Source organism: Diadema setosum, chromosome 10, assembly GCF_964275005.1.
Source record: "Diadema setosum chromosome 10, eeDiaSeto1, whole genome shotgun sequence".
NCBI classification, from domain to species: domain Eukaryota; kingdom Metazoa; phylum Echinodermata; class Echinoidea; order Diadematoida; family Diadematidae; genus Diadema; species Diadema setosum.
In genome coordinates, this window is record NC_092694.1 from 14,783,128 (window position 1) to 14,855,216 (window position 72,089).

The 72,089-nt window shown below is 38.7% G+C and overlaps 5 protein-coding genes and 1 long non-coding RNA gene across 6 annotated transcripts; 4 read left to right on the forward strand and 2 right to left on the reverse strand.

Annotated features, from left to right (window-relative positions):
- Window positions 1-1,512: 1,512 nt before the first annotated feature.
- On the reverse strand, window positions 1,513-2,980 carry LOC140234502 (uncharacterized). The gene is made up of 4 exons (XM_072314543.1): window positions 2,794-2,980; window positions 2,479-2,611; window positions 2,048-2,355; window positions 1,513-1,870 (listed from the first exon to the last, which is right to left on the reverse strand). The coding sequence occupies exons 1-4, from the start codon at window positions 2,884-2,886 to the stop codon at window positions 1,613-1,615; spliced, it is 792 nt and encodes a 263-aa protein (XP_072170644.1). The 5' UTR covers window positions 2,887-2,980; the 3' UTR covers window positions 1,513-1,612.
- A 7,886-nt stretch (window positions 2,981-10,866) lies between these two features.
- LOC140234359 (uncharacterized) lies at window positions 10,867-14,580 on the reverse strand. Its single transcript, XR_011901620.1, has 3 exons — window positions 14,366-14,580; window positions 13,308-13,394; window positions 10,867-11,222 (listed from the first exon to the last, which is right to left on the reverse strand). It is a non-coding gene; the product is annotated as an uncharacterized lncRNA (long non-coding RNA).
- Window positions 14,581-14,723: 143 nt separating this feature from the next.
- LOC140233784 (uncharacterized) lies at window positions 14,724-16,034 on the forward strand. The gene is made up of 2 exons (XM_072313878.1): window positions 14,724-14,819; window positions 15,078-16,034. Exon 2 carries the CDS (start codon window positions 15,078-15,080, stop codon window positions 16,032-16,034), a length of 957 nt encoding a protein of 318 aa, XP_072169979.1. The 5' UTR covers window positions 14,724-14,819.
- A 7,426-nt stretch (window positions 16,035-23,460) lies between these two features.
- LOC140233596 (calcium and integrin-binding family member 2-like) lies at window positions 23,461-39,314 on the forward strand. Its single transcript, XM_072313686.1, has 7 exons — window positions 23,461-23,687; window positions 30,451-30,485; window positions 32,434-32,533; window positions 33,669-33,816; window positions 34,834-34,943; window positions 37,100-37,188; window positions 38,375-39,314. The coding sequence occupies exons 1-7, from the start codon at window positions 23,637-23,639 to the stop codon at window positions 38,394-38,396; spliced, it is 555 nt and encodes a 184-aa protein (XP_072169787.1). The 5' UTR covers window positions 23,461-23,636; the 3' UTR covers window positions 38,397-39,314.
- LOC140234381 (uncharacterized) lies at window positions 24,452-25,219 on the forward strand. Its single transcript, XM_072314434.1, has one exon. The coding sequence runs from the start codon at window positions 24,452-24,454 to the stop codon at window positions 25,217-25,219; it is 768 nt and encodes a 255-aa protein (XP_072170535.1).
- A 6,087-nt stretch (window positions 39,315-45,401) lies between the features above and the next one.
- On the forward strand, window positions 45,402-46,764 carry LOC140234540 (uncharacterized). The gene is made up of 4 exons (XM_072314579.1): window positions 45,402-45,574; window positions 45,768-45,900; window positions 46,027-46,334; window positions 46,505-46,764. The coding sequence occupies exons 1-4, from the start codon at window positions 45,482-45,484 to the stop codon at window positions 46,760-46,762; spliced, it is 792 nt and encodes a 263-aa protein (XP_072170680.1). The 5' UTR covers window positions 45,402-45,481; the 3' UTR covers window positions 46,763-46,764.
- The last annotated feature ends 25,325 nt before the right edge of the window (window positions 46,765-72,089 follow it).

Genomic DNA, 72,089 nt, shown 5'->3' on the forward strand with positions numbered 1-72,089 from the left:
ACTTCCTCAGCGGATATAAAACTTACACAAAGAGTTGAAGCGAGCGGGAAAGTGGGGAGGTAAGGAGAAAATTACAAATACAATCAACCAACCCTTTAACATTACCATTTTGGCCTTTCATTTTTCGTAAAACGAAATTTCGAGAAAAAAGTCACAAACGTTCAGATTGATAAAAGAATTGTTTTTCCCAATTTCTAATCACCGAACATCTTTCTTCACATCCACGTTGTTTAAAATTGTGTGCTTTGGAATGACAAACTTTCGGACGAAGCTCATTTTCGGATCAACAAACCTTTGGAATAATAATATTAACCAGCATCTCCAGAGACCACGCCCTCATCACTAATCAAGAAGAGTACAACATTCCCCCCCCCCCCTTATCTCCAGTGACGACAATCTGTTACTTTTCTTTGTAATTTTTTATTGATAGAAAATATGTATTATTTACTTCGAATATCTTATATCTCATATCTACATAAGTAGCAGATTGTAATATCGAATGTAGGACATTTTGTTAAGTCATGTCTTTTTTAAAGCAATTTTTAAAAGTTTAATATTGCCAAGGTCATGCAGCTATAAAAGTCTGAAGTTTATGGTAAACATTTTCTATTCAAAGCGTACTGTTGCAGAAATTGTCTGCTTAAAGGAAGCCAGAACCCAAAGAGAAATGTGAATTGAGTGAAAGCAGCAACATTAGTTGAACACATCAGTGGAAGTTTGAGGAAAATCGGACAATCGATGCGTGAGTTATGAACTTTTAAAGTTTTGGTGTTGGAACCGCTGAAGCATGAGGAGACTACTAGAGGTTATGACTTCATGTGTGGACAACAGTGATAAAGAAAATATAAAGGGAATTCCACAATATATATATATATATATATATATATATATGAAGATTTTGATTGCAAAAACCGATAAGTCCATATTTGTCAGATGGAGATATTTGCGATTGAAGGTGAAGAAAAATAAAGAGAATAATAAGAAAATTTTTGCTTCTTTTGACCATAACTTCAAAAATGTGCCTTTATAATTATGTAGTGACCAATATATCATTTAAAAGGTATTATTTTGTACTTTATGACAGAGACCGTACTTCGAAATCTTCAAAAATGGACTTACCGGTTTTTGCAAACAAACTCTTCATATATATAGTATGATATTCAAGCATATAAATTATGTTTACATTATAATACTGTATATGTATGGGACATAGGCCTACATTAATAATGTTCATTTATACATAACTGCATTATTTATATAGACCCTTTGTAAGTATATAATTCTCGTATTTTTATCATGATGGATTGTATACGGGCCTAAGTATGGTAGGTCTCTGCACTACAATGTTTTCTTCTTTCCTCTCTCCATCTCTCTCTCTCTCCCTCTCCCTCTCCCTCTCACGCTGTCTCGGTTCTATATCCTTACTCTTTTTGAGTCTCCCAATCTCTCTTTCATGTATGACAACAATTAACTTTCTTTCTTATTCCAAGTTGGTTTTAGAATCACTCATATTATACAAAGGTCACAACATGTCACGTAGTTGTGTTTTTTTTTCATCGATATATTTACAAATAGTATTTACAGTATGTACAAATTATTTGTTTGGACAGTTCTATTTTAAGAGCTTGGCCAACTCCTCATCCACCATCCTCATGTCCCTTGTCCTCTTGGCAGCTTCCCTCCTCCTCCTCCTCTCCTCCGCCTTCTTCTCTTTCTCCATCCTGTCCAACTCCAGTCTCAAGTTGGACTCTTCTTCCTTCTTTGCCAGTCTCTGGACTTTTTCCTGGCGGATGACGTCAGCTTTTCTCTTGACGTCATAGGCACGAAGTTCCCTGTCCACCATCTTGGTGTTCGCGCGCTGTACAATCAGCTGTGGAGAAAAAACAAACAAATAAAAATATTAGATTAGTTTGAGAGTTTTAACAGCATCATTATCACCAAATCCAAGAAAAATGCATTATTTTTTTTTTCTTTACCCTGTGTTCAGCTAGTTACGACGTTGAATAAGAATGAAATTTATAAAGACAAAAGTGACAACATTAAGTACCTCTCTCTTTTGCCTGGCAAGCTCCATCTTGCTCTGGATCTGAGTCTTGAGTTCGTCCCCACTCAAGGACCTGGATCGGCTCTTGAGTTTCGTCAAGCGAACAGGGGCTGGTTTCAGCGTTCTCGCAGTGTCTTCCGGGTCCACCAGGTCAAAGGCGAAACCTCCTGCGCGAGACCGTGTTCGAGACATGACAGAGCAAGGGCGATCGACGTCGGCGACGTCCGCGCAGGCAGTGTTGTTGTCATTTGTAGAGACAGACGCTTCCTTTGGTTGTTGAACAGAAACAGGCAGACCGCTGTTTAGGACGTCTGAAAGCAAAAGTGAAATATTAAACTGTTGACCATTGTTTGACTAAGTTACATTCAATTATTGCAATTATTTTTTTTTCAAACTTGAATAACAATGAAAGGAATGAATATTCATGAGCCAACCTGTCTCATTAGAGGAAGCCTCCATGCAGCGAGCAATCTCGGCACTGACGTCACTGGTTGTTGGAGAACGACCTGAGCGGTGGTTGGTGGGGGTTCTCTGTGACGTCACATTGTCAGACTGCAAGGGAACAACCTGCAAACAGACGAGAAATCAGATAAAGATATAAACCAACTCTTTTCATTTTACCTAAGTCCTATAATATACAGAATGATACGTAAAGATACTTTCTTTAATTTGATGTGAAAGCGTAATTTTTGAAGGTTGTTCGGTGAAAACTGTAGGTTGATAAAAATAATTAGTAAATGCATCATTACCTTATTCCTTCTGCAGAGGCTCCAGAATCGGCGCTTTCCGGACATAGATCTGGAGGGCGACATCGGCACAACTTTGGATTGATTACAACCCATGGTGTCAGTATGGATATTCAACCGCAAAGTTGCAAATCAAGAAAGTACTAACAGGTTTGCAATAACCAGCAGTTGCTTTCGGAAAGTTCCAACACTTGCAATACAAGCTAAGAACCAATGTTTACATTTTGGCACATGTATTTATAGTCTGTATTGCGCATTGCTATGGCACGCGCGTCTCTGACGAAACAATGGAAAAATCTTGAAGATGGTATCCTTGCTCAATGATATTCGATGCTACTCAAACAGAAAACACACCTATACAATCATTATCTTGCTTTTATCACGTGGAAAATTAAATTCTAGTTTAGGATGAATTTTCCTCCAATACTCACCATCACGTTTGTGAATGGTGTCATATTGTTCTCTTGTTTGATTTCCCTATCCATTGAAAGTGGATCACATTGCGCTGAAATGACGATTTCACAAGCGCGTAATTTGGCTGCTTTTCTATTGTGACATAGCGTGCGAGCTCCATTGACAACGACGTTGAGCAAATGACGTAACAAAGAGTTATGCATTAAAGTTTCCATCCTCGTTCACAATATCATTAAGCTAATCAATTGAGAAAATATTTCGGCCTTGTTTAGAAATTGCTCTTCCTGTAGACGATGTGACGCTAGAGATATCTAAATTTTTAAGAACCAGAATATTTGATCTGGAAATTTTAACTTCCGAAAGAGTTCAAACTGTTTGCTATTTATGAAAACCAAAAGCAATTGCCCACGCATGCTCTTATCACCGCCTCGGGCTGTACATCTATACTGCTCAAAGAGATTTTCCCGGAGGAGAAAAATCTCTTTGATACTGCCAGCCAATTATTGTTGCAGCAGGTGATGGCGGTTGCCCTGGAGACATCAAAAGTTGAATGCACTTTTGACGTAAACAAGAACGTAAGTAGGTCAAACATCAGAGAACGACTTGATCTTCTCATACAATTTTCCGAAATATATTTGGTTTTAGACTGACGTGAAATCTATTGTTTGTTTGTTTGTTTGTTTGTTTTTTTTTTTTTGCAATTTCCCTGAAGATTTTGAATTAAACGTTTATTCAGTGATTTAATGGTGAGTATCAGATGGAGATCAATAAGATACACTCTGAATATCTGTCCCATATTTATGGGGTGCACTTTCCTTGATTACTGCCACATATCCAATAGAGATTAAGAGAGGGACCACAAGTATTATTAAGAAATCACAAATAAACGAAAAAAAAAAATCATGCCAATGTTCACAAAAGATAACATAGCAGAGGCGTCTGCAAACTTTTACTGACACTAATACAAGCCGCAGTAACGCAATGATGATACATGTACAAGCACAACATTTGGACACGTAGGATCTACACAGCAAGCCATTAATGTAACATGAACGAAAATTACTGTTTGCAATGTGTTTGCGATGAGGAGAGAATATCATATAACGTGGAGAGGGACACAGAGATGTATGGAGGGTGAGTGTTTGTTTTTCGCATGTGTGTTGCTACAGAGCAGACGTAGTGCGGACCCCATCCTGTCCGACTATAGTGCACCAGACTCGGCCCTCCTCGGGGCCCTCTCATCGCCTTGACCAATTCTACTAAGCCGTGACAAGGTGGCCTGGTTACGATATAGCTTCGGGGCACAGCAGCACACCTCATACGCAAGTGAAGAGCACTGATGGTACACCTCTTCACACAGCTGATTTATGATGTATATAGCGTTATCGCGGTTCCGCCTATTACACATTTTTTTTTTTTTTGCCTTCTCTAATAAGTTGGTATCATAAAGCCAGTTAAGCCAGCTAAGCGGGTATTAAACTTTCAAAAACGAATTTTCAGGAATGTTACCCATGCCTGTAAGTGTAAGTCAGTAAGCATGGCCGGCGGAATCGGGGGGCGTCCCCACTTTTTTTTCCTTTTTTTTTTTTTCACGATACAAAGGAATTATACATAAGGTGTCACCACTTTGGGCCCCCATTTTCTTTCACCCCTGAATTGCGTAAGTTTATTTGTTTATTCATTTATTTTATTTATTTATTTTTTTACTTATTTTTTGTTTTTTGCTGGTCAGCTGAAGAAACCCGGAAGTGGCACTAAAAGTTGCGCTGAAGGTTTTTCTTTTTTTTTATTGTTAGCTCATGAAAACCAAAAGTGCCCCCTCCCCCCCCCCCCCCCCCACACACACACACTTTTGGAAAAGCTCCTCCGGCCTGGCTAGTGTGTGCCTTTGTGTCAGTTCGCAGTTTAAATGCGTTCGTACTGTGAGGAAAACGCTGTTATTCCCCCCCCCCCCAAAAAAAAAAAAAAAAAATACAATACAATACAATACATGTAATACAATGATAAAAGCAATGTTGATATTGTCTTTGGATACAGGCAATGTGTTGATAATTATCTCAAAATTGTTGACGTTGAACATTGGAATGTGAATAAAATTCAGAGAAGTACAAAACAACAAAATTTAGGCTTTTTACACAAAATGAATATCATAGTAAAGAAGATTTTATTGAAGAATATGTGTAATAAACAATGAACAGTGATGATAGAAGACTAGCAGGATGCACACGTAAATGACAATGTGTAGACGCTAGCTAGGCTACATAGACAATTGCACAGTGTATGGCGTAGTTACCGTATCACAGAGTGTCAACAGACGAATTCAGAATTTATGACATAGGTTTTGGCTCTTGTAGATCTTTTTGGTAGAAAAGATTGGATTTTGGAAGAAACTTATGTCATTTGAATGTTTTCACAACTATAAAATGAGACTATGTGGTTTTACTGTCAAGTCTAAAATCAACCGGCAACGGCGAAACCTGTGTGCTAATTATAGCTCAGTCAGAAAACATAGAATAGTACATGTGGGACTGAGGTAAGATCGAGTGCATTCACATACGAGAAATGGTATTAAGAAATGTGTAATTTCACTGCTTACCTTTTATACTGGAGAGAAATAAGTTGGTGAATAGCCAGAATTTGCTTTGGAAGTGTAATGTCCAAAGATGAGAGTGTAATTTTTGTTGTATCCAGGTTAATTCCCCGGCGAACAATGGTCGCTGCAGTGTACTTCCCAATTGAATTTACCGCTGTGCGTGACGTAAAAACTTTTAGCCAATCAGTGTTCAGAGGCGTATTGTCTGCACTTTAGGACTCCGGGTCAAGGGGTATAAAAGGGGGCCCGGGAAGCTTGAAATTTTACCCTGGCTGAGAATTTCGTTGATGATCTTGACTCTGTACATCCTTGATGTCTTGTTGATGCGGCATTTGTGATCTGATAAAGTCTGAGGCTATAAAGTTAGAGCAATTGTAAGTCTAAAATTCTCTAAGTCCTTAAATTGTTGTTAGCATGGTTAGAACTTATAAACTGAGATATGAGGATATAAACAAATACTTAGAAAATATTTGTGATGGTCTTCTTAGTTAGGGAAATTGGAAACAATTTTATTAAGAAGATGGATAGCGAATTTAGGGTTTCTTTCCCATTGACTTAGGCGAAAATAACTCTGCTTCTCAATAGAGTAGGGACAAGTATGGAGTATCAATTGTTTGAGAATATTTTTCTTACATGCTCACAGTCTCTTAGGCAAATTTATTAAGAGAGGATGTTATTTTTCTTTGCTAAACAGAGAGATGGCGATGGTGCAATGCAGGGTCTGGGACCCTGGGATAGGGGGTCATGAACGATGTCTCCTAGGATAGACTCAGTCTAATTATTGTTGTTACCCAAGTTGTTATCCAGTTTGTTGCTAGAATTTTACCCAGATTGGCAACTAGTGTTTGGAATTTAAACTGTGTTAGGATTCTAGTTAGTGTCGTCTAGAATCTAACTGTTACTGTTAGTTCTGCTTTTGTATGAGACACTTGTTGAGACTTAGTCATTTTCAGAGAAGTGTGACTTCAACATTTTTGACAGTGTCAGCACTTAGAAATTTTTCAAGGGAAGTGTGAACTTAGAATATTTTATGGTGTCACTAGTCAGCACTTAGTCATTCTAAGAGAAGTGTGACTTAGAAATTTTTGACAGTGTCAGCACTTAGAAATTTTTCAGAGAAGTGTGACTTAGAAATTTTTGACAGTGTCAGCACTTAGTCATTCTAAGAGAAGTGTGACTTAGAAATTTTTGACAGTGTCAGCACTTAGAAATTTTTTTTCAAGGGAAATGTGAACTTAGAATATTTTATGATGATAATGTGATGTGCAGTGGATTGTAGTTTAACATCTTATGAAGATATGAGGTGGTACCATGGTAACGTTAGTGCTCTTTGCATTTGAATACCGAATAGGTTACACAGATATAGGTGTAGGTTGTGATGAGTGTTGGGCAGTTTCCCCTTCCCCTTTCCCCTTCCCCCCCCCCCTTTCCCTTTCATTCCCTGATGAGGCGAAAGACTGACGGCAGATTCTACAGCTTGATGAGTGACGTGTTACCATGCCAAGCCAGCAGTTGTGATGTTTGCAGTGTCAGAGACTGGGTTCGAGACGAAAGACAAGTTTGATGCTTTAGCTGAAGGTTGAGTCTCAATGATGCTGAAACTACAAGGGCTTAGCTGCAATCTGGCGATTGATGTCCTAGTATGATGTGGTCATGGCAAGCTGCTGTTCTTTCCTCTTCCCCCCCCCCTTTTCCCTCCTTGTGTTTCTGTCCTTTCACTCATTACTTTTAGTAAATTTAACAAGTGTCAAAATCGAGTGTGCCTAGGGCAGGCCTGACTAGTGCACAGTAACGGTCGAAGTGCTGATTTAGTGTCAGAAGATGGTTATTTGAAAGCGGTGTTTGTGTCCCACCAGTGATAGGTAGGAGTGTGACCCACTTGATGTCTATGCTATCACCGAGTACCGGGCAGTGAGATACCTGGGTTGCAGGGTCTGACACCGACAGAGTGAGTGCAGAACTTGCAAGGAACTGTTGACAGGGCCTAGAAATGTATCTGTGGAGTGTGTGCTGGTTAAAATCCCGGCGGGGTGAGATCCGGATAGTGTCATGAGACTAGTAGAAAGACGCGTGTTATTTATTCTTGTTGTTTGCGTATTTTATTGAGCCGTGCTTTATAAAGGAGAAAACCAAGGAAGACTGCTTGCAGTCTAGATTTGGAGACAAATGCCAGGAACAGAGCTAAGTAACATCTAGAATGGAGGACCGGTAATTCAATTTCAGTTAAAGACACTATAAGTATAACCAAAACTTGATAAAATCTAAGTTCACACTGAGTGTAGCGTTAATAATACTTAGAAACTGAAGGTGATTTAGTAAGTTAGTATGTAAGTAAAGAAATGCACTCATACTTCTCCTAAAAGGTAATAATATAAGAATTGGGGCACAGAGTATAAGTATCAATACTAGATTTTCTAAAATGGAAACAATCCGTGTGTAAATGTTTGAACTGTACAATACTGTAAAGTGTACAGACCGTCAGAGTATTACATGTAATCACACTTTGCGACAATGTACATAGAAGTTTGGAATTAAACGTTCAGTGTTGTTGTGAATTCAATTCCTGTTTGAACAGACTAAGTTACGAAGAAAGTCAAGTGTTGTGTGACGAATGACTGCAAGTCTGTTTAGTGATCTGTGGTTGCAGTTGTGATAGTGAAGTAATCTAAGAGTAGCAGTAGAATAAGACCATCATCCCACGACCGCGTCCATATACTGTGGACAAACGAACCCGTCATCGACGCTCGAGCCAGTTGAAGTAATCAGTTTGATAAGAACTTTGTGACTGAGAGAGAAGGGATTACTAGTAGTTAGGATACACTGTAGGAATGCCAGAATGTGTGTGCCACAATTTACAAGTGAAATGTACATGACAGTTAGGCCTGTTGAACTTACGCTCGAGAGTGGTTGAGAATGTTTAGCATGCCAGTCTGACTGCGTGTGTGCTCAAACACGTGTGGAGAACTTGTCGCTGTTCGGAGTGTTGGGTGCAATGACTGAAACGTGCACAGCTGACTCGTGGTATTTAAATATCTACACTAGGCACTAGCTACTCTAACAGTCACGATTATGCACAAAAACACTAAATATCGAATTATCAACTCACCTATATTATGCTGAATGCTTGAATGATGAGATTGTTAGAAACTTGGCATAGAAGTCTTGTTGAAACAGGAGATTTTAGTGCAAAATCACGAGACTCACTGTATTGAAGTGCCTGTAGCAATGGCTTAGTAGGACTGTTTGGCGGTCAAGTCAGTTATCTCATTTGCATGTACGCACTTTCAACCAATAGCACATACAGTGTGATAGTGGCATTCAGGGTCGATTAGGCACTTACAAAAGGAACTTTCTGATTGGTCAGTGTTTGTTATGAATAGAATCTAGTTATCTCCCTCTCTCTCTGTAGTTCTGCTGACAAATAAGGAAGTTATGTTGTTGGCAAGGCGTGGTTTACCTGAACAAACCTGGTGGCAGCATTACCTTCGAATGAGTGATAGTTGATGAGATTTGATTGATTGAGCTACCGTTACGGAGATCTAGCCTTGTTACTGTTTGGTGGCAGATAGGACAAATCTTTTAAGATCGCCACCCCAAATTGGTACATGGTCACGATCAAATACCGTTACATATTTTTGGTGGCAGCGGTGGGATGGTCACGCTGCATTAGTTGAGAAATAATTTTTTTTTTTGTAAGTGGTGGGATGGTCACGCTGCACTAGTTCAGATTAAAATTTTTGTAAGCGGTGGGATGGTCACGCTGCACTAGTTCAGAAGTTAAAATTTTTGTAAGTGGTGGGATAGTCACGCTGCATTGGTAGAGATTTAAATTTTTGTCAACAGAGTGATGGTTCAGTCTTTACTTCAGAAATTATATAAGCATGTGAGCGGTCTGATGGTCTATTGTAAAGGTCTAAGTCAGAATTTTAACTTAGTGAATTTTGTACCAGGACAGTAGAATAAAATTTGTTGGTGTGGTTACAAACAGGTTGTTAGTTTTGGAATAGTACTTAGGCTTATAGCACTAACAAATACTTACTGGTTAAAAGTGAAGTACAGAATATGAGGTGATTGTGCTATCTTGGACACTGGTATTATATGACAAATTGTTGGAGTGTTGGAGAACTTATGCCGTTGTGGAGATAAGGCGATGTAGTGACGTTGAAGTGGTGAGTTAGTAGTAGGTGAACAGCAGGGAGCTGTGAGACCTAAGATAGTGATGTGGAGAAGTTACAGTGACGTTGGTAGTGAAGTTTGAGGTTAGGACAGCTGGACTGTCGAGGGGTTCATGTAGTACCTGTGCTCTGAAATAGACTGAAAATTCTGAGTACTAAGTAATAAAGTACTGTTCCTAAATTTGGTTGGGAGTATAGGAGAGTATGAGTGCGTATTACAAAGTATTAATACACGTAAGATAGTTACGCAGCGGTAAAAATGCACACTTCGCACCTTAGTGTAAGTTAGAACTCTATTCACGAACTGGTTGGTTAGAGTTAAAGTGAAAGAGTAGTACATAGGTGACTAGTTGCATAGGGGAGCTTGCTCCTGATTGTTTGTAAGAGACACGTTCACAAACCCCATTTCTACGCTAAAAATAAAAAGGCGGTCATGACTGAAGCTAGTCCAGTGAGTCCTGTGACGATGACAGAGGGTACTGGTGGGGGTGATGATGTAGTCACTAGAAGTTGGGCTGTTGATGGTACGGATCCAGAGATAGCTGTCAGAATGAATGAGTATGGTGATAGCATCCCGCCAAGACGACGACGTGAATATACCGCTAGTCAGTTTGATGCCAACCCCCGATATGTTGCGAGTGATGTCCCAACTGAAGTGATGATGCGAACCGCAGATGTACATCGCAAGGATGTCATTCCCGACAAGTTCAGTGGCAAGATGCCGTGGGCTGATTATCGCCGTCATTTTGAGGTTTGCAAAGAGTTGAATGCGTGGACTGACTCTGAGGCTGGGCAGTATTTGGCGACTCGTTTGCAGGGACCTGCTTTGAAGGTGTTGTCGAATTTGCCGTCTGGTGCACCCATTTCTTACAAGGACTTAGTGAAGCACTTGGAACATAGATTTGGTCCAGGGGAGCATGCTGAAAATTTCTTGATGGAACTTAGAATGAGGCGACGTGGGAAAGATGAGAATCTGCAAGAACTCGGCCAAGCCATTCGTGATTTGACTGCCTTAGCTTACCCTGAACTGAGTAATGATGCACGTGAGAGACTGGCGCGTGGACATTTCTCAGAAGCAATTGATGACTCAGAGATTCGTAGTGGCATATTCCGTGCGCATGCAACGACTTTAGATGAGGCAATCCGTGCAGGGCTCGCGACAGAATCCTTTTTGAAGGTAGAGAAAGCTCGCGAGAGATGTAGGCCAACTCGATACGTCAGGACAGTGGAGAACCAGGTCCAGGCTGCACCTGTGAATGACAAAATGAGACATGAAATTGATGAGCTGAAATCTACTCTCAAACAGTTGACTGAAGTGTTGAGACAGAGTGATGTGAGACCAAAGATTGATAGATCTACTGTCACATGTTTTGCTTGCCAGCAGGTTGGACACTTTAGTAGGGAGTGCCCAAATCGTGGAGCTCAGCAGGGAAACGACAGGAGGTCTTCCCTGTTGGCCAGGGGACGGCCCAACTACCAGCGACCAGGCCCAAACAACTAGATGATGAACAGCAGAGTAACAGAACTAGAATTTGCACTATCAGTGATGTCAGTTACACTATGTTCATTCCCGTGATGATTGATGACAGACAGTTGCATTTCTTAATTGACACTGGAGCAACAATTTCATTAATTTCTCATGATGTAGTCAGCACAATGCATCAAGCAAATATGTGTCATTCTGCAGTACAGCTTTCTCAGGCAAATGGATCTGCAATTAGAGTGCATGGAGAAATTGAAGTAGAGATGGAGATTGGAAGTAGAGTACATGAAGTTGAGTTGGTGGTAGCAGATATTGAGCAAGATGGAATTTTGGGGATGGATTTTCTCCAATGCACCAATGCGAGAATAAACTGTGAAGAGGAGTTAGTTGTGATAGACAATGAGGTTATTTCCTGTGCCAGTATGAGTGATGAACGAAGTCGTGTTCAAAGAGTTGAAGTTAGCGCTGATGAAATAATTGATGATGTACCCAAACACTTGAGAGACTTGTATATCGAGGCAACAGCCAACATTGATGAGCGACAGCATGCCAAAATAGCCGAGATGTTAGCCGAGTATGGAGACGTATTTGCAAGAGGAGACAATGACATAGGTCGAACTACTATGATGTATCACTCCATTCACACGACATGTAATGCACCACTACGACAAGGGCCAAGACGTCCGCCTATGGGTCTGAAAGATGAAATTGACAAACAAGTGAAAGAAATGTTAGAACGAGGCATAATCAAGCCATCATGCAGCCCGTGGTCTTCCCCTGTTGTACTCGTGGATAAGAAAGACAGTACCAAGAGGTTTTGTGTAGATTATCGCCTACTCAACAAACACACTGTGAAAGACTCGTTTCCCCTTCCAAGAATAGATGAGTCGATTGATGCTCTTGATGGTGCAAAGTATTTCTGCACACTAGACTTAGCCTCTGGTTACTGGCAGGTTCCCCTTGATGATGATGCAAAGTTGAAGTCGGCTTTTGTTGTGCCTGGAGGTCTGTATCAATTTGAAGTGATGCCTTTTGGGTTATCAAATGCACCGTCTACTTTTGAGAGAGTGATGGAAACTGTGCTAGCAGGACTTCATTGGAAGATACTACTTATTTACTTGGATGATGTTATTGTATTCGGCTCATCAGTGGAGGAGGTGATTGACAGACTCAAACTTGTTTTAGATCGTCTGAGAAGTGCTAACTTGAAGTTGAAACCCAAGAAATGTCACCTGTTCAAGAGAGAGGTCCTCTACCTCGGTCACATTGTGTCTGATAACGGAGTACGCACAGATCCTGAGAAGATAGAATCAATCGAATCGTGGCCTACACCTGCTAACACAACTGATGTCAGAAGTTTTCTTGGCCTGGCGTCATATTATCGCCGGTACATTAAGGACTTTGCTGAAATTGCAAGACCACTTCATGTCCTCACTCAGAAAGAGAAGAAATTTGACTGGAGCTCAGAGTGTGAGACGGCATTCCAGACTTTGAAGGAGAAGTTAACAACCTCCCCAATTCTAGCCTACCCAAGAGAAGGAGTACCATTTCTTATGGACACTGATGCAAGCAAGTATGCTATCGGGGCTGTGTTATCACAAGCACAAGATGGGCATGAAAGAGTCATAGCCTATGCAAGTCGAACTTTGAGTCGGGCAGAACAAAACTACTGCGTGACGAGACGAGAGCTGTTAGCGATTGTTCACTTTCTGAAGCACTTTCGACATTATCTCTATGGTCAAGAGGTCCAAGTTCGAACAGATCATGGCGCACTGACATGGTTACTCAATTTCAAGAATCCTGAAGGTCAGCTAGCTAGATGGTTAGAGATAGTTACTCAGTATCGCCTTACCTTGGTTCATCGTGCTGGGAGAGTTCACATGAATGCTGACGGACTGTCAAGACGCCCTTGTTCCCAGTGCGGCCGCCTAAATGATGCCTGTGTAGGAAACAGAGACAGTGAATTAGATACTGATGACTAAGCGTGTCGAGTAGTTAATTGAAATGGTGGAGTAAACTACGAAGTTATTGAAGTTTCAGACATTTGAATTTCAGTGTTGTTGTTGTTGTTTCTTACTTAGATACAAGTTATTCATGGATGATGGCTGAGAATACAGCTTTTGATGTAAATGAGTTGACAGAGAGAGTTGCTGCAATTACTTTGCTTCCCTCTGTGACGTTTGAGAGAATTAGACGAGCACAACAGCAAGATGCTGACATCAAACATTTGTTGAGATGGAAAGAAACAAATGATGTGAAGCCAGAATGGAAAGAAGTGTCTGCCCTTTCCTCTGCAGTGAAAACCTATTGGGTGAACTGGGATTTACTTGCAGTACGAGATGGGGTATTGATGAGAAAATGGGAGTCTGTTGATGGTAGTGATTAACTTGGAAACTTGTTCTCCCTCGTACACTACGACCAGAGATTTTGATGGAATTGCATAATTCTCCGACAGCTGGACACTTAGGGGTACATAAGTTGCTTCACAAAGTACAGCAGAGGTATTATTGGGTAGGACTTGCAAGTGATGTGAGGTCGTGGGTTAGAAAATGCAACACTTGTGCCATGATGAAGAATCCGCCCAGGAGACTTCTTGCCCCTTTGCAGCAATATGGAGTTGGAGCCCCATTAGAGCGTGTTGCCATGGATATCATGGGACCCCTACCTAAGACTGATAGAGGGAATGTCTATGTGCTTGTCATCGGAGATTACTTTACTAAATGGATTGAAGCTTTTGCAATTCCTAATCAAGAAGCTGTGACGGTTGCTAAGGTCTTTGTTGAGGAATTCATTTGTCGATTTGGGATACCCAAAGAGTTACACACTGACCAGGGACGCAACTTTGAGTCCACACTGATGAAGGAAGTATGTAAGTTGTTAGGAGTGAAGAAAACTCGAACTTGTCCTTACCACCCTAAGGGAGACGGCTTCGTTGAGCGATTCAACCGCACTTTGACGACTACACTAGCTGCATCACTTGACCCTGATCGTCACCAGAGAGACTGGGATGAGAGGATACCATTCGGTATGATGGCCTATCGAACGTCAATCCAATCGTCGACTGGTGAAACTCCCTCTATGATGATGTTGGGAAGGGAAACCACTCTTCCGGTAGATTTGACGATAGAATCACCAACACCTGATGATGAAAATGACAAAGATGATTATGCATACAGGTTAAGATGTTCGCTACAAGATGCACATGAGAATGCGAGATCAAAACTGAAGTTAGCAGCTTCTAAGCAGAAACAGATGTATGACAGAAACACTGTGATGCGTACATTCAAGAAGGGTGACTGGGTTTGGTTGCAAAGTATCCAGAGGAGGAGAGGTCTATCACCTAAGTTGATGATGAAGTGGCTGGGTCCGTACCTTGTAACCAGTAAACTGTCTGAAGTAGTGTATCGTATCCAACAGTCACAGAGGACCGCACCAAAAGTGGTACACGTTAACAGACTTAAGATCTATGATGGTTCCCCCCGCAAGAATTGGCTTGATGAGATTGTGAGACGCAATCCCCATAGAGTTAGACTGCCTCCACTAAGATTTAGGAAGGATGATGAGTAAATGACTAACCAGATCATATTTGTTTTGTTTCTATACCCACCTGATTGCTTCACAGATGAAGTGCCGTTTCTGTTCATCATACTACAACACGTGGGAGGTGTATCGCCAACATCTAAACAATCATCATGAGACAACCATAACGGGGAGATGTAGGATCTGTGGGAGGGAGGTGGAGAATCAGCGAGCGCTCGATCTCCACCATGGAACACACCATCCCCATCGAAGGCTGCCCACCATCCAGTATGGTGTCGCTAGCGAGACGTATCGCAAAAACTGGATGAAGAATAGGTCCCAGGTCGAGTTGAGGGGGGAGCGGATAACAAAGAAGGAAAGGCGAGACAAGGAAGAGAACAAGGAAAGGAGAGACAAGGAAGAGAACAAGGAAAGGAGAGACAAGGAAGAGAAGAAGGAGGAAAGGAGAGGCAAGGAAAAGAAGGAGGAAAGGAGAGGCAAGGAAGAGAAGGAGGACAAGGAGACACAAGACAAGCAGAAGGAGGAGCCAAGCAAGGGAAGCAAAGACAAAGTTACAACGGTTGAAGTGGAAGACGAAGGCGAGTGGGAGGAGATCTTCAATGATGGTGACTCCAGTGATGAGGGCAGCAGCCACGACGACTCTGACAGCGACTCTGGCAGCAACTGTAGTGATGACGATTGCAGCGTTAAGAATGACGACGCTGGCAGCAACTGTAGTGATGACGATGGAAGTGTTAAGAATGATGACGACGCTGGCAGCAACTCTAGCGATGACGATGGCAACGTTGAGAATGGCGACAGCACCCCAGCAAAGCCCAGTACAGAGATGTCGAGGAAGCGCACTATTGATCTGCGGGACGAGAGTGATGATGAACTAACCATTCTTCTGAAAAAGCCGTGTGTGGGGATCCGCGTAATCACTCGCATTGAAATCAGGAGCAAGGTTTATGTTACAGCACATGGACAGACCCGGCTCCTGAGAGAGACAGTGGATATTGTTCACCCAGAATCAGACCTGTGTGAAGTGAAGGAAGAATAGAGTGTGATATGAACTGTATATAGTTACTGTTGTTGTTGTAAATAAGTGTAGATATATGAGATGTAACATATGTCATATATTGGTGTTGTAGGATATGAGTAGGAACTTTATTAATTCCGCTCATTCAGGAAGACATTAAAAGTTATAATTTGGATCTGTAAATTTAAAGGTGGTGGTAATTATCACTGGGACAGTGATTGTCGAGGAGGGGGATAGTGTGAGGAAAACGCTGTTATTCCCCCCCCCCAAAAAAAAAAAAAAAATACAATACAATACAATACATGTAATACAATGATAAAAGCAATGTTGATATTGTCTTTGGATACAGGCAATGTGTTGATAATTATCTCAAAATTGTTGACGTTGAACATTGGAATGTGAATAAAATTCAGAGAAGTACAAAACAACAAAATTTAGGCTTTTTACACAAAATGAATATCATAGTAAAGAAGATTTTATTGAAGAATATGTGTAATAAACAATGAACAGTGATGATAGAAGACTAGCAGGATGCACACGTAAATGACAATGTGTAGACGCTAGCTAGGCTACATAGACAATTGCACAGTGTATGGCGTAGTTACCGTATCACAGAGTGTCAACAGACGAATTCAGAATTTATGACATAGGTTTTGGCTCTTGTAGATCTTTTTGGTAGAAAAGATTGGATTTTGGAAGAAACTTATGTCATTTGAATGTTTTCACAACTATAAAATGAGACTATGTGGTTTTACTGTCAAGTCTAAAATCAACCGGCAACGGCGAAACCTGTGTGCTAATTATAGCTCAGTCAGAAAACATAGAATAGTACATGTGGGACTGAGGTAAGATCGAGTGCATTCACATACGAGAAATGGTATTAAGAAATGTGTAATTTCACTGCTTACCTTTTATACTGGAGAGAAATAAGTTGGTGAATAGCCAGAATTTGCTTTGGAAGTGTAATGTCCAAAGATGAGAGTGTAATTTTTGTTGTATCCAGGTTAATTCCCCGGCGAACAATGGTCGCTGCAGTGTACTTCCCAATTGAATTTACCGCTGTGCGTGACGTAAAAACTTTTAGCCAATCAGTGTTCAGAGGCGTATTGTCTGCACTTTAGGACTCCGGGTCAAGGGGTATAAAAGGGGGCCCGGGAAGCTTGAAATTTTACCCTGGCTGAGAATTTCGTTGATGATCTTGACTCTGTACATCCTTGATGTCTTGTTGATGCGGCATTTGTGATCTGATAAAGTCTGAGGCTATAAAGTTAGAGCAATTGTAAGTCTAAAATTCTCTAAGTCCTTAAATTGTTGTTAGCATGGTTAGAACTTATAAACTGAGATATGAGGATATAAACAAATACTTAGAAAATATTTGTGATGGTCTTCTTAGTTAGGGAAATTGGAAACAATTTTATTAAGAAGATGGATAGCGAATTTAGGGTTTCTTTCCCATTGACTTAGGCGAAAATAACTCTGCTTCTCAATAGAGTAGGGACAAGTATGGAGTATCAATTGTTTGAGAATATTTTTCTTACATGCTCACAGTCTCTTAGGCAAATTTATTAAGAGAGGATGTTATTTTTCTTTGCTAAACAGAGAGATGGCGATGATGCAATGCAGGGTCTGGGACCCTGGGATAGGGGGTCATGAACGATGTCTCCTAGGATAGACTCAGTCTAATTATTGTTGTTACCCAAGTTGTTATCCAGTTTGTTGCTAGAATTTTACCCAGATTGGCAACTAGTGTTTGGAATTTAAACTGTGTTAGGATTCTAGTTAGTGTCGTCTAGAATCTAACTGTTACTGTTAGTTCTGCTTTTGTATGAGACACTTGTTGAGACTTAGTCATTTTCAGAGAAGTGTGACTTCAACATTTTTGACAGTGTCAGCACTTAGAAATTTTTCAAGGGAAGTGTGAACTTAGAATATTTTATGGTGTCACTAGTCAGCACTTAGTCATTCTAAGAGAAGTGTGACTTAGAAATTTTTGACAGTGTCAGCACTTAGAAATTTTTCAGAGAAGTGTGACTTAGAAATTTTTGACAGTGTCAGCACTTAGTCATTCTAAGAGAAGTGTGACTTAGAAATTTTTGACAGTGTCAGCACTTAGAAATTTTTTTTCAAGGGAAATGTGAACTTAGAATATTTTATGATGATAATGTGATGTGCAGTGGATTGTAGTTTAACATCTTATGAAGATATGAGGTGGTACCATGGTAACGTTAGTGCTCTTTGCATTTGAATACCGAATAGGTTACACAGATATAGGTGTAGGTTGTGATGAGTGTTGGGCAGTTTCCCCTTCCCCTTTCCCCTTCCCCCCCCCCCCCCCCCTTTCCCTTTCATTCCCTGATGAGGCGAAAGACTGACGGCAGATTCTACAGCTTGATGAGTGACGTGTTACCATGCCAAGCCAGCAGTTGTGATGTTTGCAGTGTCAGAGACTGGGTTCGAGACGAAAGACAAGTTTGATGCTTTAGCTGAAGGTTGAGTCTCAATGATGCTGAAACTACAAGGGCTTAGCTGCAATCTGGCGATTGATGTCCTAGTATGATGTGGTCATGGCAAGCTGCTGTTCTTTCCTCTTCCCCCCCCCCTTTTCCCTCCTTGTGTTTCTGTCCTTTCACTCATTACTTTTAGTAAATTTAACAAGTGTCAAAATCGAGTGTGCCTAGGGCAGGCCTGACTAGTGCACAGTAACGGTCGAAGTGCTGATTTAGTGTCAGAAGATGGTTATTTGAAAGCGGTGTTTGTGTCCCACCAGTGATAGGTAGGAGTGTGACCCACTTGATGTCTATGCTATCACCGAGTACCGGGCAGTGAGATACCTGGGTTGCAGGGTCTGACACCGACAGAGTGAGTGCAGAACTTGCAAGGAACTGTTGACAGGGCCTAGAAATGTATCTGTGGAGTGTGTGCTGGTTAAAATCCCGGCGGGGTGAGATCCGTATAGTGTCATGAGACTAGTAGAAAGACGCGTGTTATTTATTCTTGTTGTTTGCGTATTTTATTGAGCCGTGCTTTATAAAGGAGAAAACCAAGGAAGACTGCTTGCAGTCTAGATTTGGAGACAAATGCCAGGAACAGAGCTAAGTAACATCTAGAATGGAGGACCGGTAATTCAATTTCAGTTAAAGACACTATAAGTATAACCAAAACTTGATAAAATCTAAGTTCACACTGAGTGTAGCGTTAATAATACTTAGAAACTGAAGGTGATTTAGTAAGTTAGTATGTAAGTAAAGAAATGCACTCATACTTCTCCTAAAAGGTAATAATATAAGAATTGGGGCACAGAGTATAAGTATCAATACTAGATTTTCTAAAATGGAAACAATCCGTGTGTAAATGTTTGAACTGTACAATACTGTAAAGTGTACAGACCGTCAGAGTATTACATGTAATCACACTTTGCGACAATGTACATAGAAGTTTGGAATTAAACGTTCAGTGTTGTTGTGAATTCAATTCCTGTTTGAACAGACTAAGTTACGAAGAAAGTCAAGTGTTGTGTGACGAATGACTGCAAGTCTGTTTAGTGATCTGTGGTTGCAGTTGTGATAGTGAAGTAATCTAAGAGTAGCAGTAGAATAAGACCATCATCCCACGACCGCGTCCATATACTGTGGACAAACGAACCCGTCATCGACGCTCGAGCCAGTTGAAGTAATCAGTTTGATAAGAACTTTGTGACTGAGAGAGAAGGGATTACTAGTAGTTAGGATACACTGTAGGAATGCCAGAATGTGTGTGCCACAATTTACAAGTGAAATGTACATGACAGTTAGGCCTGTTGAACTTACGCTCGAGAGTGGTTGAGAATGTTTAGCATGCCAGTCTGACTGCGTGTGTGCTCAAACACGTGTGGAGAACTTGTCGCTGTTCGGAGTGTTGGGTGCAATGACTGAAACGTGCACAGCTGACTCGTGGTATTTAAATATCTACACTAGGCACTAGCTACTCTAACAGTCACGATTATGCACAAAAACACTAAATATCGAATCATCAACTCACCTATATTATGCTGAATGCTTGAATGATGAGATTGTTAGAAACTTGGCATAGAAGTCTTGTTGAAACAGGAGATTTTAGTGCAAAATCACGAGACTCACTGTATTGAAGTGCCTGTAGCAATGGCTTAGTAGGACTGTTTGGCGGTCAAGTCAGTTATCTCATTTGCATGTACGCACTTTCAACCAATAGCACATACAGTGTGATAGTGGCATTCAGGGTCGATTAGGCACTTACAAAAGGAACTTTCTGATTGGTCAGTGTTTGTTATGAATAGAATCTAGTTATCTCCCTCTCTCTCTGTAGTTCTGCTGACAAATAAGGAAGTTATGTTGTTGGCAAGGCGTGGTTTACCTGAACAAACCTGGTGGCAGCATTACCTTCGAATGAGTGATAGTTGATGAGATTTGATTGATTGAGCTACCGTTACGGAGATCTAGCCTTGTTACTGTTTGGTGGCAGATAGGACAAATCTTTTAAGATCGCCACCCCAAATTGGTACATGGTCACGATCAAATACCGTTACAGTACGTTAGAACACATTCAATGAGATAAAACCCCCTCCAAAACCTGTAGACTCCGCACGGTTATTAAAAAAAAAACAAAAAAAAACAAAAAAAAAACAAAAACCTAGAATGCCCATAAACATGAAAAAAAAAAACCCAAAACAAAGCAATCACAAACGCACACACACACATAAACACACACCAAACATGCATGATGTATTCGTCTTGTGGGAATTTCTCTAACGGATACCGGACTCTTACTTTGAATAACCAGGCATTGAGGCATTTGAGATGGACGTTTTGTTCGTTATGTGAACTTTTTTTTTACTTATTTCTTTCTTTCTTTATTTATTTATTTATTTATTTATTTATTTATTTATTTATTTATTTATTTACTTATTTATTTATCTATTTATTTATTTATTATATCAGAAGCAAAATAAAACGAATAGGGGAACGGGAAAGTAATAATTCCATAGTGACCAAACCAGGAGTCTGTTGAAAATCGTCTTCCTTACATACTTAAAGCTCGCCGCAACTTATGTACACCATGTAGGAACCACTCACTAACTTGTTAGTATTCGAATCATTACCATGGTAACTGTAATCACACACACGGCTGCATTCAATGATTGTCAACCCTTTCCAAAATGGACACCTAATCTCTTTATATTTCCCTTTTATACATCTGAATACTCCCGGCTGGTTTTCTGAATACTCCGTGCTGCATTTATTTGAAAAACTTTTTCACTGTCCACTCATACACATGACGCTGGATATTACAAGTCAAAACATCCACGGAAAAAATGAAGACAATTATATTACATGCATATTGTATTGTATCATAAATTATGATTAAAAAAAATCTTTTTTTTTTTCTAGCCCACATTTCTAATACTGAGTACGATACAATCATGTACAGTACTTCATTGTTGTCTGCTGCCATTTACGTTTATTTTCAGACAGATAACACTCCTCTATGCTGCTCAGCAGCTGGTGTAGCTAGCTCAGAGTCTCTTCCCACCTCCCTGCTCAGAGCAAAGCGCTATCAGATGACAGCCCTACTCTCTCGATTTTGCGTAGTACGCTCATGGGCAGGAGCGGGCGCCATTTTAGGAAGCAAAGCGATCGATAGAGGCGTATTTTTACGTGATTAGTGGTATCTGCCTCCCTTTCATTTTCTCCTTTTTTTTTTTTTAAAGGGGGTTGTAGGGGTAAAAGATGTACAGTGTACTTCGAGCCTCGTTACGGCATTTAGAAGTATCGTTCCTGCCTAGGCACGAAATACAATGAAGAAATGCCCTTATACCCTATCATCCTGTCCCTCAAAATTCGAGCTAACTAATGACCTAATAAATTATTTATAGGGAGTATACACCTACACCACGATAAGATGATTATGCATTGGGGTGCTCACAGCTTCAGAGCAACTAGGCTCTCTCTTCCCCCTCCCTCTTTCTCAGCCCTTCTCTTGGTTGGTTTTTATTTACGATGTAGGCTAGCTACAGTGATTTTTTTCCCATACCGCACAACCATCGAGGCGCTTATTATATAACAATAATTATACAGTATAACAAAATGTTGATTATTCTTGCCCTAGTAGAAAACCAGTAGGGTCCTGTGTAAAATGGCCACTGTGTAGTGATGTGTGTGTGTGTGGGGGGGGGGGGGGGAGACGGTGTTCGAACATACATTGGATATCGCCTTTCTTGGCTGTAATACATTGAGACCGTCTTTGGTTTCTTGGCCGCATACCTCCAGGTCTGATCTGAGGACTTCTTGAAAGAAGAAATTCAACAATCTCGATGCCCACTTTGGTGGAATAATTAATATTCAAAATGTTTTTAACCAAATAGAAATTATTCTCGGACAATGTGATTGGCTGTGTCGTAGTTATCATTACTTATAGTTGATCCATGCATTGTCCGTTTTCGCGATGCACTTTGTAGGAGGTCGAACGCATTTAAGGAGCCCGGGGGGGGGGGGGTGGTAGGGACCTTGAGGATTGATGTTATACGATTTGGTCCATACTTTGGTGGAATATTTGTAAATCTAATAATTAATATTTCATATAAAAAAGGGAAATGTAGGAAAATGTGAACGGCTATAAGTCCATTATCAAGACCTCTCAGGATCCGTTATGGGCGTCTTCAATGTGCAAGTTTATGAGATATGGAACGAACGGGCCGCAGAGCTAGGAAGCCTATGTATTATCAGAATTGAAATTCAACGATGATGTGATGCACACCTGTTGTGGAATATTTGAGACTTTTTTTAAATAAAAAATGTGTTATCTTTTGAACATGTTCGCCTTGCATAAAAAAGCATAGTGTTAAAAAAAAGAGAAGAAAAATAAGAATATTATATTTGAAAATCGCGGGGAGATGATCCCTGAAAAATTCCAGGGGAACACGCCCCCACCCCTACTCCACCTGCATAAAGGCGTTATAACAAGGCCAAAAGAGCAGGGGCAAGAAGAGAGAGAGAGGGAGAGATGGGGGGAGGAGGAGGGAGCTTTGCAGAGAGAAGGGCGCTTCGCTCTCCATCTCTCGAACTTTGCGGGACTATATGCAGATTCGAAAGTAATGGACATTTCTCCGCCTTTTTTTCATTTTTAGGCATGAATGATGCTTCTAAATGGCATTTCAAGGTTTTAAAGAAAAGCTAGACAGTTGTTTGCCCCCCTTAAAGTGAAGAAAATGAAAGGGAGGCAGAATTTATTCACTCCTTGGAGGGTCGCGATAATCCAGCGGTTTGCTTCCTGAAATGGCAGCCGTAGGGCTCCATGGCGTACACACCTACCTGTAAAATCCACAGAATAATAGTTATAGTTCTTTGGTAAAATCGCGAGAGTAGGCGCTAGGCCCTCTTGTGGCGCACTGCGTACGCGCGTGCGTCGCGTCGCGTACACTCTATTTTTGCATACATGTACAACGAAACACGGAAAACGGTCGGCGCGGTACCGGTGGTCTACAAAACCCTCGTAATTTCTCGGTGTTTGGGGATAAAAACAGTATCAATTAGCTCGTCACAGACACGTGAAGGTTGTCTGGAGTTTGTCGGAGGAACCGGGTATTCATCGGTCTGAAATCAGCTACGAAAGATGGGTGGTTCGCACAGTGTCTTCACCGAAGCTGAGTTGGATGACTACCAGGTAAAGAACCTATGCAATGAATGTTCGTGCGTCATTCGTAGCCAAGAGTCTCGGCTATGTTTGTTGTCAATAGACGGGGAGTTCTAACAGACTGCGCTGCTTCGCTGCACCGCACTCAGTTAGAGGGACTACATACAACTGCACTGTAACAGTTTGTACAGGATACTAAGTATTAACGTTACATCACCATGATCACTGTGGTATAGTCTACTAGTGTAGTAGTCAGTAGGCATACAGTGGCAACTTGTTACGATTGTTTGAAACATGTATCCGGTCTGTGTTCATCCTGTATCAAAGCGTAAACTTCCATGTATTTACTGTAAAGAGCTCCCAACAAAGACGAAATACTCAATATCATGACTGCAAAGAAAGAGAAAGTAAAAATAAATGTGATCAATGCACAAATGGTCTTTTTGAGTTTGACACATAGATATCAAGATATGGTTGATTTAACATACTGTACCTACATATTGTAGGTCCAATTTCAGCAAAATCCTTGGTTTTGATTGGCTGAGATGCTCTTGGATGTGTATTGGTCGATATAGTGAAAGATGACTTCGCTGTTCTAAATTATCTCAAGAGTTTATCCTAATACTTGCTTTTTGACCTTCAGTCTCGTCTCTGGAGTGCCATTTAAAGGAGATATTTTGACAGCTGTTGTTATCTCTCCACCACGTGTTTTGTTTTCACTGTCCCACCTACTGGATTTTGTGTTTGCTGCTCATATTACTTTCATCACTTGTCAACTGTGACCTCGTCTTGCCATGGCAACCATTTCTAACAAGTTTGCCACACTTGAGGATGAAGGAGATACTGATGTGTCTTTCAAGATTAATGAGGTGGTAGAGGGGGCAATGCAGCTTGTCCCTGACCGTGAGGGTGGAAACCGTCAGCTTGTGGGGGACATAGTGAAGGCTGTGGTTGCTGCATTGTTGCCAATGGTGCAATCCATCGCACATCAACTTGTGAGTGGCCCACAGGTGTCCGTGCAGAAGGTGCAGGCCACAGTTCAAAATCATGACAACAGACTGGACGAGGTAGAACAGTATTCTAGGAGAGACAATGTTATCATGCGAGGGGTGCCTGAAAATGATGGCGAGTCTACAAATGCTGTAGTCATCGATGTTGCTGCCAGCGCAGGGGTTGCCGTGTCTGAGGCAGATATCAGCACCAGCCACCGCGTGGGGAGGCCTCAGCCCAATAAAATGAGACCTATTGTTGCGCGTTTCGTACGTCGTGACCTCCGCACTCAGCTCCTTCGTAGTAAGCGTAAGTTAAAGGACTCGGAACAACACAAGGACATAATGATCATGGAGCATCTGTCCCCTGGGCGTGCCAAGCTTCTTCAGGCTGTGAAGCAAGACGAGAACACAGAGAAAGTATGGACAATCGATGGGAAGGTGCATTGCACTCTGAAGAGCGACCCGCACAAGAAGCACATCATTCACGGTCCGGATGACCTCTTCAAGCGTCTAGGATGGAGTGAGGACAAGCTGAAACAGTCGGGTCTCTTCCTCGACATTTCGACCTAGGAATTACCCGGCCCTCTTTCATCTACGGATTTAACCCAGATCTCATTTATAAGTTTGAATGTTAATGGTTTGCAGAGTAAACTCGATATTGGAATTTTGGACTTACATTTGCAAGCATATGATGTAATCTGTCTTTTAGAGACAAAAACAGACACACCAGATCTGTCTCAATCTCATATTTGCGGTTTTCAGTGTTATAGTATGCCAAAATATTCCAATAAACAAAAGTTTGGTGGGTTTCACGGTATGTGTATTCTGATGAAGAATCATATTTTTAATTGTTCTGAAAGAATTCATGCAACAGTTTCTGAATCAATTTTATGGGTCAAGGTAAATAGTAAAATTTTAGGTTTTGAGTTTATTGTTGGTGCAGTGTACTTGCCATGTGAGGGATCAATTCACCATTCTAATGAAGTTTTTGACAACCTGGTGCAGGATATTATTGATATTAAAAGTAGATATGATGCACCCTTTTGTTTGCTGGGTGATTTCAATGCCAGGACGGGTTTGCTTGATGATTTTTTAGATGTAGAGGATGTGTTGACAGATCAGACTGGATTAGGCTTTTGTAATGATGCCTCTGATATGCATGTAACTACTGATGGCCTAGATATTCCAACTACTCGTTATAATACTGATGTCCATGTAAATAATAATGGAAAGTCTGTTATTGATGTGTGCCAAAGTTTTGATCTCAGGATTGTTAATGGAAGAATAGGGGAAGATCAGTCTGTCGGAAAATACACATGTTTCAACAAAAATGGTGGTTGTAGCACCATTGATTATGTTATTGTATCTCGCCAGTTATTTTCTAGCATTACACATTTCAGTATTGATGTATTTGATAAATGTTTGTCAGATGTTCATTGTCCTGTCAGTGTGACCTTGCAATCGGAAAATTCTAAATCTGCTGTGAATGTCGACACTGTTTTTAACAATTCTCAAAACGCTGCAGTAGACAACGCAGTTTTAGATTCACAGCCTAATGAAAGTCAACGTTATTTATTATTCCAGTGGAGCAGTGACAGCGCTGCAATATTTAAACAGAAAATCAAGGACTCGGCTGAGCTAATGTGTGAAAATGTGGAATGTTTAGATGGGAATGCAAATCAAGATAGTATTGATTTTTGTTACTCACAATTATGCAATATGTTCGTCAGTGTTGCACAAGATGTTGGCATTTGTGAGTGGAGACAATCTCGACATAATATAAACAAAAATGAGACTGTCAATAAGGATAAAAACAACCATCAGCCTTGGTTTGATGCAGAATGTAGAGCTGCCCGTCAGGAGTATTTGAATGTTAAAAATCGATTAAAGAGGAAGCTTAAATTTCTGGGCAGGTCAGGGGCTACTTGTCTATTGAATCATTATGAGTCTACAGGAAAGCTTTATAAGAATTTATTAAGACATAAAAGAAGGGCATTTCATAGAGATTTGAATGAATCTCTCCGTTCATTACAGGCATCAAATCCGAAAGAATATTGGCAATTACTCAACAGTAATAATGAACGCAAAGTAAAGAAAACAGGAAATGTTTCATTAGGGGATTTTGTTAATCATTTTAGTCGTTTAGGTAATAGCCAAGAGGACCAGCCCACAGGCCTGGAAGATAGTATGGGTACTTCAGAAATTGTTGAGGCAGATGGTCCCTTGGATGCCCCAGTCACTTTGGAAGAAGTGGTACTAATGATTAAGAAACTTAAAAATTCAAAAGCTTGTGGAAAAGATTTCATAAGAAATGAATTCCTTAAGAATTGTCCCGTAGAGATGCTTCATGTGTTGGTAAAGTTCTTTAATGTGGTACTGGACAGTGGTATTGTTCCAACTGAATGGTGCATAGGGATTATCATTCCTATTTTTAAGAATAAGGGTATAGACACAAATCCTGATAATTATAGAGGAATAACTCTTCTCAGTTGTCTAGGAAAACTTTTTACTTCCATTTTGAATCATCGAATCTCAGAGTTTTTCGAAGCAGCTAATATGTTAGGTGAAGAACAGGCTGGCTTTCGTTCTAATTATTCTACAATTGATAATATTTTTGTTTTGAAGACTATAATTGATGTTTATCTGCAAAATAAAAAACGCTTATACTGTGCATTTATTGATTACAAGAAAGCATTTGATCTAATTGATAGATCATCTTTATGGTACAAAATGTTGAAGATGGGGCTTAGGGGTAAACTGTTTACTGTCATTAAGAATATTTATGAAAGTGCTAAATCATGTGTGGCGGTTAGGGGGGAGATGTCAGAGTTTTTTACTTGTAACATTGGTGTACGACAGGGTGAAAACCTTTCCCCGCTTTTATTTGCCATTTATCTGAATGATTTTCAAGAATACATAAGAAATTCATATGGTGGACTTAAATATTTGGAAAGTGAGATTTCTTACCACCTGGATTCTGATAATGTCAAAAAAGCTTTAAATCTTTCTTGTTTACTTTATGCAGATGACACAATAATTTTAGCAGAAACTCCGGAGGAGTTGCAAAAAGCTCTTGATGCTGTAGATAGTTATTGTCAGACATGGCGCTTGACTGTAAATGCAAGCAAGACTAAAATTGTTATTTTCTCCCGTGGGAAGGTTAGAAGAATTCCTGAATTCGTTTATGCTGGTGATCCACTCGAGGTTGTAGATGATTTTGTGTACCTTGGAGTTAAATTCAATTATAATGGTAGTTTTAAAAAGGCAATTTCTAAACAAGTCACACAAGCTAGAAAAGCACTCTATAGCATGTTGGTCAAGGCTAAAAAGTTACAGCTCTCTGTGGACACACAGTGCCACCTATTTGATCATCTTGTTTTACCTGTTTTACTCTATGGTTGTGAAGTCTGGGGTTATGAGTGCATAGACCAAATTGAAATTTTCCATAGGAAATTCTTAAGAAAAATTTTGCTTGTGAACAAATGTACTCCTGATTGTATGGTTTATGGTGAAACTGGACGTGGAGTAATTTTGAACCATATTAAATGTCGAATGATTGGATTCTGGTTGAGATTAGTCAAGGGAAAAGAAACCAAACACTCATGTACAATTTTCAAATTTCTTCTGCATTTACAAGGAGACATACACTCCCCGTCAAAATCACAATGGTTATTATCTATCGCAAATATTTTTTATTATGCAGGGCTAGGGAATGTGTGGTTAGCACAAGGGGGTGGATTTAGCGCTGCATGGATTTCACACACCTCAAAAGTTAGACTTTTTGATATGTTTATTCAAGAGTGGAGAGCAGCAACATGGTCAAATAGAATCTGTACAAATTATAGAATGTTTAAGGATAATTTGATGTTAGAGAAGTATTTACAAGTCTTGTGTAAGAAAGATTATATTACATTAAGTAAATTCAGATGTAGATCTAATGGATTACCCGTTAATAAGGGCAGGTTTGATGCAAGCCTGACAGATGAATTGCATTGTACTATTTGTTCATCCGATGATATAGGGGATGAATTTCATTATATTTTTGTTTGTCCCTTTTTCAACAAAGAGAGATTATTGTATTTACCAAGTAGCTTGACGGCCAGTAGACCAAGTGCATTACATATGGCCAAATTATTCAATTCAACTAATGCTTGCCATTTGAAAAAACTAGCCAAATTTGTCAGAATTATTATGTTTCAGTTCTCTTCAATACCAAAGAAGAAAGACAGTATTTTTGTAGAAAGTAAAGTAGATGTGAATGTTTGTACACGTAGTGGTAGAGTAGTTAAACGTCCTTTACGCCTTGTTTTGTAAACATATTTATTTATGTCTGTTATTTTCACACGTACATGTACATTATCACTTATATTTTTGTATTCATATATTGTAAATATGTTTGTACTCTCATACCCCGAGAGGGGGTCGATAGAGTCAATAAAATCTTACAAAATCTTACAAATCTTACCCCCCCCCCCAGGTCATTGAAAGTTTGAGGAAAATCGGACAATCCGTTCAAAAGTTATGCATTTTTGAAGTTTTTGTGCAGTCACCGCTGGATGAGAAGACTACTGCAGTGTATAAAAATGTCACATGCGTACAACAGCATAAGGAAAATATAAAGAGAATTTCACAAAATTTCATCTTTTGAAAAAAGTACACATTCCCTTGACTTGTTACTGACATACATTGTATGTTATGGGTAATATTATTCCCATTGTATTTAGAAAGAGGCAAGTCAAGTGCTCTTTTATTATGCGAAAAAAGTGAAAATATGTTGAATTTTCTTTACATTTTCTTTATACTGTTGTACTCATATGACATCACAAGCATTAGTAGTCTCCTCATCCAGCGGTTCCAACACAAACATTATAAAAATTCATAACTTTTGCATCGATTGTCCAATTTTCCTCAAACTTTCACTGATGTGTTCTACTAATATTGCTGCATTCTCTCAATCCTTATGTTAATGAAGGTGAACTTATCCTTTAAAAATCAGACATGTACAGTATCTGTAGCAGTATGGCAGTAATATGGCATGGTACATTAGTACATCTAGAGATATAAACATGTACATGTACTTGAAGTTGTAGAAATACATAATCTACATTTGTACATCGTACATGTCATAGAATCCAATTCTAATCTTAATGACACAATGTTAGGTTTTCAAATCTTGCATATTGAAAATGCCAATTTCTTAAATCCATATTCTCTTTCGTGTGAATTTGTTTCTCTCACAGTGTTTTGTTTGTGAGTGTGATCATTTGCAATCTTTTGTAGTACAGTAGGGCCTTGAGTTGTTCTAAATTTCTTTAGAAAAAAGTTAGATTCTTCTTCATCCCAGTCTTTTAACATATTCTCAAATGAACAATGATATTTTTAGTTTAATTTTTCTGAAGATACACCTACATTCATTGTTGTATAACAGAACCAGATTTTTTTGTTTTGTTTTATTTACATATCGGTATGTAAAAAACCAAAAAACAAACAAAAAACTTGGGGGGTAGATGCATTGAAGTATTCTACATCAGACAACTGTACAAATGCATTGTTTTAATCTTGACATGGTACTGTAGTTTATAGTACTGTACAATGTACATGTACCTCTACTGTAATGGGATGTAAAATGGCTAATTATCAAAATAATAACATTATTGTATTTATCTATTCTAATTATACATTTGTCTGTAACTATGTTCTTGGTCATGATTTCAGAGGTGCACTCAGATCTGTGAATGACTTGTCTCGCATATCACCTGGTTTCTGATATTCTTTCTTTTCCAAACTCTCTTTGTATTCAGGAGTTGACATTCTTCAGCAAGAAGGAGATTTTGCAGTGAGTAATGATGTTAATAAATTATTTTACACACATGCATTTTGTACTGGTCAGTAAGAAAGTGTTTGGAGGGCGAATCACATACAATAAAGGCCTGCATGTTTGATGTTTGTCTTTTAGTACATCTGTTTAGTTTTGAGATTTGCAAAGTTTTATGTAGAAAACAGTCTGTAGGCCCACACTGTGCGCACATGACATGTTTGTAACATGCCTTCCTTTGAATTCAACTAAGTGTTCAGGATGTTTCATCTGAAAGAGTGAGGGAAAAAAGTTTATTCACTTTGAACAGTTCTAAAAGCATTTTATCTTTTTTTTTTTCTGTCTTTTTCTGGCTGGTTGTGAGAGTTCAGAGTTTAATCTGATTTCAGGTATTTTTACTCTACCCAAAACCCACTCTTCAACATTTTGACAATTCAAACTATGCATTCATAAAATTGCTCACAGTTCAATGTACTTCAGACCGGTTTTTCATGTGTTAGATTTTTGAAAAATTCTTAATTTATTTATTTTTTTTTTTCTTCAAGTACATGTACTCTCACACTCCTTAATCCACCCAATTTACAAATGTAATGCAAGTTTAGAGTTTAACCGGTGAAAATTCATAGCAGCTTTCCTGGTACCAGTAGCAACATTTCATAGCTTGTTAATATGCAGACCTCATGGAACCCCTAATGATTAATCCCAGTTCTTCCATTCCAGAAGTTGTGTTTGCTCAGTTTCCAAAAATGGGGTTAATTTCGTGTGTGGATTCTAGGGAGTAAATGGACCCGTGCAGATGACACATTGACTGCATACCGCATGTTTTTTGTCATTGCAGTTACATAGCTTTTCTGTTATCAGTTTGTGTTTCTGCAAACATGAACTTTAGACACATCCGCCTTTGCACAGTATATGGCATGTTGTATGTACATTGTATCTGCTCCTAGAGTAGTCTGCACTAGGAAGGGACGGTCCTCATATTCCCCTGTTTGTTTCTGCTACAGGGGAAAGATCAGTATGGTTGATTATCACTGAAAAATTGTTTGCTGGGTGAGTTGGTCAAGAATTGTTGATCTCTGAACAGGAGCTTGCGCAAGTCCAGGATATCGGTGTGACCATTACATGTACATGACTGATATAAACCTCTTTATAATGGGCATACACATACAATCCAAGTTTCCCCGCATGATATGTTTGTTTGTTTTTTTCGTTGGTTAGATGGTCCTATTTGCTCTCATAAGGTACTGTGTATAGGAAAACTGCATTGATTCATGAACACTAATGGTTAATGGAGGTTAAAAAAAGGGCATTTAAATCATATGTAACACTTTACTGTAGAAGTGGAAAGTTTCGCGGTGTGGAAATTTTCACACATTTCAACAAGGAACAAGTGCGAAAAGTAAAAGCTCTCTTATATTTTTGTGTGCCGTATGTTCCAGAAATAAATGTTTTGATCCCGCAGAATTAAAAGCATCATGTAATATTCATTTTACATGAAGGAGCGCAAACATGTACTCATTTGAAAATATCTACTTTTATAGTATGCAAATGTGTTTTTTGCTTTGTTTTTGGTTTTTGTTTTAATATCTTTTTATTGGAGGGGGATCCAGTAGATCATGACAAAGTCTGATTTCACTCTAATGCTCAATGTATTGTAAAACTTGTGATGGAATCAATGCAAGTCACAAATCTTTGCCATCATGTGCAATGAAATACACTGATCCTTGTACTTTGTGAAAAACTAAAAATTGGCATTTAGAAACGTATTCCTATTTACATGTAGTGTACACGTACATGCAGTTGCGTACATGTACCGATTGGCTTGTATGAATCAAGACACAGAAGTAACATTATCTACTTGAACAATAAGTTACAAGACAAACATTAAAACAGTATGGTCTAACAAGTGGCGAATAACTCTCAGTTAAGATCAATTTGCCCTACTCTTTGTTTTTAACCCTCCTTCCAGTGTCCACAAGAGATTCCATCTTCTGGACCCCGATGCCGTGAGACAGGACAAGAATGCCTGCCTTCCCATGGACAAAATCCAGGAGTTACCAGAACTAAAGGTATGTAGTACAGAGTACTGCAGTCAATCCTGTCAATAGCGACCACCCAAGGGAGACAGGTTATCCAACTTTGTGGTCATTGCCTAGTATGTACATGTATCATCGTTGAATATTAAGTACTTACATACTGTGCATGTATGTGTGTATGTATACACATGTGTGTTTCATGCATTGAACAATCATTCTGTGTTCATGAAATTGTTGCACAGTAGCATGTGAAATATACTTGTATGTCTATAGATAAAAATGAAATAAACCTTGAAATTGAAAAATTGAAATGTGTACAGTCGTGAAGAAAGCTTAAGCTAGTGCATTATGACTGAATGACTGAGTAATGAATGCAGCAGTGGCGATCACTAAGTTGCCCATGTCGTGAATGACTGATCCAGCTACAAAGCAGTTAGGTCCTGCGTATCTTTACAGTATCTTGTATACCCAATAGTATAACTTATCGTTTGAAGAAGAAGAAGAAGAAGAAGAAGAAGACCACAATACAACAGAAACAACCACACTAAAAATCTTGAGGTACATGTATGTTATAAAGCATGAACATTGTTTTTACACTTAAGACACACTTCGAAGTGGGATTTGCTTATAGTGCAGGACAGTGAAATGCACCATATTGATAGAATGATACCAGAACCCAAGATGTGAATTGTGATGTGTAGATGATACAGGCAGTTGATTGCTTGGGCTGCATGTTGAAGCTTTAAGATGCTTTTTGGGATACAAACTATGCTGTTTTAATACTCAACAGTGCACATAATATTCCTCCTCATATTTTGCTTTTGATTGGAGAAATAGTTCTAAGAAACAGTATTTTCTCAAAATCTCTTGTCAAATAACAATATAGCAAAATGGACCAGAACAAAAATTAAAACAATCTCACCAAAGGCAAAAACCAAGTTGCTTATCAGCTTCCCGCGGATTCATCAAACCCACCAACTCTTTCTCACAGATTACGTTTTCATTTGATGTTGGAATGAGAGAGGTTACAGAAATAAAAAGAACAACAACATCAACAAAAATACACACAATAGCAGGAAATATTGTTGTTATGCATGCTTTCATGCTAATTAACAAGTATATTTATTTATTTTTTTGCATGTTTGTTTGTCTATTTTATTTATACCAGGTGAACCCATTCAAGGATCGCATCTGCAAGGTGTTCTCTTCCTCTGAGGATGGGTCGTTGACCTTTGAAGACTTCTTGGACATGATGTCGGTCTTCAGCGACTCAGCACCCAAGAGTATGAAGGCAGAGTATGCCTTCCGCATCTATGGTAAGCTGAGAGGAGGTTTTACAGTGTTCAGATTTAGCTGTGCTTAAGAGTTGGTAAATTTTAAAAGGGGATGTTTTCCCCAAACATCCTGTGTAAATTCCATGAAATGCAAAAATGTAATTAAAAGGGTTCAAATTGGGGCAAGTTGGATGGTCTGTTCACAAATTTAATATTTTTAAAAGTGTTGGTTACTTTCATGTTCTGCCCTTTCTAGATAGAAAGAAGTTTGCATCCATTTGTGAAGTCTACATAGCAGAATGATTTAAGAATAAAGGGAATTTTACAAAAATTCATTTCTCTTGGGCATTGAAAGGAAACTTTACCCAGCTTTCTCCAGAAGGAGTGGAGCTTGATATTTGCCTACAGATCTCAGTTACAAGTCAACAGAATGTGTACTCTGTATTAAAGGGATTGTATAGTTTTGGTTGAGACCTAACTTCAGGTTTCTAGCATTTTTGATGAGATAATGAGAAACCTCTTATGAAATATGAAAGAGCATGCAATTCCAAGAGGGATTCAACATTTATTTGATGAAAATTTGTTTTTAAATGGCTGAGATATCCAAAACAAAGCGATCGTTATAAAAGATGGGACCCATCTTTTACTAGGATTGCTGTGTTTTACTTTGTTTTTGGATGTCTCGGCCATTCTAAAACCAATTTTTATCTAAGAAACTTTGAATTCCTCTTAGGATGGTATGCGCTGTATTATTTTGTATTAATAATTTCTTGATATCTCACAAAAAGTTAAAAGCCCATGCAATTGTCATCTCCACCAATACTATACCATCCCTTTAAACAAAAGAAAAAAAAATGATTTGTGAAATTCCTTCTCTATTTTGTTTACATCATTTCACCATTTGTGACATCACACATTTTTGTATCGTTTCCATTTTCATCACTGCACATTATTGGCGATTTTCCCCCCACGCCAGTCATTATCCATATTACGTGCGCGACACTTGTGCAAGGGCTTGGTGATTTCAATTTTTGTTTCTTCTCCCTGCAAAAATGCCAGACTTTGACGAGGATGACTTCATCAACAGCAGCGACCTCCGTGAGATGGTGAACAGGCTGTCTGGGGAGCAGCAACTGACGGATGATGACATGCAGCAACTCATTGACAATGTGAGTCATTTTCAGTATTTTACGTCAGTGACACACCCCCTGTGGCACAGACCGTCATTTCATTATGCTTTGTGTACAATGGTGGTAATAGTGGTAAAGAATTTATGGTCATTAGAGTTAATTGCCATTTTAGAGCAAGAATGAATGTTTTTGTCTTTTGAACTCCATACATTCCATACATTTCAATCATTATTCCACACCAATCTTGCAAACTTTAATTGAAATACAAAATATGTCAGAGAAACAAAATGATGAAATATGATAGGAATAACTCACAACATGAGTACATCATATTCTGTGTGTCGATTTTGGTGAATTGCATTTGTTTTGTCTGTTTTTAGTCTAACCCTTCAGAGTAACTCGAATGCAGTGTTAAATAGCATTTTAACTCATTATGCACTACAGTGTAAACTCCATATGTTCCTGGTTATTCTGAGACTGCAACGTAGGCATGCTTTAGGTAAAAATTCTGTTTTCAAATTCACATAACTTTTTTTTTAATAGATTTTTGTTATGCTGGACATGCAATGAGTAAAGCTGTAGAGAAAATGTCATGATTTGCTACGATGTAAATTTTATAACAGATCTTTTTTTATTTCTTTCAAATGACATGTACAGTGTATTTGCTAAGCATTTACAAGGGATGACATTTTCACACAAAAACAGTGACAAAAACGTAGACAATTTAGTCTCAAATCCAGTGGGGACCACAGCTTTATATTCAGCTACTACATAATGCAAGTTTCATATGACAGGAATGGAATCAGGAGTGAAGTTTTTATTCTACTGATGCACATAGTGATTCATAATTGATCAGTTGGGGCGAGTTTGTGGATTTGAGCAGAATATTGTATATGTGTAAGCCATTATTTTTGTGAGGTGTTAATTTTCGAGAATCACAGTTGGATCGCGAATTTAACAACACACAAAAATGTATCCGTGCATTGGGGTGATAATGCATTCATGTTTGCCTTGGCATCTATTCGTGAAAACAACATCTCGTGGTAATGTCTATGACCTCCTCATTCGTGAAACTATCTGTAATTATATACAGTTGTATATAGACTATAAACAGATAAGCTCTGACAATCGAAGACATTACATCTAGAAATTAGAGAAGCACTCTGAGAGCGCAGACCTCCGCCAAGCATGCAGCTCATTTCCACCACTGATCTTGTTCTTCCATAGAGATATCAGTGATTTCCACCCATGTGCTGAAAGTCGCCCGATTTCCCAATATAGAAGCCTTTGTTACGTCATAAACCCTCAGCTGCACGGCGCACCTCGCCCTAGCAGAAACTAGAGCACGCACTTTATTGCGTGCATGCATGCAAACCTCAAATATGCGCAGCCTGAACTCCCAAGTTCATTGACCCTACCTGCCAAAATACAAAAAATCCTTCATAAATTCCCCCAAAATCCTCGGATCACTACAAAAAATTAATCGTTTATTACTTTTGTCATTCTCAAACTTTCCTGCAAGTTTCATCCCAATCCGTTCACTACTTTTTGAGTTATATTGCACACGGACAAACGAACGAACACACAAACCAACGGTAACGAAAACATTAACCTCCTCCCTTGGCGGAGGTAATAAAGTTCCCAGTTACATAGTGCCTACAAAGTCACAAGCACACTCAAAACATGTTCAGTGACGTGGGTGGAGGGGGTGAGTAGGAGGTAGGGTTAAAAGGCACTACATGAAGGACAGGTACTAGATACTCTGAAATATGATGGACTTGAGACAAAACAAAGCATAATTCTTCTTGGGTGAATAGACCTCGTATCTCAATATTCATGAATATTGAGGAGAGCAAAAATACTTTTAATTTTTGTAACTTTTTATCAATTAACGATAATGTCAATGTCAAATAATGTAGATACATGTACAGTGTTTTGAATTGCACTAATAACTGTACTGTTTTAAAACATAAATAAGCATTTCTAATATTAAAATTGAGTTTATAGGAGGTTTTTGAATATGTATGCCAATGGAGACACAAGGTCTTGTCATCCCAGGAACCCAAAAAAGAAAAAGAAAAAGAAAAAAAAGAAAATAACCGACAAAACAAAATGAAAACAAACCAGAGTTGTAGCTAGGGATAGAAGTCAACAGTCTCTTACATCAGTCTCTCTCCTGTTTTCCTATAATCCAGATCTTTGAGGAGGCTGACTTGGATGACGATGACGCCCTCTCCTTTGCTGAATTTGAGCACGTCATCTCGAAAGCCCCAGACTTCATGAAGTGAGTAGCTGGAATTAAATATGAAGGGGAAAAAATAGTATAGAGTAAACTCTCCACATGTAGAAGTCGTTGAAGTCACATGAGCTGAAAGTTGCCCTGTGCTAAGCCCGCTGAATGTGTGCTGTCTGCACTACCCAATTTTTCACTGTGCACTCATGTACAGAAAATTTTTAGCTTAGTCTAAGTAAAAAAAAAAGCCAATTGTTTATACTCATATATGCAGTATTTTGTACTTATTTTTATTTATTTTTTTTTTTTCAATTCTGCAGGTTTCATGGAAAATACTAATTTCCCACATTTTATTGCTACAGAATAGTATCTTTTGCAGGAAAGGTGAAAATATGTTTTTTTTTTTTTTTTTTTTTTCCACCAAGAATACACTGTCAAACCTCAGAATATTGCACAATGTTTTTTTTTTTATAAGGTTGGCAGTCCCGATAAGATTCTAATATGAGATATGGCCAAGGAAAATTAATTCCCCACTCACTAAAGATTATACATACACAAATATTTCGTCACATATTAGCCCAATTACAAGTTTGTTTTGCCAAATATTTGTTTGATGGTACTACGTGAAGGGGACAATTTTTGAGGGCCATTAATCTTGCCACCCAAACTTTAGTAGCACTACAGTGACCACCATACTATTCAAATGCCCTCTCCTGGGTTTTAGTACATGTTCGGGTCAGGTCTCACACGCAGTGTGACCAATAAATCCTGTGTCAATGCAAAGACAGTTGTATGGTTTTCTTCTTGTCATATTTTCATGGATAAAAGTAGCATAATTGTCTGCATTTTGCACCCCCCTCCTTCCAAGAGTCAGAGAAACCATGTGTGGGTTCCCTTTACATTAATCTCCATGGGAGGGGGGGGGGGGGGGTACTTCTCACATGTCAATTCTCGACTTGACAATTATACAAAAAAAAAGAAAGGATGTATTTACCAATTTACCCCAGAATTTCCTTTAAAAGCATGTTTTGTTGTTGCTTTTGTTTTTAAAGTACCATGACCGTGATACTGTTATTTTAAAGTACCATGACTGTGATACTGTTACAGGGGTTCTTTATACAGTGTAACATGCAGAAAAGAGAAGATGCTGAAGCCACTGTACTGTATGTCAATTGATTAGTTATCCTTAAAATGACTTAAATTTGATATTGTTCATTTTGCTCCCCCCCCCCCCCAGTACCTTCCGGATTCGCCTGTAGATCCTGGATCAAAGGACCTTGAAAGGAGAGTGTTGGCTTCCCAGATTGTTTTCAACCTTCTGTTACATTTCACCCACAGGAAGAGCCAAATCCTTTAATACATCTCACATATCTTGAAATCAATGCACTCTTTCCTTCCAGCTGTATCTTTATCAGTTCTGGCTCTTTGGTTGACACTGCTTCAGATATTGCTTTGAAGCAGTATGTGCACGTACTCTAAGGTAGCCTGGCTGTGTCTAATTCCCTCAATTTAAGCATAAAGGGTATTTATCAGATCTTCGGCCTGTTTCATAAAGATTGACCATTAACCATATAAAGATTAATCATAAGATCAATGCAGTTTGTAAAAGTTACGCTCTATCTGTTATTAAACCTGCTCTTTGAATAAAGTGTCTCTGTTTGAAACAGACTTATGATCAGTATTCATATGATGCTCAATTTACTGAGTTATAATGATAATAATTAATAATAATAATTGCATTTATAAGGCGCTTTATACTGGTGTTTCTAAGCACACAAAAAGACCAAAAAAAAAAAAAAATAACATTAGGAGAATGCAAAACTAAAATGCTCAATTGAGCGTAAGATTAATCATAACTCTTTATGAAACAGGCTCCAGAACTTTATACTGATTTCATATTACATGAAGTTGTATGCACTTTGATCTCCAGTTGATTAGACTAAGAATAAAAACATTTCTAGTAGTGATGCAGTGTACATACAAGTATACCATTTGAAGAATCTTTGATTGCTTGTTTCTCTCCATATTTCTGCCACCCTTCTTTTTCCTGTGGCTGTTGTACTTTGGTGGAAGTATTTGTGGACATGCCCAAGTTTCCAAAAGAAATTGGGTGGAAGACACATGGAAGACCTTCTATGTGATACTGCATGAATATTTTTATATAAAACATTGTAGCTTAACCCTAAAAAGACTGGGCTATTTTGGTAGCTCGAAAGACTGGGGGGGGGCCTAAAGGGCCCCCCCTTAAGATCTCGGCCGTGGATCGCGCGATCGCCGCGGAAATTTGCACAATGGTAGTGTGCGATGTAATCTACAAGATCGTATATTTAAATTTTCCAAAATAGTCTTCTTTTATTTTATTTTGATTAATTATGCTAATTTATGCGAGAAATCAGACTTTTTTATCAAAATCAGTAAATAAAGCTCCAAAAGTGCTCATTTTTGGTCTAGATATTCTTTGTAGCATTCTTAGCAAATGTACTTGAAAAAAAATTCGGTATCAAAATTAATTCCTAATTTATTTTATTGTTTTATGAATTTCTTATGTATTTCTTTGTTTTTTCGACCTTTTGTTTTTGTTGTTTTTTTCAGCAAAATTTGTGGCAGACCCTTTTTGAAGCATACTACTACTAAAACAAATTGATTTTAGCCATTGCGAGTAAAAATAAGCATATTTATATGAACCATATGATAAAACTCAATTTGTATTGACTTTGTACACAAAATCGCATTTTTGAGCCATTTTCGGTCTCACGTGCATGTACAAAATGTTATGTAACTTCAGAACCGTACCCCCGGGCGTCACAAATTTGATTTCAAAATGTGCGGGAAACTCGAAAGAAAAAAGTCACAGAGCATCGCGGCGAGAGCATTGCGTGTTGCTGAGTAATCGCGCGAAATGTCGAGGGGGGGGCCTTTTAGGCCCCCCCCCAGTCTTTTTAGGGTTAAACCAGTTCTATTGAGCTGAATTTCTGAAAGATAGTAGTCTTGTTGTGCATGCCATCAATATGGGCCTATGCTGTTCTGAGATACAGTATAAACGTCTGGTCAAAGAAACTACTGTTCATACTTCGACATGCAATCTAAATTTGCCGTCTTTCAAATCTTCTTTCATGAGTGTATATAGTAGTGTACATATGATATAAATATGTTTATTTCATAAAGTATAAAAGATTTATCAATGTTGATGAAAGCCCTAAAGATATTAGTGTATGTATTTTGGAGGAAACAAGGCCTTGCAGATTTTAAATGCGAATTCAAACTAAGCAGAAGATAAAAAAAAAAAGTACTTCAACAAAAAGTATATTTTGGTTACAGGATATCAACATAATGTTATCCTCAGAACTATATCATTCTGTCATGGTGTGATAGGTGTACCGGGGCGGATTTAGGAATTCCGTAAAGAAGGGGGTAGGAGATGCAAAATACATTTCTGGTGCCACTACCAGGTTTAATCAGCTGACAAGCAAAAAAACAAAACAAAAACAAAACAAAACGTGCCATTTCTCATGCCACTTCCAGGTTTCATCGCCTGATAAGCAACAACAACAGCAACAACAACAAAAACAACAAAAAGGTTTTAGTGTAATTTTCTGGTGCCACTACAGTAGAAAATTAAAGGAGGAGGTGCAAGCGCCCACTGTTATTTTTTTTCTTTTTATTTCTTTTGTTTTAAGAAAAATTAAAGGGTGCGCACGCCCAGTGTGCCCCCTCCTGGATCGGCCACTGTGTACTGATAGATTTGCAACATCATATAGATTTACACTCGAAATAGCTGCTTTTAAAATCAGTAACTCATATTAGTTATGGCTTAATACTCGTACATGTAATACTATTGCCTTCATTCTTTTAAACTGGATGTTTTGACTGATAGCATCCAAAGTCATGTGTATGAGTGAACAGTGAATGTGCCTTTACTATTGAAAAAAAAAGTCTTTCAAATAAATTGAGCAGGGAGTATTCAGAAAATCAGCTTGGAATATCCAGATGTAAAGGGAAATGTACAGAGATTAGGCGTCCATTTTGTAAAGGGTTAACAATAATTTATTGCAGCAACATGTGTGATTGCAGTTACCATGGTAATGATTCGAATACAAACATCTGATTGGTTCCTACATGGTGTACCTAAGATGCGGCGAGCTTTTAAGTCTCAAAGAAGACAATTTCAACAGACTCTTGGTTTGGTCACAATGGAATTATTTCCTCGCCGCCTTCTATTCATTTTATTTTGCTTCTGATACAATAAAACATTTCATAATAAAAAAAAAAACCGTTCATCTCAAATGTCTCTGTATACTTTTTTGTACAGTTGTCCTGGGTGTATCTAACATATGCAGGTGTGGTGGAAGAAATTTTGAAGTTGACGTAATTTGTTTGCAATTTGCTTTGTACATTTTAGTTCTCTTTATTTCCATAGAACCTATAATGCAATATATAGGAATCTCTTCCATATTGTCACCGTTGATGTTACTTAATGGGAACAGTATGTGTTATTGATTATCGGTAACAATCTAGAGGAGAAACGCGAAATGATTTAGATGTCAGGAGTACACTGTATTTTTTTTTTATAATACAGTACATTTTAACTGTTTACATTTACATGTATAATGAACTACTCAAATGAATAAGGAAACAGATGCAGTGTTTGCAAGCTAACTTTTCTGTCTGTTTTTCATACATATGCGACATACGATGATTTTTTTTTTTCCTTTGAGGATACAAGCAGGAGGATTGCAACATTTTGTGCCGCCGATTGCTATAGAAGGAGGTACATGTAATACTCAATGTCTGTATATTCCAAGCAAGATCGAGAGGATACTTCCATTTGATCGCAGTCTGGTACCCGTCACCATGAACTCCCTCATAAGACGCATACGTCATGTATGTTTGGTGTCTGTGTGTGCAAGGAGGTGAGTTTGTGTGTGTGTCAACTGTGTGTGTGGGTGTGTGTGCGTGTTTGTGTTTGTTCTTGCATGTGTATTGTATTTGTTCGTGTATGTGTATGTGATTTTTGTTTTTTGTATTTTTTGTTTTGTTTTGTCTACAGGTTTTGGAGGTTTTTTTTTTTTTTTTTTTTTTTTAAATCTCAGTTAATGAATACAAACGTACAAAAAATAAACCACGAAATTAACACGAAACCACACACTGACATATAGGCATGGGTCCTGGTGGGATGTTTTTACGGGTGAATGTCACGAGACCGACACCCACGAGTCATACAGTCCACGAGTCATTCAGCACATGAGTCATACAGCCCACAAGTTATACAGCTCACGAGTCATGCAGCTCGTGAGTTCGACACTAAGCTAACGAGACCCACAAGACCGACACGTTAAGCCCCGTGTTGTATCTGTCGAACTCGTGGGCTGTATGACTCGTGAGCTCAGTATGACTCGTGGGTGGACCTTTTTTCAATGTCGAACTCGTGGGCTGTATGACTCGTGGGTGTCAGTCTCGTGGGATGACCCCGTGTTTACTGGGATGTGTGCTCGTGTGTAGTTGTGTAAAATAGAGAATAGTATATCATGTTTTATATTCATAAGAACAAGAACACCGTCTCTCCAAATGTTCATCGGCCGTTATGAGCCGAATCAGAAAACGGTAAACCAATCCTGTCTTCGAATGTACATGATTGTCCTCTTATCATAACCCAAAGAAGAAAGTACACACCTCACCCGTCTCCTCAGGAAATTTAACTTGCTTCACATTGATGTACGGGTTTAGTGCCCCCTGATTTGGTATAGCACACAAACTTATTCATGATTGTTCTAAAAAAATATTTACCTTTCATCTCTGCTCCCCTCGCCATATAATGATATTCTCTCCTCATCAGAAACACATTGAAAACATACTTTGTAATTTTCGTTCGTGATAATCTGTTATGAATGGCTCATGTAAACTCTATTCTTACATTTTTTTTTCTTTCCATTGTGTCGTGTTGGAGGCCCTACCGTTAGCGTCTTGTACTCGTGTTGCAAAAGTTTGTAGACGCCACTGTTATATTTTTCTTCTGTGGACATCATTTAGGCAAAGTTTTTTTTTTTTTTTTCGTTTATTAAAGATTTCCCTAGATTTCTTGCGATCCCTCTCCTGTAAATGTACTCGCAACCACAGACACACACTCAATGAATAATAAATAAATATATTGACCTCCTTTACACTCAACATTCTTTTTCTTCTTTTGGTTAAGTTTGCCTCCTTCAAAAAGCTGAAGATTCTTGCAGATTGTATTATTCACATTATAATACAGCTAAATCACAGATATTTACAAGCACATAACAACATTTGTTGTGAATGGTGAATGATGAGTTTATGCTCCACCGTTTGTCGGTCAAGGAATGCTCCCACATATGGCGCTGCAACAATTTCGAGGACAGGGAATTTCAGCTCCTCACTGATTTAAGAGAGAACGAATGACAATGCGATTCAGTTCTCGAGTATGGTATCTGATAGGAATGTGGTTGCGTGGTTCTCGTCAACTGAGTAACCTGTTTGATATTATAGTCCTGTGCAGGAGAGATGAGCAAGATTATTGTGTATTTTGTACATCATGGTTTGCCTGTCATTTTCTCTGCGCTATTCCAGAGTGGTCCAATCAAGTTCTTGCAGCATTTTAGTGATACTTTAGGTATTACGGTTACGATTCAGAGTGAATCCCGCAGCTCTTCTCTGGACCATTTCCACTTTGTGGATGAGGTTCTTGGAAGATGGGTCCCAAACAGGGGAAGCAGGTAGAACCAACCTTCTGTAAGCTGTGGTTTTTGACATCAGAGGATTTTATGCGAAGACTGCGTCTTAGAAATGCAAGGACGTTATTGGCTGTATTGACAGTATCATTTATGTGTTGGGTCCACTAGCAAATCAGAAGTGATGGTTATACACCCAAGTACTTCACGGATTCAAGAGATTCAAGAGAGGCGTATTTATCTGTCTTCAAAACCATCATCCTTTTTTTTTTTTTTTTTTTTTTAAGCCCAGTCACGTAATTTTGTTTAGGTCCTCTTGAAGATTTTCTGCATGATGTTGATTGTCGATGGTCATGTAGGAGATTGCATCATCGGCAAATAGGAGAACCTTTGACGCTATACCATCAGGAAGGTCATTAATGTAACACAGAAAGAGCCAAGGCCTACGAACCGACCCTTAAGGCACTCCAAATTCAACTACTATTTGAGAAGATTTGATACCATCCAGAATGATCCTCTGACTTCTTCCATGGAGAAGGCTTTGAACTCATTTAAGATTTTTCCCCGTGATACCATAGAAGTTCAATTTGTGTAAAAGCCATCAAATCACTGAATAAACATTTCAGTTTAATTACTGACTATCTATCTTCATACCTTCAAGGGAAATGTGCATACAACAATAAATTATTCCATTTTACGTAAGTCTATTACCCAATACAGTGTATAATATTATTTTGCAAGCTTACATGTTATATGAGATAATGTCGTTCACTGACGTTTGACCTACATAACTCCTTGGTTGTATAAAAAGTGCATTCAACTTAAGATGTTTCCAGGGCAATCACCATCCCCGACTACAATAATGGGCGGGCAGTCGAGGTCTACAGCGCGAGGCGGTGATAAGAGCGTGCGCAATAACGCATGCTCCACAAACCAATTTGCTTCTGGTTTTCATGAAGAACAAACAGTATGGACTCTTTCTGAACTTGAAATTTCCAGATCAAATATTCCGGTTCGTATAATTGAAATATATGAAGCGTCATATTGTCTGCCGAAAAAACAATTTCTAAACAAGGCCGAAATCTTTTCTGAATAAATTAGCTTAACAATATCGCGAACGAGGATGCAAAGTTCGATGAATAACTCTTCTGTTACGTCATATGCTTAAGAGCGGTTGTCAGTGGAGCTCTCATGTCTCTAGGAAACTACCAACTTACGCGTTAGTGAATGCGCAATTATTATGCAAGATCTGATCGATTTGCCGTGAAAAGAAGAATCGAGTAAATTTTAGCAAACAAAATTTCATAATTCACAAACATGACGGGGAGAATTTACTCAAAATCATCGAAGATATTCAAATACTTTTTACGTGCCATTAATGCAAGATGATAATTTTAGGTTTGTTTTCTGTATAGAGTATTATTGAACATGATTGAACGAGGATACGAGCTTCAGGGATTTTCCATTGTTTCGTCAGAAATACGCGTGCCATAGCAATGCGCAATTCAGGCTATAAATACAGGTGCCACAAATGTAAACATTAGTTCTTAGCTTGTATTGCAAGTGTTGGAACTTTCCGAAAGCAATTGCTGGTTATTGCAAACCTGCTGGTACTTTCTTGACTTGCTATTTTGCGGTTGAAGATCCATACTGACACCATGGGTTGTAATCAATCCAAAGTTGTGCCGATGTCGCCCTCCAGATCTATTTCTGGAAAGCGCCGATTCTGGAGCCTCTGCAGAAGGAACAAGGTACTAGTAATGATGCATTTACTAATTATTTTCATCAACCTACAGTTATCACTGAACAACCTTCAAAAATTACGCTTTCACATTAAATTAAAGAAAGTATCCTTTTAATTACGCATCATTCTGTAAATTATAGGACTTAGATAAATGAAAAGAGTTGGTTTATATCTGTATCTGATTTCTCGCCTGTTTGCAGGTTGTTCCCTTGCAGTCTGACAATGTGACGTCACAGAGAGCCCCCACCAACCACCGCTCGGGTCGTTCTCCAACAACCAGTGACGTCAGTGCCGAGATTGCTCGCTGCATGGAGGCTTTCTCTAATGAGACAGGTTGGTTCATGAATATTCATTCTTCTTATTGTTATTCAAATTTGAAATATTAATTACGATGATTCTAATGCAACCTGTATCATTTAAACAAAAGTAAACAGTCTATTGTTTTCCGTTTGTTTTCAGATGTCCAGAACAACAGTCTGTCTGCTTCCGTTCAACAACCAAAAGACAAATCTGTCTTTACGAATGACAACAACTCTGGTTGCGCGGACGTCGCCTACGTCGATCGCCCTTGCTCTGTCATGTCTCGAACACGGTCTCGCGCAGGGGGCTTTGCCTTCGATCTGATGGACCCAGAAGACACTGCGAGAACGCTGAAGCCAGCCCCTGTTCGATTGACGAAACTAAAGAGCCGATCCAGGTCCATGAGTGGGGACGAACTCAAGACTCAGATCCAGAGCAAGATGGAGCTTGCCAGACAAAAGAGAGAGGTACTTAATGCTGTCACTTTTGCCTTTTGACATTTCATTCTTATTCAATTTCGTGACTAGCTGAACACAGGCAAAAGAAAAAAAAGTTATTCATCTTTCTTGGATTTGGTGATATTATGTTGTTTAAACGATGAAACTGATGTAATCACTTTGTGTGTTTTTCTCCACAGTTGATTGTACAGCGCGCGAACACCAAGATGGTGGACAGGGAACTTCGTGCCTATGACGTCAAGAGAAAAGCTGACGTCATCCGCCAGGAAAAAGTCCAGAAACTGGCAAAGAAGGAAGAAGAGTCCAACTTGAGACAGGAGTTGGACAGGATGGAGAAAGAGAAGAAGGCGGAAGAGAGGAGGAGGAGGAGGGAAGCTGCCAAGAGGACGAGGGACATGAGGATGGTGGATGAGGAGTTGGCAAAGCTCTTAAAATAGAACTGTCCAAACGAATAATTTGTACATACTGTAAATACTATTTGTAAATAATAAATTATATCGATAAAAAAATTACATGACATATTGTGACCTTTGTATGATTACTGCAATTTATCGCACGAGTGATTCTGAAAGTATCTTGGAAAGAGAAAGAAAGTTAATTGGTGTCATCTACCTGACACAGAGATAGAGAAAGAGAAAGAGAATTGAAGACTCCAATAGAGGACGGGTAGAACAGCATGAGAAAGAGGGAGGAGAAGGAGAAGGGGTGTAGATTGAAAGAGAGGGAGAGATGGGGAGAGAGAGAGTTAGATGCAGTTGGGGAAAGGAATGTTTATAACACATTCTACAAAGGAAGCAAAATCATGAGACTGTATGATAATAATGATAATGCAATTAATAATAATAATAATAATAATAATAATAATAATAATAATAATAATAATAATAACAATAATAATAATAATAATAATAATAATAAGAATAATAATAACAATAATAATAGTAATAATGATAATAATAATAATGTGATTGTTATGATTATTATTATTATTATTATTGTTATTATTATTATTATCATTATTATTATTATCATTATCATTATCATCCACATTATTTTACCACCAATAAGATTATGATAATGATAAAAATGATGGCAGTAGCTAAAATGATAAATGGTTACTTATAAAGGGCTACATTTAGAGAGGTGTATATAAGCAGTATATAACACACATACAATAAGAACAAATAAAACCACTTGCATGTAAAATTAAACAGATATGATATCAGTTTAACTTTTATCACAACTTTAGTGTGACATTCCCCTAATATCTGAAGGCAATCTATTGCGAGTTATTGGTTTGGCCAACACATGTCTCTACTGAATACATATTTCACTCTTGTATGTTTGTTTGTTTTCAGCCTATTTTGGTATTTCAGTTTGGCAAATCAGATTGAAAAAAAAAACACACATGCACTTTCAAAATGAAAACTAGTACAAGGATGCCCAACAACTTTTAACCATAGACAATTAAAAATTCAACAAAACAATTATGATACAAAAGAAATATGCCTTCTCTTTTATTCTTCCACAAAAAACCAAATCAACCAAAATACACACACAACAAAAGGCTAGTAGAAATCAACAGATTACCAGATAGGGAGAATGAGCTTAATCTGACTCAGGAACAACGAAAATAAGAAAAAGGGAAGGAAAAGTAAAGGACAAAGTTGTCAAAGGAAAAAAAAAATGAGGGCATAGTACACTTCCACCTATGAGCTGTATGCAGAGCAATCATCGTGGCATCAAACAAATCAATCAATCAATCAATCAATCAATCAATCAATCAATCAAATAAACAAGCAAACATGCAAACAAACAAACAAACAAACAACTAAACTAACTAACTAACTAATTAACATAAAAAAGCAATGTGAAGAAGGTCGGAAGTGTAATAAATACATTGTGTGTTCCCACGCAGAGTCTTTAAGCAAGTTATGTAGGCTATGTTACTATATACTAAGAGTCTTGTAATTAGTTTAAATGTTCGTTTCTAAGCTCTCTTGGAGGCCATATTATCCCGTAAAAACAAAAACTTTTGTGTTTTATGCAATCAGAGCGCGATGAGAATCTATACGTGTGGATGGTGAAAAAGAGTCCTTTTGATGCATTGTGTATAAGTACCTGTATGCTTTGCTCGCAGTCCGTCTTTGTACATGACTTCACATAATTATATTATATAAATGCTTTGTAGTGGATGGTTGATTCAAAAACAAAGTTGAGATATTACACTATATAAGAGCATCCTCTTGCAAGATGCTCTGATCCTGTTTCCCGAACATGACATGACAATGTGCAAAGTCATGTGTTTGTAATTATCACAATATAGCTTGAAAAGAAACCCCCTTTCTTGCTTTTGACACAAAAGGGAAAATCAAACAAACAAACAAACAAACACACACAAACACACACCTTTCTGTTTCGATTCTTTTCGTTATTATAACTCAAAAATGTGCAACAGATTTCTGCTTTCGGTTATACAAGTCATGCTTAAGTATTGAAATTACGTACAAATCACAATCATATCATTGATCTTTATCACACTATTAAAAAAATATGCTGTGGTTACAAATGGAAAAGGATGGCAGAATCAAAGTTTAAAGAAGACCAACCAAATCATGATCTAGCCTATTCCCTTCTGTACCCAGGCTTTCTAATAACCGAATCGTCCCAGTTTCCGTTTGAAATCTTCTGTGGGGTTTTATTCATCTATTCGTGAGGCTGTACAAAGAGGTGAACACAGACTGGTACACTTTTCCTTTTACATCGAGCACGGATCATGCTACTCAGCTGATCATGACGAGTTTCGAGGTCAAATTACGCTTTTTATTTTGGGGAAAGAAAATCTCCAGGAAGTATACAAAATCCGCTCGAATCACCTTCTTGCGTTTCTTTCTTTCTTTTTTTTTTTTTTTTTTGGCATCGTAGATCGCAGAAATCTCATATGTCAACCTTGGGCTAAAGACAAAGTGCATTTTTTTCCTGTTTTTGTCGTTTTGATTGAAAATTCGAATCGTTTTACCATGAAATACTGCACCCTTTCATGTGGTGAAGAAAGAGAAAATGAAATGAAATGAAAGTTAAACTAACTAACAGTTCAGAAATATGCGGGTTTTTTTTTTTTTTTCTACAGGTAGAAGAACATGTTGTTTTTTATTCTCCCAACTTACTGCACAATTTACAATGATTTGGCGAAAGATTCAAAGGAGCATAGTACATTGTACCTACCACTTAATCCCACAAATAGTAGGACTGGGTTATTTTGCAGTAGACTACTCCTGGAAGCATGGGCGTAAATCCCGGGGGGGGGGATGGGGGGATATACCCCCCCCCCCCCGAAATGGAGGAGGGGGGATGGCCTGTACAATCATCCCCCCCCCCCCCCCTGAATTTTGAGGGGAAAAAATGGAGGAAGCAGAAATGTGATTGTAACAATTTCGGCATATTGCATGACGTTTGTACGCCGGCCTTCAGACAGGTAACAGAGCTGAACAGTATTCTATCTTGTAGGAAAATGTATAATTTTCTCAAGCACTCGCTCGCTTCGCTCGCGAAGAAAGTAACATCGACATACACTGTAAGGTATGGCTCAGGCGTTGACAACGTCAAATAGTATAGGTCTACATGTAAACATGCTATGACGCGAGTAACTGGGGACCATCTGCAAAATAATACGAAAACATACAAACAAACAATAACAACAACTTTATCGCCATAATTGAATCCCCTCCATTTCCTGAATCATTCCTGAGAAACGATGACTCAGTCAGGATACATCTATGGGCATACCAAGGGAAGATCAGGGACGTCGAATCTATGGGGGGCAAAGGGGCATTTGCCCCGCCCCAAAGGAAGTGTTTAGACAGACAAATCATTTATCCCCCAAGCATTTCCAGAGATGAGGACAAAACTCGAACTTTCTTAATGGAAAATTGTCCAAATATCGCCAGAACTATGCACCAGATCGTTGTATTGCAATCATGAACATGCAAAAGATCCGCTATACAGGATAAGGGATAAACTTTGTACACTTTTGACATAGACGTATATTCCCTAATTTATTAAAGAGTGTGCAGCAGATCACGGGGGGGGGGGGTGGTTCTCAAATAAAAGTGGGGCAAACAAAAGCGAAAAATATAGCTACAAACGGCAGTTTTTGGAGTGTAAAATTTTAAAATTTTAAAGCTCGCTCGCTCCGCTCGCTCGCATTTAACCGCTATGCCATTCTGCTGATGTTGCTGCCAGTGATTGACAGCAGGTGCACCCGGTGCGCCCCCTTAATTTCCAAAGCGAAAATATAGCTACAAACGACAGTTTTTAGGACTGGAAAATGTCAAAATTTTCAAGCTCACTCGCTTCGCTCGCTAGCATTTAATCAGTATGCCATTCTCCTGATGCTGCTGCCAGTAATTGCAGGCAGTTGCGCCCGGTGTGCCCCCTTAATTTCCAAAGCGAAAAAATACAGCCACAAACGGCAGTCTTTGAACTGTAAAATGTCAAAATTTTCAAGCTCGCTCGCTCCGCTCGCTCGCATTTAACCGCTATGCCATTCTCCTGATGTTGCTGCCAGTAATTGCCGGCAGTTGCACTCGGTGTGCCCCCTAAATTTCCAAAGCGAAAAATATAGCTACAAACGGCAGTTTGGGGACTGTAAAATGTCAAATTTTTGAAGCTCGCTCGCTTCGCTCGCTCGCATTTAATTATTATTCCATTCTCCTGATGTTGCTGCCAGTAATTGCCAGCAGTTTTCGCCCGGTGCGCCCCCTTAATTTCCAAAGCGAAAAATATAGCTACAAACGGCAGTTTTTAGACTGTCAAATTTCAAAATTTTGAAGCTCGCTCGCATTTAATCATTATGCCATTCTCCTGATGTTGCTGCCAGTAATTGCCAACAGTTTTTGCCCGGTGCGCCCCCTTAATTTCCAAAGCGAAAAAATACAGCCACAAACGACAGTTTTTGGGACTGGAAAATGTCAAAATTTTCAAGCTCATTCGCTTCGCTGTCTCGCATTTATGCCATTCTCCTGATGTTGCTGCCAGTAATTGCCAGCAGTTTTCGCCCGGTTCGCCCCCCCCCCCTTAATTTCCAAAGCGAAAAAATACTAGTACAGCCACAAAGGACATGTGGGACTGTAAAATATCAAAATTTTCAAGCTCACTCGCTTCGCTCGCTCGCATTTAATCGTTATGCCATTCTGATGTTGCTGCCCGATTGCCGGCAGTTGCGCCCGGTGTGCCCCCATAATTTCCAAAGCGAAAAAATATAGCCACAAACGGCAGTCTTTTGACTGTAAAATGTCAAAATTTTCAAGCTCGCTCGCCCCGCTCGCTCGCATTTAACTGCTATGCCATTCTCCTGATGTTGCTGCCAGTAATTGCCAGCAGTTGCGCCTGATGCGGCCCCCCTTAATTTCCAAAGCGAAAAAGTATAGCTACAAACGGCAGTTTTTAGACTGTAAAGTGTGAAAATTTTCATGCTCGCTCGCTCCGCTCGCTCGCATTTAATCGCTATGCCATTCTCCTGATGTTGCTGCCAGATTGACAGCAGTTGCGCCTGGTGTGCCCCCCTTAATTTCCAAAGCGAAGAATATAGCTACAAACGGCAGTTTTTGGACTGAAAAATGTCAAAATTTTCAACGCAAAGAGATTTCACCGTAGGAGGGGGAAACCCCCCTACCATACCCTCCCCCCTCGCTTGATTCGTTCCCTCACATAGCCGCTCCTCCTAAGATCAAATCCTGTCTACGCCGATGATAGGCCCCATTATTTAGTAGGCCTTCACAGTGATGTCGCACAGCAAGAGCTGAAATACCACGATTTTGTCATTCAATAATATATTGTGAATATTTCATTTCCTTATTGTTTTTTTAAAGAAAAGAAAACAAAATTTTCACCACAAGTGAGCACCAGATCGCTGAGTTTCAGGTCTGAAAATGCAAAATCTTCCTCGTGTGGGAGAGGGATACCCCCCCCCCCCCCATACACACCCTTCCCCCGTTCGGTCGTTCCGCTCCCTCTCACAGATATTTCAAAAAAAAAAAAATGTTTTCATACTTTTAAGGTCTGATTTTCCGCCGAAAGTCGTCTGACAAGCAAAAAAAAAAAAGCAACAAGAACAAAAAGTCTTTATGTTGTTGCTGCCACTTTTCTCCCACTTTATATTTCATGCAAAAGAGTGGGGCATCCGATCCCTGTAAAGTGTGTGTGTGTGGGGGGGGGGGAGGGGGGCACAAAGCTTCTCCCCCCCCCCCCCCAAAAAAAAAAAAAAAAAAAAAAAAAAAGGCTGCGCCGGTCCGGTTATGTGCTTGTAATCGTGGTGATGGTGACCACCCCCCCCCCCCCCCACTCCTCAGTATGGATTTACGCCGTTGCCTGGAAGTATGCGTTTTATAGGTTACCAAGGCCCTTTCAGTCTGGAAGTGTATAGGAATGATAACATTAAGTACCAGCGGTGGTCTTAAAAATGTTTGCAAAATCATGTTGCATTTTATTTTTTTCTTGCCTTTTTTCTCCCTTCTCTGTTCATATTCCTAAGAACGTGATAATCTTACTAAAAGAAGAAGAAGAAGAAGAAGAAGAAGAAGACGAAGAAGAAGAAGAAAAGAAGAAGACAAGAAGAAGAAGAAAGTATAAGCAAAACACTACCAACACTGAAGATACAATCTTTGCAATATGTACAGTATGTCGAATTGAGAGATCATAACTTTGCTTCTTCCTTCGCATTGATTGCTGTTGCTTTTTAGCCTCTTTCACTTTTTCGAACAAACAATGGATTGAATCAAGGCATTTCGATTGACAGTTAATTGCTATGTCTTTTTTAATGGAAACTTTCATTGAGGTCCGATTTTCAACATCTTATTTAAATAGTCTAAGAATAGTCATGACGGGAGGTTCACACACACAGGCCATTAAAGAAGCTAGATTATATTCTGTCTTTATTTGACCAAAACTTGGTTAGCCTACAAATCTTTTATCATCATTTCATGACGGGAGGTTCCTATACACAGGCCATTAAAAAGCTGAGTATCTAGATTATATTCTGTCTTTATTTGACCAAAATTTGGTTAGCCTATTAATCTTTTATCATCATTATTACTTCTCTCTACTTACTCTAAACTTATTGAATTGAACGGAAATGAATTTATTCTCCACTTCTCAAGGGCGTGGGCGGATCAGTTTCGTGTTTGAAGGCCCAAGTAGCTTGGATCAAGGAGTCTACTTATCACGCGAAGCCTGTTACAGCGATATCGGGATCTATAATCTCTACAATATGAACGTAATTATGATTCAAAATAACAGGATATCCTCTTCGGAAACGTCGCTTGACCTGCTTTTCGTTTCGGTTCTGTATATGATTATCTATACATTGTACCTCTATAATAATCTCTATACATAATGAAATAAGACAATTTCATCGTCTTTATCAACTGGTCATAACTCTGCTGGTGGCAAGTAGGCTATGTAGCTGCTGTATTGTTTTGAAGCGAGGAAATCTGTTCATATTTCTTGCCAGATGTGACGATATATATATTTTTTTCAGACTTTGCTACAATGGAACCTGTTTTGAGGACTACGTCTTTATTTGTATTGATGCTCATGCTAGCTTTTGGTACTTTGCCAACGCGAGCGGCTTCAAATGGTATGTATCTCGATTTTCTTTTTAATTCACATAATAATATTTAAGCGTATCAGGCAAGGTGTGTTTGTCTTATCAAAGAGGTGTTAGGAAAGGAGTGCATTTTCTTCCCAATTTGTGTTAATTTATGAGTATATGGTCTATAGCATGACAATTTAATGTCTAGCATTTAACTGACTTTAATATTCCGTGCTCCAAGCCGCTCTTCCGAGTTTTGACATGGAAACCAAATGACGAGGTTCTTGAATGTAGCCTTTTTAAAGCCATATTTCAGAAGAAATGTTACAATTCTGTATGGAACTTGGTGGCAATCTCGCACGAAACAACTATAGTTTTTTTTTTTTTTCGAATCCATTTTTGTTATCAATACCCCCGCCCATTTGTAAATAATGTTGTTTGCCAGATTTAGCACTTGTTGAACGTTAAATCTTCCGAAATGGATAAATTGACTGATTGGCTAATGCGTGTTTCTGCGCGTTTTCTGGCATTTTACAGCTAAAGAAGTATAAAGCTTTTCTGTTACTGATTTTCTTCGCGAGTTCTATATTCTTTACACACTGAAAAAAAAAAATGCCGCTCAAAGTATTGAAGGGAGCAGTGAATTGCTGCTGGCTATATTGTATTTTAGGTCAATGATGCATACTTAAACAGAATTGTCGTATTTTATCAAGGCAATTTAATAATCCTGCGGTAAAGCGCATAACTTTTCGGCGACACCGAGCATGGGTAACAAAGGAGAGATTCCTGTTTCTTCTTCTCTAATCTATGAATAACGCCTCCCTGTCGTTACATTGTTTAGGCAAATATTGTTGGTAACTAGATAAACGGAATGAATTCAATGAATGGATGACCTGTTTGCAACATTATCATTATCATCATTATCATTTTTATGATGATGATGATGATGATGATAATAATAATAAAAATAATAATAATGATAATAATAATAATAATAATAATAATAATAATAATAATAATAACAATAGTAATAATAATAATAATAATAATAATAATAATGGTAAAAGATAGTGATGATAATGATAGTGATCATCATCATCATCATTATTGTTTTGTTGTTATCATTATCATTTTTATAGATGACATACGGTTAGCCGGTGGTGGTCAACCTAACCAGGGAATCCTACAGATTTTCCAAGACGGCATCTGGGGTTCCATCTGCGGCTACCAGTGGGACTTCGACAACGCCCGAGTTGTGTGCCGTGAGATGGGTTTCCCTGGCGTGGTGACCTTCTTTGGGAACAACGGCACGTTTGAAGGCGACAACCCGACCGCTCCCGTTTACCGGCAGGGACTCACGAGCTGTTTTGGCTGTATGTATTCAACCTCTAACAGCAAGTTTCAAGGAAACCAACCGCCACAGCATTCTAACCTCTCTTATAGGACTTGTTTATAGTATTTAACGTTGTTTTATCTCCGTCAGTCTGTCTGTAGGTCTGTCTTTCCGTCTGTCTGTCTGTCTATCTTTCTATACATAGGTATCGGATATGTATGTATATGAATAGAGGGACATATTGTGTATGTATGCCTAACTATTATTTATCGTTATTTCTTCCATGTATGACGTAGTGAAGGTATTTTATGAAACTAAATATTTCAAGTTTAAAAGACAACTTACAACAAAAGAACACAGACACAGACACACGAATACGCATACACACACAACACACACACACACACATACACACATAAGAATAACCTAAATGATGAAAACGGCATTTTAACCTAAATGAGGCATTTTAATTTCATTTATTTCTTTGTCAGGAAAACTTCTTGCCTCCATAGCTTTTTATTTTCGTCGTAATGCATTAATATATATATGATTTAATCCCCATTCAGTTGAGATATAAATGGCATTTTTTAATGGTAAGAGTGCTGATATCTTCACAGGATAATCTGGGGTTCACGGTATGATTGTTTTCTTATACTTGAACAGAATTAGTCAGTGTCAGCCGTGCGTTCCTGTATCATTTTTCAATCGCTGTGTACTTGATACGCGTCTATGTGACTGGAAAATAAATATTTTAAAGAGGACCTCCGAATGATTTTCAGACTTTTACATAATTATGAACAACTTTAAATCAGTTAAACTGAGTACAGAGTTTCAGAATTTATGGTGATTGGGATAAGGAATGAGAATATTTTCAAAATTTATAACAAATTGCAATGAACAAGGATGATAACATGGCAGCCTCACCAAAAGAATGCATGAGCTGGGGCTCAAGGAAGCAGAACAAAAGAAGAATGCATGCATAGATTTTTACAGGTGAACTTGTTGAACAAGCGGTATTGTAAGGAAATTACACAGCTATATTTCTGAAATATGTGAGCCTCTGATGTCATCTACACTGTTCAGTGTAATTTGTTTAAGATTTTCAGTTTATTGGTTTCTCTGTTCAAGGATCACAATAAATCTATACAAATATGAAGCTGTCGATTTATGTCCTTCGTGATGTGAACTTATGAAAATCGTTTGGAATGCCCCTTTTATATACATATTCTTTAACATTCTATTCCTACTATCACTTTCTATTTCATATAGCTGATTTTGGGCCCCTTTCAAAACGAAGTGTGATTATTGTGTTTACAGTGTAGTGCATTAACCTAGATCAAACTAAAATTATACGTGTGGTAAATTTCGGTGATATATTGATTTTAATTAATTAGTTCTTTCATTATACCTACTCAAACACACAGAAATATGGTCATGTCCATTCACTGTTCCACATAAAAAGCAGACATACACTTTCACAAAAAAGTACATACACATTTTCTACCATGAAATGATACATTATCATATGTGCATATTGATATAACCATGATTATGTTATCAGTTATAATACTTGACGATCATAAGTATTATGCATCATTACTTTCGCAGCGGAGGTTCAAATCGTCCATTGCCTCTTTCTTTCTCTGCCCATTGTGACGTGTCCCCATGAATATGATCAGGCAATCATATGCCAAGGCAAGTGTACCGATCCCTCCGATCTTTTTCCACATCCACTCTTGATGATAAAATGATGATGATGACGATGATGATGATGATGATGATGGTGGTGGTGATGATGATGATGACGACGATGATGATGATGATGATGATGATGTCGTTGTTGTAAGTCTCCTCCATGAGCATTCATTTTTTTTTAATTGTGTGTATTATTTTTCACTCTATCTATATTCCTTTCATGTGTTGTGTTGCGTTATTGGTTGCGCTGTAATGGACCCAATGCGAGGTAAAGAGAACTTTGTATTAATTATTCAATATGAATAGATGGAATTTGGATAGGCCAAGACTAACAAAGGTCAATTTGAATGGCAATACAATCTAATAATGGAAATGAAAACAACAAGTAGTATTTTAGGAGCTAGATAATGGAGAAGCACGAGGTCCCGTCGAGGACATTATTGTTCGATATCACGAAATGGAGACAAAAGCATGTGGTCATCGTTACTGGTAGATCGACTACTTAGTAATAAGCCAGTTCGGGGTTCCACTTTGCGCATGAGCGGAAAAAGGTCATCAGTACAGGCAGAGCATGTTGGTTTTTTATTCACTGAGATAAGCATCTGTGATGTAATGATTATTCAAGTGATCATTATGGGTGGTGCTTGCCAGCACATCCACCTGACAGCAAAAGCGGTATTTGACAACATCAATAGAAAAAAAAAAAAAAAAAAGATTGTTAGATACATTCAAAGCGAAATAATGAAATGGATGATTTCCAAAGTGATAATTGATGGATAATTCTGGTCACCTGGTCTACGCAAGTTCATTCTTTGTTTGAACATGACTGATGAATTCCATAAATTGTTACGTCGGGTAAGCTGAAATACCTTCTCTCGCTTGAAAACTCGTGGAGTGCCTAATCAACTGAGAAAGAAGAAAGGTCATTTGTACCGATGTGCCCTTGAGCTAATCACGTGATAATTGATGGATAATTCTGGTCACCTGGTCTACGCAAGTTTATTCTTTGTTTGAACATGACTGATGAATTCCATAAATTGTTACGTCGGGTAAGCTGAAATACCTTCTCTCGCTTGAAAACTCGTGGAGTGCCTAATCAACTGAGAAAGAAGAAAGGTCATTTGTACCGATGTGCCTATGAGCTAATCACGAACTGGCTTATTTATCCTTCAGTCACGTTACATCCGGGTCTTTAATGTCATGCCACTGAAACAACCATTGAGAGCCATGGTATAAGCCAGTTTACAGTTCCACTTTGCGCATGAACAGAAAAAAAGTCATTCGTACAATCAGGCATGTTTTTTTTAAATTTTTTTATTTACTGAGATAAGCATCCCTGACGTAATGATTATTCATGTAACCCTTGTAAATGGTGCTTACTAGCAAATCCACCTGACAGCAAGCCTGGTATTTAGCAATTTTGGTAGAAAAAGTTTTTATGCATTCAACGCAAAACAATGAAATGAATGCCTGCTGAAGTGTCAATTGACAGACCATTCTTGTCAGCTGCTCTGCGTAAGTTCATTCTTTGTTTGAACGTGAATTCCATAAATTGTGGGCATGCTTATGGACCATGCTGCTTTAAAAACGAGTGAAGTGCCTAAGCAATTGAGAAAAAAAAAAAGAAGAAAAAAAAAGAAAGGTCATTTGTACCAATGTGCCCATGAGTGGTGAACTGGCTTATTGCTGCGCGGGCACTAGCCTTCTTTAGAGGTCCGTAATATGATTACTGTATTATCAAAAGAGCCAACACCGAACGAGCTGAAGTCGCCCTCTCACTGGATATAATATATTGCATGCACTTCCGTCACGTGCTCGATCTTGTTTGTTTGTTTGTTTGTTTGTTTGTTCATTTTCCATCTGAGAAGATGGCTGGATAGCCCACATTCAGCTACGTTAAGCTGGTCTTCCATGGGGTCCAGTTGGATGTGAGGGGGGTCCAGTTGAATGTGAGGTGGGACCACTTCACCGGCTTAAACACCCTGCTCTTTGCGATGAATGAATGAAGCGGGATCTTTTACGTGCATGAGTTGTTGCTCTCTCATACACGGGACCCCCCATTTTATGTCCTATCCGTGGGACAGAGTGTTTTGTCTCTTGCTAGAGGGGACGGCATGCTTACACACAACATTGCTCAGTCCAGACTCGGGTTCGAACCCGGACCGCGTGATCGTGAGGCAGACGCGCTAACGACTGAGCCAACTCACCGCCCTCTTGCTGTATTATTATTATTCTACAGCAAGAGAGCACTTGACAAAAGTTGCATGGGTATCTTAATGGAGCATCATGAGATAATTGTATTCAGCAAGTGAATGTTTCCTTAAACCATCACCTGCACGTTGAGACTTATGGCCGAAGCCCACTCTAATGAGCTCTAGCTCCCAAACCCATTGCAACACGACGGAGATCTTTCTCCCGTAAATTTTCGGACGCACATCAGAATTTAAAAAAGAGAGGATATTTTCTCTTAACAAATAACAAACAAACAAACAAACACGTCTACAAAGATCTTTGTCTGATAATTAGTACCTGGAATACTTTTTAGGTCTACAGAGGTTTTTAGACTGGATGACGAGAGGCTGTTTTCAAATTTACAACTTTTCCCAATTTGAATGGACCATCTTACGACTAGTTGTCTTGATTCAAAGGCATAATTTACCATTTGGAGATGAAACAAGAACAGAGCATTGTTGCTTCAAAATAGTTCTTAAATTTGAGTTAGGAATAGAAACAACCAATGTAAAAATTTGAATCAGTATAATCGATTTTAAGTATTGTTAAATATACAATGTGTGAACAATGGTTATAATAAAATTGTTTCCAGACTAAGCCGTCTACAGTTATGGTTTAATGAGAAAGATAGAGATATCTTCTTTTATTTTAGGCTTCAAAGCAAAAGAATTTATATGGTAGGATGTTTTGTGATACAGCTGACCTACACGCATCAAATGTAATATCTTGAACATTTTTGAATCACTGCTCTCGAAGGTAAACAGGACCTTTAAGAGTCTGTTTCTTTATGCCAGCTCTACTGGACACTTGATTGTATTCAAAGTACAAAGCCGACTTTTTAAAAAAAAATTTGAAATATCAAATATATTGTATTCCTCTCGTGACCGCCTTACTTCTCAAATAGGAGATTTCAATAATCACCCAACAATCAAAGTAATGTCTGTACATTCTTCTCTTCGTTGGTTCTGTTTTGTAAAAATCAGTTTATGGATACGAGGGGTGTTTCCGCATGGACGACATAATTCGACCAGACGGAACAAACGCCCTCACGCGTTCCAATGCGTCCAACAGCAACGATGACTGCATAGAAGCATGCAGGTAAAGACTTTGGGAAAGTCAGTTACTAACTAGTGACTGCTTTTCCATAATAGATTTCTCGTACCGTTTCCTTTCCCCTTTTAAGGCTATTAGGCTATACATTAACATTTATACACAATTCCATGTTTCATATAAAATGATATTTGATATGTTTGTATCTACATGTTGCTTACCGTCGATATTATTTGAATCTCTCTTTTTTTCCCAGTAAACGAAGTGTATATGTCTCTCTGAAGTAGAATAGTTGGGATATCTCATATAATGCATACAATTGCTTGTGAGCATAATGTACATGTGTATGTCAATAACAAATTGCGAAATTGAACTTTGTATATTGGTGATGCTGTTTTTAAATATGTGCTTTTGTTTTGTTTGTTGTTGGTGGTGTTTCTTTTTTGGCAGCACATCGTCACGTTTAATGAGTAAAGTAACAGGCAAACTGTTCTATTCGAAGGGTTAAAAAAAGCAAAACTATTAATGAAGGACGGTTAGCAGACATTGTCGATTATAATCTATTTCATAGGATGGACAAAGTAAGCGTTCAACTTTAATGTTTCCTTGTTTAAATAGCTATTTGCCCTGCGTCACCATTTAGCCAACAGCAAACATGACACTTGTATTTTCACTTCCTTTTAAAAGCCTGCTAAACATACGATCTTTTGCTGTCGATTTTGCCTTAGTATCATAGTTTTATGCGGTTGTCTACTTTTTGCCATATATTCGTATAACCATAATGTTCTTCTTTGGGGACACATTCGATAACACTATTATGGCCATGGCAAAACATTAAAATGGGCTAATATTATGTGATCGTGTTCATCCACTGCCTCATTTGATGAACTTGTTTTATCTGATAAAGCGACCATACAACAGTGTATGTACCTCAAAAAGAGAGAGAAAAAAAGAATTCTCTTCAATGTACCAGAGTGTGGTGTGTGTGCGCGCGAGCGCGCGAGTCAGTATGACAGGTGTCGGTGCGTTTATGTCTGCTAGTGAGTGTGCATACCGCTGTTTTTGCCTTCGATATTACAGAAGAAACTCAAACTGAACTGTTTTTCAGAATCCATGGCTATCCGTTTGCCGCCTTGGGCCGTGGTGAGTGTGTGTGCATCCAGACAATCGCAGGCTTTGGACTTGTTGAAGCAGATGATGAACAGTGCAGTACCATCTGCCCAGGGAACCAGTTCCAGGCCTGCGGTGGGCCAGGGGCAGCTGGCAGTACCGAGGCGTTTTACACAGGTAGGCCTACTTAAAAGCCAGGCACTAGTGGCGTACTGAGGGGGTAGGCCTACTAGCTGCATACTGTTCTCCTTGGCCATATGAAAAAGGGTATCTCTGTTCGTGAGCATCAAATCATTTGCGGCTAACCTTAACCCCATTATACGATGTAAAAGTTTGTTCAAATTTTCAAAGGGCGTTAGAGCTGTTATATCATATATCTAAGACACTGTTCCAAAATATACCCTGGGTTCATTTTATTGCAATCACTTTCGTGCGAAATAATGAAGAGTTTCATCAGAAAACAGGCCAAGTGACATTTTTAAACGTTTTAATGAAAGCCCACCATCAGATAGAGAAAATTGTAACTGCCTTTCCAGTGATTTCTCAATTGCTACATGGCAAGGAACGCTCTTCAAGTAATCCTGAAAATATTCCATAATTTCCTGTTATTTTGTTTGCATGTGTAGCATAATATTGTTTTGTACATTTATGCGTTCAAATCGGCGAATTCAATTCAACGAATAAAATGGGAAAAAAAAATAAACACTCGAAATAAAATACCATATGCATAATTTACATAGAATCATTTACAAAGATCTATGTAGCATTAAAAATATTGAACCCCCCCCCCAAAAAAAAAGAAGAAGAAAAAGTACCATAGGATGAACGACTCACCAAATGTGCAGAACAAGCGTCAGTAGTGCAGCAGAGGATTTTGCTTTCAGTCAAATATTCTCTCAAAAATCCTTGTGACAATACATTCACTGTAAGACTATGTGTAACAGTAAAATATACTTACATGTATTATATAATAATGCACCGAATTTCAAGTTACAAAGATAATGTTATTTACTTTCGTCCAACTTTCAGTTTTTCGTGCCAACGAAGGATTTTGCGACGAGCTTCCTTCCCCGACTAACGGGTTCACGCACATTGCATCGAACCGTTACGGAGGTGTGGCGCACTTCGGCTGTGACGACGGCTACGAGCTGAGCGAGGACGCGCTTGTCCAGTGCCTTGGAACGGACGCGCAATCACTGCAGTGGAAAGGAAACTTTCCATCATGCATCGGTACGTTTTGTCCGTAGAAATATGGATTTGATATTTAAAACTGTTATGTGTGCAGGGGGCAGTATCTCCACCAAGCTCGTCAGAGATAGCAACAGGGCAACTATGGGGATCTATTCCTGTGACCATGGTGACTATAATAAAATAACTAAAATGAGTAGACGTTCACATTCGTCACCGTATTCTGCAAGGGGTCATCCCACGAGACCGACACCGGTCCCGCGAGTCATACAGCCCAAAAAGAGTCATAACAGCCCACACGGCTTTTACGCTAGGCAAATAAAGCCCATGATTTCGACACTAGGTAAAAACAGCCCACGGGTTCGACAGGTACAACAAGGGGTTTAATGTGTCGGTCTCGTAGGCCTTGTTTGCTGAGTGTCGAACTCATGGGCTGTATGACTTGTGGGCTGTATGACTCGTGGGCTGTATGACTCGCGGATGTCGGTTTCGTGACGTGCACCCATTCTACATTGTCTAAACTACACTATACGTTCTATCGAATTACATGAGACACTACAGACAACTAAATGTCTCTCCACAGGAAATGTCTGTTGCCTCATCAGAATGGTATTGTAATTTGACTCGAGAGGGTAATTTTGTTCCCGTAAGAGACCAAGCATCTCAGAAACAGATAGATGGATAGATAGCCAGTCACCGCGTTGCTGAGGCGACAAGACTTCGTATCTACAACATTTCAAATGTTCAGGAGAGCAAAAAAATACAAAATAAAAAAATACAGCCAATGTACTATATGAAATACGATAGTCTTTCCTTCTACATGATGTGGTGGCTTCATTTTCGGGGTAATAAGCCAGTTCGGAGTTCCACTTTGCGCATGAGCAGAAACAAGGTCATTCGGACCAACAGGCATGTTGGTTTTTAAATTTACTGGGATAAGCATCTGTCATGTAATGATTATTCATGTAATCCTTATAAATGCCGCTTGCCAGCACATCCACCTGACAGCAAAAGTGGTATTTGGCAATATCAATAGAAAGAGATTGTCAATACATCCATTGCAACATAATGAAATGGATGCTTTTTTTCAAGTGTGAATTGACAGATCATTCTGCTCATCTGGTCTACGCAAGTTTATTCTTTGTTTGAACGGGATTGATGAATCCCATAAATTTTACGTAAAGCTTATGCATTATGTCGCTCTGAAAACGAGTGAAGTGCCCCTAACCAACTGAGAAAAAAGAAAGGTCATTCGTACCAATGTGCCCATGAGGTAACTCCGAACTGGCTTATTAGACCGCTAGGGTTTGGACAGGACATAACTGATTATCTGACCACTAATTCAAAAGAAAAAAAAAATCAATTTCAATTTTTTCAATTTTCCACAATGAAGTAAAATATAAACAAAATACGGCTGTGATTAAAAGTAGCAACAAACAATACAATACTGCTTTTACATGATAATTGATATCTATATGTGTGTAATCATCACAAAGGGCTGTATAAATACAAGAAAGTGGATGGAGATAACAAAAGTAACAATAAAAATATAGATAGATAAATAGATAGATAGATAGATAGATAGGTAGGCAGATGAAAACGTATTTAGGTAGAGGAAGAAAGAAAGAATAAAAGAAACAGATAAGAAAGAGAGAGAGAGACAGAAAAAGATAGACAGAAAGACAGCAAAAAAAAAGTAAGAAATCGCTTTTTTAATTGTTACTGACAGACAAATTACCAAGTAATAAGCATCGATTATTCAGTGTTATTGCAGTATAGCCATGAATATCATGTGCATACATTCTCGGGTTGGACTCAAAGAAACGATCTCCAGATGACTAGACAGGCGTCATATCCACCGGACTACCGACCTTTCGCCCGGAAGCCGTTGCAGGTTCTTTTTCTAATCCTGATGCAGCGCTACCCAAGTGCATCTGATTCTCTACGGGTCATCACACGAGACCGACGCTCATGAACCCACGAGTTCGACATTGAACAAAGGTCCATGAGTCATACAGCCCATGTGCTTCGCACTAGGCAAATAAGGCCCATGAGTCCGACAGCTGGCAGGCAGACAAGCCCCACGCGTTCGACACTAGGCGAAATAGGCACACGAGACAGACATTGCATCATGGGCCTTGTTTTCTTAGTGTCGGTCTCTTGGGGCTTTGATATTTTGCCAAAGTGCCAAATCTCATGGGCTGTATGACTCGTGGGCTGTATAAATCATGGATGTCGAACTCGTGGCAACGGCCACCCATTGTCTCCACCGTACGTATATGACGTCATACTAACTCATGATTATTCCACAATTATAGGATCGTGCAATAAGCTCGAGGCACCTGCGAACGGATGGGTGGATTTTACGTCATTCCTCATAGGACACGTGGCCTTCTTCGGCTGTAACCATAACTATGTGTTGGAAGGTGACTATGTCTTGAAGTGCCTTTTGGAAAACACTACCACATTCTCCTGGAATGGGACTATTCCTGTGTGCGTCGGTCACGTCGGTGAGAGTTCTTCAGCCTTTCTTGCATGCAACGCATTTCACATGCCGACCCCATTGTCTTCACTATGTTCGTGACGTCATACCAACTCCAATTTTTTTTTTTTTTTTCACAATTAGGTTCGTGCGAAGAGCTCCAGGCTCCTATGAACGGGTCGGTAAATGTGACGTCATACCTATTAGGAGGTGTGGCTTTCTTCAGCTGTAACCATGACTACCTGTTGGTGGGTGACGAGATCCTGCAGTGCGTCGCGGAAAATATTACATCGTTCTCTTGGAATGGGACTGTACCTAAGTGCGTCCGTCATTCTGTCGGTGAGATATCAAACAGACACCTTATCGTTTCCTATGTAGTTCAATTTTTTTTTTTCAAAGTTCAAATTTTTTATTTCATATTTCCATTTTCTCAATGATGAGATTACAAAATTATTGACGACAAAACAAGAATACAAAATATATGCAATCATGTCTTTTGATTGTAGTAGAAAAAGAAAAAAAAACATATACTTGACACAAATATACATGGTCATATCGTGTGAAAATGTCACTAGTAAGTATAAGAAATATGATGGGGCCTACATAAAAGCTTTAAAGCTTGTAAAACTGTAGGTTCCCGAGTTCATAGGCGTATAATTTTACACGGAGAACGGATATGTTTGTCTTGACCAACTAAAATTACACCAGTACAAAAAAATCGATAAGTAATAAACTAATGAACCACATAGATATCGCACAAACCAGACTGCGTACAAGTCTAGCAGTAAATGAGGAGAACGCTTGATTTCCTTCCTATTTCAAAGAATTTCCTTCGTATTGTGTTCACCCTATAAATGTCAAAGTTAGATTTGCCTTTAGACCAAATAAAACTTTTTTGATTTTCGACGCTTCTTCATGCCGTAAAATAACCCCTAACATCGCAAGCTTATTTGCGGGAAACTCTGATTCTACAACAAGGGAATTTGACACTAACAAAGTAGAGCAAAATCAGATGAAAAGAATAACGGAAGTTTCGTTATATTGGACCTTTTAAAGTTAAAAGAATTGATTTTCAATGGTTTAAGTGTTTCACCAAATATATGTGACCCTGCACCGCAAAACGAAAAAAAAAAAAAAAAAAAGTCGCACCCCTTGATTTTACACGAGGACTCAAAAAAGGTCAAATGGGTCAACCTAGTCATTCTTGAGTTTTTCATATTTTCTGAAAGAGCTATCCTTCTACGTTATTCTTAAGTTTGGGATCATAACATGAATGGGAAAGTGTGTTTTGAGCAGTTTTTCTACAACCTTTTTAGGGAGAGTAGAATGATCAGCTATGTCTTAGAGGCCCCCTTTTCTTGAAATCCTTTGCATGCTCCTCATTTTCAAGTCTAATAACTTTTAAAAGGATAATGCTACTGCTTTGAAAGTTGGCATTGATTATGGGCGGAATGTGTTAAAAAAGCATGCCTAATTTCAGCTTAATCTGATAATCCCTTCATTGTTGTTGCTCCGGTTGTTTACATCTTATGTTTTGTCCCTCTCATCACACAGCTATTACGGCTTGGTAAAGATTTAGTGCTTGAATAGACCCTGTACTTCAGAGTCTCTTTTCTCTGTTCTCACTTTTCCAGAGAGTGTGCTTTCTTTCCTCTAGATAGGTTACGGAAATCCACTCGAATTGAGTTATACATCATTTTAAAGCTTAGAGTCTGCTCTTTCAGAATATGCCCTTGACTAAAAATCCATGTCTGGCGACTTTTTGTTTTCTTTGTGATGCAGGGTTACATTATATTAGTTGTAACTACAGGAAACTAGACTAGGCAATCTTCATCATCTCACACCTCTCCTAATAGTTTTGAAGACTTAATTGGAAAATATAATCAAAATCGCATAATCAGCAATTTATTACAACCTCTTTCCACGCAGAGTCATTGTTGCTAGGTTATTTAAAAAGACCACAATAACCTGATGCTAAATATTTAGGAAATCCGCATAAATCTTTTTTTTTTTTTAAAATCAAAGAGAAACATCTAGTGACGGTTTGTTGTATACAAGATGATTGGGAATTAATTAAGTGATAACATTATCACCTTCTTAGATCTCTGTGTGTGTGTGTGGATGGGTCTATAGTATCACAGATTCCTGAAGAGGCAAAACATGAAGATGCTATAACGTTCTCATCAAGGACATTCTCATCCCTTTCATGTAAAGTCAACCAAAGAAGAAATAAAATGGTGGGAAATTTGTACTTGAAGCTCTTCTTTGTTGGTGTGTACGTGATAGTAAATGAACAATGTAAAAATAACGTGTCTTTGTGTCTGTATTATGTTGTCCTACAAGTAGATAGTGTATATGAAATATCCTTGATGCAGACTCATGCTTTTCAATAGTGTGCTAGTAATACAGTTACATAATTATTCGTTAATCCTCCCCTCTGTGAGTATTATCAGGTTGATTATGTACTAAATATAATTATTGTCGCATTTTTTCTCTCCAAATCATTCGATTCTTTAATGATATATATTTTCAGATTCACCAGGATATCTATCCGCTGGTGTTGTGTTCGGGGTTATCTGTGCGACATTGATTTGTACCGCTTTGATTGTATTTTGGTAAGTGGACGTATTATTTGGAAAAAAAAAAACCAGCAACAAACAAAATTCATTATGATGGAAAAATATATAATTGCCATTCAATCTCACTTTTTAACGTTATTTTTTTTTTTTCTCGAGAAACAGAGAGTTTAAGTGGTTATCTCATTGGCTAAGAGACTAGGAGGCGAACTGGTGACGACTCGCTGGTCTCTCCAGTCGAGGGATAGTCGCGGGGACGTCGCGGTGACGTCTCCTGGAGACTGGCCTGGGCTCCAGGGGGTCACGAAAGTATCAAACATCATCAGTTTCTTCGGACACTTTTCCAATCTCGAAAACCTCTCCGCGACGTCCCCACGACCTTGCGGAGGCCCATTAGCGACCTACCGAAGACGTTGCGGCGACACCTCCGCGACTTCCGGGCGAATAAGTTGTCATTTTCTCTGCATATGAAATGTTTTAGGCGATTAATCAACCCTTTCAGTGTCAGTGGTTCAAATATGCACTGATATCCACACACTGTACCTATAAACAGGAAATCAATGTGGCAAGGCAGATGGTTGATGATTAATTTCTCTGATCTTCATTATCAGTTGCTGGGTTGCCTACAGAAGTGCCAAACAAAGGAGACAGAGGGACAATGCACTCGTTGCCACGGGGACAGGATCCTTCCAGATGAGCGGGAGGGCGGAGGAGGAACTTGTCCAGCACACGTACGACTATCCCACTTTTACCGCCTCCGTTAGACGAGCCGGTCACGTGGGGGCGCCATCTGGGACGAGTTTGGGACCACCGCTGCGGAGAAACGCTAGCTTCTCAAGTGAGTACAGCGCCTTTGGGCAAGCGCATGACCTCCAGTTTCACCGAGATGACGAGAACGCGGAAAGTTCTCCCGGTAATTTTAACAGCAGTATTGTCAGTGATTCTGGCGTCAGTACCGTACAATCAACGGCTGGTGACCTAAATCACCTCTATGACGACACCGCAGCACCGGATGCGGTTGGTGAAGGCCGTGTTGGCGATGGTGAACCACCTCAGAGCGACGACCCTTCACGGAAAACTGGAGGAAGCAACAACCTCGAGAGCCATTTCTACAACAATGAGCGTGCTTTCCAGCAACGAAGAATAAACAAACCTGATAATTAAAACCATGTTTTTATTCTTCATGTTCTTTAACGGGAGGAAAGATACATCTGCTTTTACTACTACTACTTCTACTACTACTACTACTACTACTACTACTACTACTACTACTATTACTACTTCTACTACTACTACTACTTCTTCTACTACTACTGCTACTACTTCTACTACTTCTTCTACAACTACTACTACTACTATATACTACATGCTAGCGTGGTCTTATTTACATATAAACATATTTTGGAGTTTAAATGTTCCGATATCAGCTGTTGCCACATTTTGTAATATGATTGACAATCATGGATTGGCAAAAACAGTTTAAAACAATTGACACTGTTTGCTACTGTGGGAAATTACAGATTAGGTGAAACATTCAAGAGGAAGAAGAGAAAGATCCCCCTTCGTTTAAGAGGAGGAATGAGAGGAGATCACACCACTTAGCATGACCTTGAAAGCTTCGTTTAAACCAAAATATGACCCGAATATTAATCTTAACAATATTTTGAAAAGCCACTTCAGTTGCAATTCATTTTCCCATTTCTGAAAAGCCTATCATTAAGAATGAAATAATTGCACAAAAGTAGCAATTAGGTGAAACATTCAAACGAAAGTAAGAAAAGTCATCCCGATTCTTGATACTCTTCATGAATAATTCATATCAAATTCAGTCATGACATCTTATATGCAAGATTCATGGAGTGAACATGGGTTATATTGGTGTTTTCTGGTCACTAGAATTTAGTTGTTTTGTCTATGAGCATTTTATTGTGTGTGTGATAGTCGGGCCTGATTTCGTCATTTATGTGTAACGCCATTTCATCAGTGTTGACTTGCCCAAGCGGAGCGTGCCACCTCCCACGCGGTCCCTGTGAGATACTGGAGGCTGCAGCACATTCCATAGTGAGACAATAACATTTTTTTTTAAACCATAATAATATTGTGTGGCAAACCTGTGACAGTGTCATATATACCGTGGAAACGTTTGGTTCGGCACTTGCTCCTCTACTTCGACAAAATGGGTAGCATTTTGTTGCGTATCTATGCGCTCTTGCACCATGTGCGATATGAATTATTGTGTATACTTCCCAGCATGCATTGGCTGAGAGCAGGATGGGGGTGGGGGCACAGATTGATATTTCTGACTTATTGGATGATATCACACGCTACCCGACTAGAAATAGGGTGATTGATTAAGGCATGTTTCGATATTTGAAGTGACATTTGATAATTTTACTCTTTGTGCTTCCTTCTTATACAACGTGCCAGAGGATTGACTGCGCTCAAGTCAGGCACTGCTCCAATTTCATCTTTTTTGTGCACAGGCAACTTCCGAAGTCTTTGGGACCTGCAATTTTTGCTTTTTATCGCGAAATTTCGTTATAGCCCAACAGTAAACGTATAAGATGTAGGTGATAATTTGGGCTACTTGAATTTTTACTTCGTTGTAACGCTACTAAACTTCGTTATAACCGTGTGCTCGTTATAAGGGGACTTGACTGTTGCTTGACAAAACGTATAACAAGCATGGACTCGTCTTGCTTGCAAGACTCCGAGTTAAAGTATCATTATTATCGCTGAGGAAACACCATGTCCATCCCCAACTTTATTTAATTTGTAGTATGCATATGTATATATTTCAAAAATTACAATTATGCTTTCTCCATTTTGTTATACATTTTGACATGCGTTTTATGAAATCAAGTTTTCGCAATTATTACAAATATGTTCTGCTCATACATCGCATATTATTTTTCTGTTTATATTATGGAAATGAAAAAAAAATAAATTTGAGCTTTAAACCATCTGAATCTTTAAAGTACTTTTTGCACTTTTGATATTGAAAAGTGTATCAACTATGCATCTCTATCTATCTATCCATCAATCAATCTATCTTTTATATTCTTATCTATCTATATATACATAGTTTTGCCTGCATAAACCAACTCTACAAGTATAAGGATAGATAACTAAATGTTTATGCATTTGTTGATAATAATAATGACCATAATTATTACAATTGAGTCCTTTAATGTGATATGTCTGTGACATAGTGACACTCCTGGCACAGAAAGGTGAGACCTTTTTTTGACATTATACTTCATTTGATTTGGAATGAAAGCACACGAGTTACATACAATGTACGTAGGCCTTATACATACATCCGTACATACGTACATGTAATGATGTAGGTCTACTACAGAACGGACCACAGAAAATTCAGTAAATTGAAACAGATCACGTCTTGGTTAGAATGATATCGATAATAATTACGGAGGAGTCTTAAAGTACCACAAGCAAGAATCAAATTCTAAACAGTATACCTTTTGTGATATTTACTTTATTACTCATTCCTTCTAAAAATCAATCTTAGTTTTCTGTCAACGTCGAAATATGTCGGACTGAATGATATTCTCATTTTGACACTCCTGCAAATCAAGCCATATCTAATGGGGTTCGTTGGGATTGTTTGTGTTCATTTTCCGTATAATATTAATATAGCAATTAAGAGTACATATTTTAGGTGAGCAAACGTTAATATTCATTGCAATACGGCTAGATTGCCCTGCTTAGCCGTGCCTATATCACATGGCATGGCGCCATTCTACCGAAGAGTCCGTGAAAAAACATAATCATAAAAAGCAACATTCATGACATTGTAAACTCAAACCCCCAAATGAAATATATATATATATATATATATATATATATATATATTATTATTATTATTATTTATTCGGCTTTCAATCACAAATACATTTTTCGAAATCAGAAAATTGTACATTGGAGTGGTAAGGGGGCACCAGGTTGGGTAGCCCGGGTCTGGAAAGAGCCAACTAAATGACTTAGGCCCTCAGGCCATCCTCCCCAACCCATCTGGTGCACTCAAAACAGTCAGTTTACAATATAAAAAATACACATTTCATACAGGCATACATAAAAAACAAAAACAAAATAACTGTTTCTTTGTAAGTGTCAATTTGAGATATGTGAACCTACCAATCTTTCTTATTCCATTCAGATATCAGAGGTCATTTTCTAAATAAAAAATTAAGAAAAAAAATGACTACCGACATCAAAACCTATACTGCGTGTAAAAATGCATACAGTTAATGAACAATGTAAGAATTTGAAATTTTCATGTAAAATATATTCCCTTACAACATTTCATTTTAACTTCATTATATTTGGACAAATAACAAAACAGAACTGCGAGAGAGAGAGAGAGAGAGAGAGAGAGAAAGAGCGAAAGATAGAGAGAAAAATAATAAATTCATAGATAACTAAAACTATCTCTCAACGTGAGTAACACCCCTACCCAACACCCATGGAGACTGCTCAACCAGTA

Bases quoted from the DNA above. Each gene is read 5' to 3' on its own strand.
- LOC140233784 (XM_072313878.1), top strand. From the start codon at position 15,078: ATGAAGTGCCGTTTCTGTTCATCATACTACAACACGTGGGAGGTGTAT.
- LOC140234502 (XM_072314543.1), bottom strand. From the start codon at position 2,886: ATGGGTTGTAATCAATCCAAAGTTGTGCCGATGTCGCCCTCCAGATCT. The intron at 2,612-2,793 runs GTAATGATGCAT...GTCTGTTTGCAG, and splicing joins GCCTCTGCAGAAGGAATAAG to GTTGTTCCCTTGCAGTCTGA. The intron at 1,871-2,047 runs GTACTTAATGTT...TTTTCTCCACAG, and splicing joins TTGCCAGGCAAAAGAGAGAG to CTGATTGTACAGCGCGCGAA.
- LOC140234540 (XM_072314579.1), top strand. From the start codon at position 45,482: ATGGGTTGTAATCAATCCAAAGTTGTGCCGATGTCGCCCTCCAGATCT. The intron at 45,575-45,767 runs GTACTAGTAATG...GCCTGTTTGCAG, and splicing joins GCCTCTGCAGAAGGAACAAG to GTTGTTCCCTTGCAGTCTGA. The intron at 45,901-46,026 runs GTTGGTTCATGA...GTTTGTTTTCAG, and splicing joins GGCTTTCTCTAATGAGACAG to ATGTCCAGAACAACAGTCTG.
- LOC140233596 (XM_072313686.1), top strand. From the start codon at position 23,637: ATGGGTGGTTCGCACAGTGTCTTCACCGAAGCTGAGTTGGATGACTAC. The intron at 23,688-30,450 runs GTAAAGAACCTA...CTTTGTATTCAG, and splicing joins CTGAGTTGGATGACTACCAG to GAGTTGACATTCTTCAGCAA. The intron at 30,486-32,433 runs GTGAGTAATGAT...CCCTCCTTCCAG, and splicing joins AGCAAGAAGGAGATTTTGCA to TGTCCACAAGAGATTCCATC.
- LOC140234381 (XM_072314434.1), top strand. From the start codon at position 24,452: ATGGCAACCATTTCTAACAAGTTTGCCACACTTGAGGATGAAGGAGAT.